At 41.9% G+C, this 71,797-nt stretch overlaps 2 protein-coding genes and 2 long non-coding RNA genes across 8 annotated transcripts in view; 1 reads left to right on the plus strand and 3 right to left on the minus strand.

Moving 5' to 3' along the window:
• Positions 1 to 3,723: 3,723 nt before the first annotated feature.
• NPR3 (natriuretic peptide receptor 3) lies at positions 3,724 to 51,816 on the minus strand. 2 transcript variants are annotated; one of them, XM_048051262.2, is made up of 8 exons: positions 50,738 to 51,816; positions 44,822 to 44,944; positions 39,873 to 40,039; positions 21,827 to 21,962; positions 17,800 to 17,894; positions 14,641 to 14,776; positions 13,967 to 14,051; positions 3,724 to 11,458 (listed from the first exon to the last, which is right to left on the minus strand). In XM_048051262.2, the coding sequence occupies exons 1-8, from the start codon at positions 51,474 to 51,476 to the stop codon at positions 11,347 to 11,349; spliced, it is 1,593 nt and encodes a 530-aa protein (XP_047907219.2). In that variant the 5' UTR covers positions 51,477 to 51,816; the 3' UTR covers positions 3,724 to 11,346. The 2 variants fall into 2 exon arrangements, with proteins under 2 accessions (XP_047907219.2, XP_047907218.2); XM_048051261.2 differs by having other exon boundaries at positions 13,967 to 14,054; positions 50,738 to 51,815.
• Positions 51,817 to 52,357: 541 nt separating this feature from the next.
• LOC106036279 (uncharacterized) lies at positions 52,358 to 56,728 on the minus strand. Of its 3 annotated transcripts, none has more exons than XR_010827453.1 (4): positions 54,763 to 55,134; positions 54,411 to 54,493; positions 52,739 to 52,819; positions 52,358 to 52,449 (listed from the first exon to the last, which is right to left on the minus strand). It is a non-coding gene; the product is annotated as an uncharacterized lncRNA (long non-coding RNA). The 3 variants fall into 3 exon arrangements; XR_001207218.3 differs by adding an exon at positions 56,038 to 56,728 and having other exon boundaries at positions 52,438 to 52,819; positions 54,763 to 54,976; XR_010827452.1 differs by having other exon boundaries at positions 52,438 to 52,819.
• Positions 56,729 to 65,933: 9,205 nt separating this feature from the next.
• Positions 65,934 to 69,320, minus strand: LOC125180546 (uncharacterized). Of its 2 annotated transcripts, none has more exons than XR_007159164.2 (3): positions 68,370 to 69,320; positions 68,194 to 68,271; positions 65,934 to 66,413 (listed from the first exon to the last, which is right to left on the minus strand). It is a non-coding gene; the product is annotated as an uncharacterized lncRNA (long non-coding RNA). The 2 variants fall into 2 exon arrangements; XR_007159165.2 differs by lacking the exon at positions 65,934 to 66,413 and adding an exon at positions 67,191 to 67,326.
• A 906-nt stretch (positions 69,321 to 70,226) lies between these two features.
• The window catches only part of TARS1 (threonyl-tRNA synthetase 1), a 16,814-nt gene continuing 15,243 nt past the window's right edge, over positions 70,227 to 71,797 (plus strand). Inside the window, exons 1-3 of the mRNA XM_048051259.2 lie at positions 70,227 to 70,371; positions 70,732 to 70,812; positions 71,734 to 71,797. The exon at positions 71,734 to 71,797 is cut by the window's right edge and continues 127 nt beyond it. Of these exons, the coding sequence (XP_047907216.1) occupies positions 70,351 to 70,371; positions 70,732 to 70,812; positions 71,734 to 71,797 (166 nt within the window). The 5' untranslated portion in view covers positions 70,227 to 70,350. The remainder of the gene's footprint in view (positions 70,372 to 70,731; positions 70,813 to 71,733) is intronic.

Genomic DNA, 71,797 nt, shown 5'->3' on the forward strand with positions numbered 1-71,797 from the left:
AACAGATACCAAAGCCCTGAACTCCTCTATCTATTATATGCCTTTTTCTCGTCATTACCCAGTAATGTAATTCCTCCAACTTAATTTCCTCCACTCATCAAGCTCTTGCCATGCTTTTTGTTCTCCTGAACTAGTTGAGGGTGTTTATCAATACCTATTCATTGAACTTGTTTCTTTGATGCATTACACAGGTATGTCTTAAAATGTTATTCCAGTCGATATCCCATACAACACCACAGTAATCAAACGGGGATCCCTTCCCTTGTTATGAAGAGATCTTGCATGAAAGGATTCAGTCAGGGGCTGTGAATTATTCCTTTAGACCCTCCATCCTGCACGTGGAGGTAGGTACTGCGGGGGAGTATCAGCATACTTCACACTTTAACATAATCATTTCTGGTAATGCTCAGCAGGCGCATATTATACATGTGTGCAAGATCGGTGACAGTGCTGCCGGGACTTTCTCACTATCTGAAAAGTTTCATTATGAGAGCAGCTTTCTCCTTCTTCAGATTTCAGAGCCTTTAGTCCAGTCTTTGATTCGGGCACCTAATTTGGCCAGATCTCATAAATCACACTATTCCCTCTACTGCCCTTTTAATCAGTAACAGTTACAAGGGCAGTAACAAGTCCCAGATCAAATCTTTCTTCTGTTTGGTTTGAAGAGGGGTTTAAATCCAGAAATTCACATTCCTGGAAGAATGGCCCCTAAGCCATGGTATATAGTGTGTCTTCTCAATATTTCCCTTTGAAGTCTAAATAACAATAAAATGATTGTTCTGCTGCAGCAAGAGAAATGAATGATAAATCCCTGATGTAGTCTGTTTGTCTAGGCATACATTTAAATTATGGGAAAATTATTTTTAAATGCCTTTACTGAGGCATTTTGATTTTTTTATACAACAGCAAAAGAGTTCAGCAAGTCACTGGTTCGCTAACAGCATTAAAGTTTAGCTTATTCCCTTGGAAAAACTGCAATCTATACCTGATCCAAATCTGGGACACTGACTTTTCCCAGATGTGTCACTACTATACTAATAGCAGGCAAGAGGCAGGGGCACAAGGGCAACTTCTGCCGTATGTTTTGTGTGGTTTGATCATGCTTTAGCCTGCTAGACCCCAAAAGGGAGACAGAAATAACCAGTTGTGAAGCTGCTGGTTTGTAGGCAGCACAGTAGTATTTGGACTTCAGTGCTTGTTCACACAGGGAGTGCAAGGAATAGAGCAGGATGGGGAAATCGTCGGCTTCAGTACTGCAGAAGTACAGGTGGAAGAAGAACAGGGCTTCCAAGGATATGGGCTTCCTACATCCCCTTGTGTCCTGGACAAACATAAATCCATGGCGACAGTTTTCAACTTCAGCTAGTACCTAAGCTATATGTATGTATCTAAAATTTGAAAGCAGGGGTTTATTGTGTAAATTGAATGGCAGTGTCAAGAAGCAATGGGCAATGATAACAAAGCAGTGTACTGCTAGAACAAATAGCTGTAGTGGACAGAGTAATTACTTATAGAAAGGGTTGTTTTTTTGTTTTGTTTTGTTTTTTTCTGAGGCAGATGATTGAAGACCATCAAACCAGTCCTAAGATGACTCAGGAAAATATACCAAGAGTAGTATATGTACACAGGGAGACCCTTTTGGCATCACAGACTGAGAATTACGGTTATTCCTAGGAGGCAACAAAAGAGGTTCTGTCAGTTGTACAATTACTTTTCATTGGCAGTACTCTTTCAAGTCAAGAAAACATTGGCTGAGTTTCAAGACCAAGATTTGGCTCACCTGTCACCATACTTTTTCAGAAATGTGATGAATATTCCTCAAGAAATAGTTTCCTAAGAAAGCCACAAAAAAATGTGTCTAGCCAGGTTACAGGATATCTAGAATGATATCCCAAAATTGCTACCACTGAAGATCAATTGCCGTAAGTAATTTCATCAGATGAAATTTTTATGTCACACTGGCTGATGACTCTGACAAAAAGAAAACTAACGCATTTGGATGAACTGTTTCATAAATACTGATGTATGTATACATGCGCACAACTCATCACACCTGTCAAACATTCATTTCGAAGAAGACACTAAAAAAGGAAAAAAAAAGTCAGTGACAGTGGAAAGAAGTCCTACCAGTGTGGAGGTAACAACATGCTGGGTGTGCAGTAAAAGCATGAGGGCCATATACTGAACACAAATTCAGTCAATAATGTCTCATGACATGTTCCCAAACATGAGTCAAAACTTTATGCTATTGAAGCTGATTAGATTTGTTTCCATGGCTACGGAAAGATGCCAGAGTTTCTCCTGCTGTGTTCCCTGATGATGCATCACTAGAATTTAACAGCAGGGAAGCATGTATCATTATTGATCTCACTTCTAGCAAACTTAGAATGTTAGAAAACATTAGAGAAATAATCTTCAGTTTGTCCTGACTAGAATCGTAAATTGCTTGAAGACACTGGAGATGAGTCACGTAAAATGTGGGTTTTTAAAAAGATCACAGAACCTCTTTAATGAACACTGCTGTTACTAGGAACATGAAACAGTACTTAGACAATTCCTTCTACAATTCTTTATAAAATAATATTGGAAAATCTCGTGTTAATTTCAGACAATTCTTGACTGTAATTAGAATTAGATGAAAATATAAGAGCTTAAAAACAAAACCAAAAAAAAAAAATCAAGCGAAATACAGAAAAATAGTAATTTGTGTCTGTACAACATTCATAAAATTAGATGTATATCTCTGAGGCAGATTTAAAATAATTTGAATTTTAACATATGCCAGGCTTATTTTATACAAATTCAGGAAAGTTAACCTCTTTGCACCTTTAATCAGCTGTACAAACTGGTAGCATTCATTTACCTGATGGCAGTATTGAGCTTATTAAATTTAGTGACATATTGGGACAGTTACCAGTGGAAGGCATTGCAGCTAAGAAAGTAGTTCAACCCTCTCCTAATTGAATGGGCCTCTCCGAGCCTGTATTTTTACTCTTTATCCTTTCCTGGGCTGCAAAAAGATTTTAGGTCCATAGTTAACTCAGAGGATGTTTCCATCTCTGTATCAACTCCCCAGAGAATTCTTGGTACTTGTAGTTGTGATACAAGTGCGATCAGATATTTCTTCCTCATGCTCATTTCCCAGTTATTTTAGATTATAAAGGCTTGGCATACTCTCAAGCATGAATCTTAAATTTGGCAACATTGCTACAACAGACACATGCTTACAGAAAGCAGGCGGCTAGACAAAACAGGGCAATTTGAAGACTGTATCTAAAAGCACAGGAAAGAAACCCTATGAAATGCCCCCAGTTTGATAAGATTGCTGCAAAGAAAAGAGCTTGGTAAAATGTGTGAGTTTTGCCTCTCCACAGGCTATAAAAATTAGTGCTTGCTAGATAAAGTTCCAACATATTTAAATAATATTTGATTCCTATTTACTTACATTCCTGGAGGATTGAGAATAAGTAGAAAAATATTCACCACTTGTTTATACCCATTAAAACCGCTCCCAGACCTTAATATGCTAGGGGAAATATTTTCAAAGACAGGTTAGACTGACTTCTGTTTTAATCAGTTGCTAGTCATCATAAAAGTCAGGGTTTTAAATGGCCCTCAATAATCCTCCTGTTATTAACTCCTTACCATCTGATATTACCCTCTAGATGAAACAGACCAAAAGAGTAGTGAACATGTGACAAAAGACACCAGGGAAACAGGTGATACCATATTCCTATTTCTTTAATGGAAACATTTTGTTACAATTTAGGTATGTGATATTTTTGCATTTTTAAAATGTGTAAAAGAAAATGCACATAATAAAAAGTCAAAGGACACCAATGAATGTAGGTATTTTAAATGACCAAGTTGTAAAAGAAATAAAATACATTACACAAATAAACAAAGGTTATATCCACAGTCATGAATACTCACTCTCCTCTACACAAAAACAACAATAAATAAAATCACATTATATGCAGATAGTTCTACTTACATCAGTACAATATACTGTGCAGCTTTCCATTCGATTTCTACTAGACTGATAATAGGTTTCTCTGTTGTCCAGTATTTTTACAATAATGAACAGCATCACCCAAAAAAGGGGACAAAGTTAACGTCCACAGTGTCTATCCTGAGTCCTCTTAGTTTTGTGGTAATTACACATTATGCACAAGAAACACAGCAAATTCTACCCATTGCCTTCATCCTGCCACTCTACCTAAGTTTTCTCAGCACTTTTAGACCTGCACAGGGAAGAAGACTTCGTTACTAGCACATACCCAGGCCTACAGGCATGGTACAACCTCTCCTATGCACCCCTTAAATCCCATTTAAATGTTGGGTAAGGGGGCTATGTGGGATTTAAAAGGTGAATAAGCTTTCTGCTGAGTCTCTAAGAAATTAGATATTGAATAAAGACAGTGTACTGTGCAGAAAGAGCTTGATCCCACTCCCTGTACGGTCAACAGCATCATCATGGGAGTATAATCAATCCCTGAGTATTTTCCCTCTTCTCTCTCTCTAACTCAACTGCACAGATATTTTCCCGATATTCTCAACAGATCTCTTCATCATTTGCATCCTACACTGCAGAATTCATTATGTCATCTGCTGCAAAACTACATCAGGGAGATGCCAAATACACCTTTATCATCTCACACGGCACCAGGATAACTGGCCACGGATTACTAACTGTGACACCGACTTTTCAGTGGTAACTTGTTCCTATGTCACACTGCATTTTAGCTTCACAGAGAAAGAGAAGTCCAGACCATCAGCAAGCATGAATCAGCACAGCTGTACTGATTACAACTGCTGAAGGTTCAGTATAACATTAGCAAACCCTCTGATCTTAGTCTGGATGGAGAGAATTGCGCGTTCCTTGTGCATACCAGTTGAGATTACAAAAGAAACCATTAAAACAAGATTATTTTTAAATACCCTTTTTGGTACATTTCTTTGCTTGCTCAAGTGTCCTCTAGAAACATTCACATAACAGAAACACCAAGCAATACTTCACACAGAGTGGATTTTAACCTTTCAGAGATTTAACACCTAATGAGTCCACGTAAGATTTCTGAAGTACTATAGCTTAACATACAAACTTTAACAGTGTCATATTATTGAGAATATTTTGCCTTTGATGCAGAATATTAAGTTAGTGGTTAGTGAGAGATTTTGAATGAACTCTAAGCCTCTCTTTTGAAAGCTAGTTTTGTATACTATAAATTCAGTCTATGTCAGGTAAGAGGCCTCCTGCAAGGTAAATTCTGGAAGAAGTAATAGCATAATAAAACAGTCTATGTAATGATACACTGGACATAACTAAACACTACCCCAACAAAGCCTCAAAGCCATGGCAGCATTATCTTCTTGATCAAAACCAGCCGTAACCTCTTAAAAACACCAACGTCAACCTTTATCCTTTTGTCTTCTATTGGTGAGATAAAGGGGGAGTTGCATTTATGCCAGACTTAAGGCTTCACTGGGGCAAGCCAAAGTGCTTAGGCTTCCTGTCATTCTCTGGAAGAGAAACAACACTATCAAAGTCTGCTGCACAGCTTGCTGACCCCTGTAGACAGCCAGGTCTGAGGTCTCTCACAAATAGCTAGTTGTTCTAATTTCATCAATCATTTTTCATCAGTCTCAGAATGTTAAATGGTATCTGAGAATGGAAAAAATACAGGCCTGAAGCCAACTGAATTCATTTCTGCCTCTAAGCAGGGATGGGCACAGTGCAAACACTTCCATTCTTCCACTTGAAAGGTTTCACACACACGCAAATCTTTTTGTGCTTTCAACAGCAAGAAAGAAAGGGGGTTGGGGAGGTGGGGGGAGGAGAGGAGACACACACATGACATCTGAAGGCAAAACTTTTTCCAGCGTGTCTTCAAAAATATATTCCAGAAAGTAACTTTTGTTTTACTTTGTTTCTAAAAACGGCTAAAATTGCCTCCATGGAACATGTTCCTTCGCCATTCACTGCTGTGAGACAAGTTGCTATAGCATGTTCCTGATCCCCAGAACAAGTAAGGTTCCATTAGAAACTCATCCGTGTCCATCTGCTCTGCTTTGGGTGGGGTCACTACATTTGATGTCATTTTATAGCAACAATTAGGGTAAAAACAAAAGACAGTGGCTGACATCATCTGACCATGCCTGGACTACTGCACGTCCAAGTGTACAGTGATGCCCAGTAATCATTAACTTCAATGGGACTGCTCCTGTAATTACAATTTGCGGTGCCAGCCTTGGATGTTCTTACAAGGAAAGGATGCCAGCTGCAAAATTCCAATTAAACTTCAGAGGCTTTTTGGTCAACCTAATTTTTCACCTTTGCATAGTTCAAGAGTCAGGCAACACCAGACGATTCTGGGCCTAGATCTCAGAGAGAGGCTGGTGTAGCAGTGGCCCAACGCAAGGTGTGCCTGTGGCTGAACAGCATGCCAACAAGGAGCAAAGGCTGAAATTACAAAAAACAGCCACCTCCCAGTAAGGAGGGAGCACGTCCGCCAACATGACGCAAAATGGCCGTCTCCTTTCAGAGTACTTCTGAAGCTAGAGAAAAGAGCATGAAAAATAGGGAATTCAACAGCGTTCATTCTACTCTGGGAGAAAATGAGAAAAAAAAAAACCCTCAACTGCTTTAGCTGAAGAAACAGAACAGCTACATGGCTACGCTGAAGCACAGAGGAGGGTAGTGAAGGATGTGGAACTGTCTTGAGCTCCGGAAAAGGTGGACTGAATTGCCAAAGAAATTTATGACCAGGACTATTAGCTTCCTGTCTTTGATGTCTATTCTTGGCTTTCCAGGAGCATTATGGCATTCATGAGGTGAAAATTGCTCTGGAGCCAAGGTCAGCTAAGGCTGATGCAGCCTGTTCTACTGCAAAGCTGAGAAATTCACTCTGAACTGCTTCAAGATGCTGAGTGTAAAGCCTGAAGACACTTCACTGAGGGCCTCAGTTTGCTTCCACTGAATCAAGGAGAGTTTTTTTTTCATTTACTTAATGAGAGCGTAATTAGATCTCCAAGCCCCAAAAATGAATCAGATCTACCTCCTGGTAAAACATGCTCTCTGGGTACAGGCTTACTTTGCCCAGCTCAACTCCCATCCTCCCCAGTGTTTTCAAAGCATTAGTTAAATCTCAATAACTATCCATTAAAAAACTATTAAATACTTTCAATAATGCAATAAAGCATTTCTTAAGGACATGCTGAAAGCAGATCAACAAAATATATTTTGAGAAGTCAACAAATGTAACTCTTTAATAAGCTGAATTCTGGCCACAGTCCGGCAAAGTGCACAACACTTTTGATTCCAATTTTTAGCAATTGCTGAATGTTCTCAGAACTGAGCCAGATTTGATCTTCACTGAGGCACATCACAAAAGAAACTGATAATTAATGGGTACGATGGACCCACAGACTCTGGACACACAGACTGTCCATAAGCAAAACTTCCAGAACTACCTCTGGCCCACATCAAAGTATCTAGGCATCTGACTGAAGCTGTGGATCCCAGCATACTAAATCACAGGTACTATTGAAACTTTTGCTTAATCTTTCTATTTTGGAGAGTATACTGCAACAGCCAACTTGCAGCAGAAGTCTACATGTTGCAGATAAGAGGGTGGAAGTGAGGTAATTTGTCCATATAATCCTCATGAAGAGGATTTTGAGGTGAATCAGCTATTAAGCTGACCGATATTTGGTAGTTTAATGAAATGCTAAATTAGCAGAATTTGCCACTTCAACAAAAGACACGAAGCCATCAGGTCAGTTTCAATTTAGCAGGCACAACTGTAAGACTGTGCAATAAACATATGGAGTACGGGGCCAACGTCACTCCAATTCGAGCACACAGCAAGGCTCCCTTTGGTTCAGGCATGGCCAGGATTATACCCTTTAGTCCCAAGTGAGCAAAGCACTTAGAAGCTGAAGTCAAGCATATTTTAAATGTGTTCTGAAGTGCTGGGTTGAGTCAAGGCTCTCCTTGTGCTGCTCTGCAATGTATGTTTGTAATATGGGTAATTTGTTGAAGCCAAAAATGTAGGCTTTGAAAACTCTTTTGAGAATCAATTATTATTATTTTGATTAGACATTCCCTTACTGAGTTTAAAGCCTAAACATTGTGGCATTGAGCTAATGCACATGAACCAGAAAGGAAAAGTGCATTAGATGGTAAAGAATCTCTGCTGAATAATCTAAACTCAAGACAGTTTTTGATCTATGGTTCCTGGAAGACCTGGGAACTATTAACACACAGCCTGTGAGAGGCAGCTAAGAAGAACTACTTATGTGAAACATCTTAAATGATCTCCACACCTCCTTTGGAAAAGTGCGCTGGTGTACACCAATTTAGAAAGATTAAAGCCCATTGATCTGAAATGTTCCAACAAGCAAGAAAGGTTCACCTTTAAAAGAAGGTGGGAAGTGCTGTGTTGTAAAGTTGTGGCCAGGCCTGCATCAGTATTCCATCAACAGATATCTCATGACAACGCTTTTGGAAGTCACTATTAAAAACCCTACATAAAATTGAAGATGGGAATTATTTTTACTTGAAGAGTGACCTTTCGTGCAATTTTTTTTGATGTTTAGTTATAGTAAGATCACATAATAAAGAAGTCCTAACAATTTGTTGTCCCTGTCTGATACTGTTGCTCTGATCTTCTAGTCTGACATGACTGTGTGTGGCACAGGGTAAAGGCAGATGTATGCTACTGCCTCACTTCTTAACTGGTTGGGTACCAGTTCAGACTGAAGGCAACTCATAGCAAACATCATTTCTAAAAAAGGTCTATCCTTTAAATCATACCCTATTTCCTCTACATGTTTAAAATATTTCATTCCCTTTTTCTGTGGAAAAGTAGTCAAATATATTTAAAAAAAAATACTGAAAAGCATATTTGCAAAACAAAAAGTAGATCAAAATTCCCTTTGATTTTTTTTCAAACAAAAACAAATAAAAATCCTTAACCAGTCACTAGATAAACTCAAATACTTAAAAGAAAAATCCAAAAAAATAATCAGGAATGTTTTTTCTCCCCAATTCTACGACAGTATGAATGCCGCTCGAGCCTACATCCTTCTCTGGTGCCCATGAGATATGGAGGCTACTTCAGAAACCTGTCCATTGAGATCAGTGTTACTTTGGATAACAAACCTTTGCAGAAGTCATACAGGCCCTGACTGGAAAATGGGAAGATATAAATCTTGCAGGTGAACAACGCCTGTTACAGCGAGTCCTAAAGATGCTGGATCTACCCAGTCTACAGCCATCATCTATCCTGCAGCTGCCCTGACAGTCAGGAAGCCTGGCCCTCTGGCTGCCTGGGACATTGAGCACAGAGGCAGGTGATGAGCCACTATATATGCTAAGAGATAGTGCAATATAAGAAATAGCAAAAACAGGCCAAGGAATTATTCCATGGAGTATTTCCCCATGAACAAAAAACAGCAAAAAGAAGACAGAGCCAGCTTTCGCTCTTCATTCACTTCCAGCTACCCCAAAATGGTTTCTTCGAATTTGCACTCTGGCTTCTCAGAGCGTAAAAGTTTTGTAGAACACAGGCTTCAGTGCCAGTTATGACAATAACTATTGTGTAAAGTCTGACTGTGACTCCTGAGACCACAAAGTTCTGTTTATGAAATCAGAATAGGATGAGCCAAAAGATTTCATGCATTACAGTCATAGTCATAGCTGGGTTTTCTCACAGACAGTATTTTCTCAGGTCTTCTTCACCACATCTATAATAATAGCTGTTCATTTGTTGACTAGAAAGAGCTCTCCTCTGTCTAATATAAAATAAGTTGCCAGTAGCTAATTCATCACAGATTCAGTTTTGCTCCTGGTAAAGTCAGTGGCAAAATTCCCAGGGATACCAATGGCAGCAGGATTAAAGTCAGCCCTAGAGCAGCATTTTACCACCCTGATTCCTGAAGGTAGCTGTTTGTGTGTTTAATCGCACACACGTGAATAGTTAGTTGGTCTCACTGATTAACTTGGGACTGTTTAACATGCAAACAGTTCATTATGTTCAGGATCAGAGCCATCATTGTATAGACAATTTGACAACTGCATTTATATTGTTTAAAATAAATGTTTGCATGTTGCATGTGCCTGGAGAAGAAAGGGGGACAAAAAGTTTGTTACTATCTATAAAGTCACTTCTCCTCCCCTAAAGGTTGCTTCTAAAATGTACTTACAGCTGTTGACTTTCCCTGCATGTTACTCCTGTCAAAAAAATACATCTTCAAAACATTCTCTCCCTTAACTTTTAATCCTACCAAAGCAAAAATAGATATTTTAATAGAAAAATACAAGATAAAAAAATATCCTAAAAATAAAATGGTAGCATGGAATGTCATTTTTACAGAAAAAGACCACTTTTTGAATTGCCTCAGTTACACACTTTCATATTTACATATCTTAGATGTGATCCTGCACTCACTGAAGTTAATGGGATTTTTCCATTGACTTCACTGGGAACAGGAGCAAGCTCCACATAGATGATATTTGCCTCTCTGAAAGGTGATGGCAGTGGAGAGAGAAGAGTGTGATAAAACATGCAAGACTGAAGAATTGGCAAGCCTTCTCCAGAGGCCTGTCGTCTCTCTCTCACTATTTCACACCAGTGAAACTCCACATCCTTCACTGGAGTTTTTCCTAACTCTCAGTGCATAAGAGGGAGAATCAGTGCTTTTGATTGTGATATTACACAAACACGGGAAGAATGATTTGTGTGTGTTTCCACCTGCCTACGAGTGGAATTCGTTACACTCGGTGGAGTTAATTACACCCAAAGTGCCAGCTCCCTCCAAGGACTAAGCTCTGTATGTCTAATTCTGCATTATTCCCTGTAATCAGTGATAATGATTTAGTGATGCAGGCTCATACCCCAAATGACCCTCCCCCCCCTTTTTTTAAATTTGACAGCAAACCAGCATCTTTGTCTGTGAAACCGTATTGATACCCATGAGTGAGATGCAATTAAGGAAGGAGACAGTAGGAGCTAAAAAACAGGGAACAGAATGAGGCATCCCCAACAACTAAACCCAGATCTGCTGCCCTTAATATATGCCTTAATATGTAAAGACAGTATTTCTTAAGTACATCCTATAACATCAAACTGAATCTTTTTTTTTTTTCATGAGATGAAAGGCCATGCGGCATAATGTGATTAGTAAATCATTCCTGAGCTTCTGAAAAAAATTAAGACAAAATTACTGCTTAAAAGATTGAGTTCTTCAAGAGCCTCTTCTTTTTACACTGATGTCTTTGGTTGTGTCCATTTCCCCATTTCTTTTTTTTTTCCCCAGGAAGAATGGGATTATTTTTCTTCTTTATGCAGCAGAAAAATGAGATCTAATGGAGTCTTCGCGTAACTGCCGATGTTTCCCCATGTTACAGTCCTCCTGTCGAGTTCTTCTCTCAATAGTTATTCTGTATTTCTTTCTGCATGAAAGGAGAGGAACAGAGTGAGAAATCCTTCTCCAGCTATAGGATAACAGGACTTCCCTTATAAAGAATGCCCGTAGGGGACAGCTGGGTGCCAGTTGAAAAATGAAATGTGACAGCATGTGAAACCCTGGTCAAAGATTAAAGTAGTTTGCCTTGAAACATTTTACCCAGGCTCAAGAATGCTGGTTACTCTCTACACAGCAGTCTCAAAGCACCAAGACACAGACATTTGCTTCTTTGAAAATTACTGATCTAAGTGATTAGGAAGTTTTTGCGAAGTGTCATGTGAACTGTGTCACATCACTGCTTTATACTGATCAAAGCCAAATTTCTTTCCTGTATATGGGGGGCACTTTCTGCAGAGTTCAAACAACGGATCTCACTCTTTACTCAACTGCATTTCTCACTGAAGCTGTATGTTAGCTAACTAATCCTCCTGTCTCCCTTTCAGAAAGCTATTCTGTTTATAATGTCAGAGGAGGTAGTAAGATGAATTAAGAAGAGGGATGTAGATGGTAGATAAGACGTAAATACAGTTGCTCATGCATTAGACACAGTTTTTTCCTGTGTGTCTTCCTCTAGAGCCTTTGAAGAATCCTGTTAAGCTAATTTTTATGTCAAACAAACCCTCTGACTGCCTTTCAGTTTCCACTTTAGTACCCAAATTATGCCCCAAAATCATAAGACTACCATGTTTACATTTCACGCATTTATGCTTCTACTGAGTTTCGGCACCAAATTTTCAAAAGGGCATTAGTCCAGCCCCATCTGCACACAGTACTCCTTGTGCAAGTGCATGACAAAATGCTTGCATGCCATGGAAAGCTCTGTTCCACTTGCATGTGTAGCAGAAGACAGTGCTAGATACGTGGCGGTGGATGAAGGATTTTCAAAACACCACGGTTTTAATTTGGATAATACGGCTCAATAGAAAGGGGGTACCTACATTATTCTGAAAAGGTTCCCTAGACATCTGTGTCTGTATCTGTAGGCTCCAAAACAACTAGAAAAAACTATGTTCTTTACTTCACTTATGTATATTTAAGTCAGAGCACACTCAGTAGTAGCTCATTCCCACAGATAAATCCTTCTTTCAGAAATGCAGCTCTTTGAGTTTAAATCCTTTCAAAGCTACATATCAGAACCACAAACCAGACCTTTTGATGGAGTTTGCACACACACTCAAAGCTGTATTTGCATGCTCATCCATGGTGATTAGAGATCAAAATGAAAGATGTAGAAAGATGTAATCAGAAGGTGCATATACACTATGAAAGCTACAGAATCTTCAGGTAAAAATCACTTCCAGGCGCACAATTCCTAGAACTGTGTTTTCTGAAAATCTGACCCATTCTTCCTGATATGCTATGTTTCCTAAGTATATTCTACTGCTGGAGTTAGAGGGCATTTCTTGTCCTCACCGACCAATTCCTCCCAATATCAGCAATGCTTAAAAAACATACCTAAAAATTATCAGATCAGATTGGGTATGTATAAAACACGCAAAAACCTCTCATGAAATACAATATAAATAAACAACTGTATTTTCTTTTTTTTTTTGTCTTTTAAAGACAAACAGTCTATAATTAGTCCCAGATAAATTGTCTTGTCTCAGACCTATACAATATAAGCACCAAAAACATTCAAGAATAAAACCATCCTGAGGAATTTCAGTTGTAAGTATTTGATGAAAAATCCTGTTTCTCAGATCTTTTGAAACCCTGGAAATGCACTAGTAAACTGATGCAATTTTTGCTTCTTCATTTTGTTGACATGTTTTTTATTAAATTAAATGATTGGATTCTTACATGCAGAGGTTAATTCTATTGTCCTGTCTGTCTTTTCTCTTCTGTACCATAATAGGATAAATAATACATGCAAAATGCTGAACAGGTGTAACAATAATTTGGTCTGTCGATGTAGGATCAAGTCTCAAGACTTTGCATTTGCTGACTAGCAGTGTAAGAATTATTTTACTTAAACAGGAATAAAACACTGATCACCCTCCACTGACCTCAGCTTATTAAGTCAAATGCACAGCTTTGAGATCCAAATGCTCTCTTAAACCAAAACAGAAATCCCTTTCTAGCTTCCCATACAATTCCACCCAATACTCAAAAACTAAGTATCAGGGAAGTGATATAAATCTCTTATGTGATCACAGACTGCACAATTGTTCTGGCAAAGAATACCAAACAAAGCAGGCTTTCAAGGCCAGGCCACTTTATTAAGGTAGCTGTGAATGAATAGAACTCAGTGGAATTACTTCCATGAGTAAAATTACTCAAAGATGTAAACAGTTACACAACAAGGCCCTGAGTCGACAAAATGATTCCAATATACACAAAAGGACAATCAAAGTGTATTCACTGTCTGTGGTAGAAATATTTCCATAGACGATTATTATGCCTCTTTGTCTCCCATCAGGGATGTGATGCAAGCAGCTGAGAGGTTTGGATGGTGAGTAAAGAGTTTAGCAAACTTTCAATGAATTGGACTAACCTGAAGAAGTAAAAAGCCATTAGCAGGCCTGCTCCCAGCAAGGCACCCACGACTATTCCTGTAACTGCTGATTCTCCTAGACCACCTGCTTGAAAAAGGGGAAAATGAACAATCAATATTCACAATGAGAATTAGTTGCATTCACATACTGGAAAATACACATGGCTAGGAAATGAATGACCAACACCAGATAAAGCCATTCAGAGTTCAGGACTCTGTGGGAACCTCTTCTACTCTATTTCCTGCATGTTCTGATAGCATTGAAAATCACTCTGAACTTGAAGGGCAAGAACTGCTCCCTTCAGCACTGAGTCCCCCAGCTGCTAATTATCAGTATGATTATTCTCTGTTTAGGCTTTCAGTTATGTCCTTCTTTCTGGCTAAAACAGATTCTACCTTTTAGCCCCTGGAAGGCTGCAAAGCCTCCAGAGCCCTGGGCTGTGCCTCACACAGGCATCATGATTATTATCACGTTTAAGGAGAGGAAAGTGATTCAGACCACGTACCATCCAGGGCTGCCAAACCCTAGCTTCACAGACAGTCAGTAGGGAGACATAGTCATGATGTCCTAGTTGGACAACTGTGCTGAGCAATTCAATATGGCCCATTATACTGCTTCGCCACATGGGTTCCTCTCTCTCATCACCGAGTGGCATTAAGTCACTAAAACTTACATGATTTACATGGTGTATTGTTTGTGTGCTCCGAAACTCGGCTTTCATCTAGTCTCAGTCTGCCGTGATTCCAAGGATATTTCACATTTGACCGAATTTCAAAACGTCCCTGCTTTCCATAGTAGTCCCCAATCACCTATGCAAAAAAGAAAGGAAGGAAAAGATTTTTCTAACATGTTAGAGAATTAAAACAAACAGGAGAGCTGCAGCATTCACTTGGACTCCTGTGGCTGGATGCTGAATCACACAGAACAAGGCTGAAGGGGTCTTTGGGAGGTTATGTAGTACATGTCCGGCCCCAAGGCACGATCAGCTGAACAAGAGCATTCTTGACAGATATTTATGTAACCTGTTCTTAAAAGCCTCCAGAGGGAGACTTGACAATTCCTGTAGACCGTTATTCTGGAACTTAGCTATCTTTACTATCAGTGATTTTCCCCAGCATGTAACTCAAATCTCCCTTGCTGCAATTATCCATTACTACTTATCCAATTGCCAGTGGACATAGAGACTCTTCCTTTCTGAAACATCCCTTTACATATTCACATTCTTATCTGGTCTACCCTCAGGCTTTTCTTCTGTATAAACCCAGTTCACAATTATTATTATTATTTTTAACCCTCTGAATATTCCTCCTGCTCTCCCTGGGCTTTCTTTAATTCCTCCACAGGGGGTTGAATGCCAAGGACTGTCACTTAGCCAAGTGAAAGTATCATTTCAAGTACCTAGTATGGTGGACTTTTCTATTTTGCAAGGACCTGGAGATACTTGATCATATTCAGTTAAATCTTCAGCTCTTCTGCAGAACTATTACAGAGCCGGTCATTCTCCACCTTCTCTTTCTGCAGTTGTTTATATTTGCACAGGAAAGGCAATTTTGTGCTTATCATTCTGGTAGCACGGGCTATTAATTCAGACCAATTCAACAAGATACTTTAGAATTTCAGTCCCATCCTCAAGCATAAATTCAGGCTTTATTCAAGGTATCGTGCGCTGGATCTACTGCAAAGTTCCAGGATTAAATTGTGCTAACAGCAGTGTGTAAGTCATCTGAAAATAGTTCAAAAAATCTATGCACACTAGTAAAGGTAGAAGTCCAAATATGATAACAATGAAGTAGTCAGTAGCAGTGACAGGAACACATCAAAAATGTATTTGTCTAACTTGTGGATAAGAAACATTTATAAACACATTGGGTTCAGAATTCAAGACACTGATTGCCTGTTCAAATATTTTACCTAAACTCTGTTTTGAAGAGAAATAGTTAAAAGACAGATAACATTTACCCTGGCTCAATACACAGAGGTAGATTTCACATGAAATAATGGAGCTAATTTCTCTCCCAACAAGGAGTTAAAACCTTAGAGGAAAGACTTTTTATAGTATTTGTTCAAAAATAAGTGCTAATTCAGTAAAATGGAAAAAGGAGAGGAAAAGAAAACCTCAGAGAGCATTTGCAGGCAGCAGACTTAATTGAGGGATTGTTTAATTTATCAGACTGGAGTGGGAGAGGCATCTTTATTACAGCGTAAGCCTCCTCTACCATCAGGATTTACTAAATATGAAAGCATGCAGAAAGGCTTAAGAACAACAAGTAGCTATGAGCAGCAACCAGATTCAGATCAGAAATAGGATATAGATTTGTAAAAAGCAAGAGTGTTTAAACATTGAAACACATATCAAGGAAGCCAGTGAGACAGTCACTGTTCTTCAGTGCCTCCAAATGAAAAATGAATGCCTGTTACGGTGTGAGCTTTAGTCACATGTAAACTACAGGGGTCCACACAAGGGTAAGAAACCCGCCTGCCTGTCACGAAGTAGAAGCTGGACTAGGTGGACTGATGTTTTCATCTAGCTTTAAACTCTGTGTATGGTTCTTTGAAAACAGGTCTGCCCAAACATGGATTCATCTAACTCAGCTCAACTGAGAAACAAATATTCTCATACCGACACCGAAGAAATTGGCAAAAGGAATAAAACAAAGCATCAAAGAAACGTTTTTAGAGTGAGGCATGCGGATAGAAATGAATGTAGCAGATGCTAGTAATACGTAATCACATGTAAAGTATATTAATTATCTGTATATATGGATCAAAAAGCAGAAAAAAATTTAAATGAGCAATATGTTAAAAAGTTAAAGGTAACATGAAAGAAATTAAAAAATTAAATTGCAATTGAAAGAACAACAGAAGGAAGGCTAAGCGAGGGATATTAAACTGATAAACAGGATAAAGAGCTAATGGGCTGAACAAACAGAAAATATAGAAGTTGTTCATACCAAGCTTATCCCAACTAATTTGTCCTCCTAACTTCAATTAATCATGATTACTCCTACCCCTGGGAGTGTCTGCAGTTTACTGCTGGATTTTTTCAGTCATTTTTACACACCAAAACACACTAGCCACCCTTATTCATTTAAACAGGCTTCTTCACTTTGTCATTGCTGCAGCACTGACAAGAAGAATAACTTCACCAGACTTCACACAGAGAAGTGTCCAGCTCAGGTTTACTGTTGCTTTGCTTTACTTCTGGGCTTGCTGGGCTCTTGATGAAGGTGGGGAGGCCATCAAAGTTTATGCTGATGCTTACTTCACAACAAACAGCACAACTAACAGAAGCTGTATGCCTCAGCTGGACTTAGAGCAATCTATGTATTAATAAACTCAATCCAACCATGCTGTTAACTGTGTGCAGCTGCTGCTATTTTGCATAGCCTGGTCTTCACGGTCTGTCTGCTTCTGCTCCTGCCACGTCCACTGGAATAACTCAAGTGGTGTACATCAAGCCTAATGGTCCTTAACAATATATAAAAGGACTTATTTTAAGCAATAGTTTCTCATATTCACAATTTACTAGAGTTTAAGTAGCATGTGATATTTCATCCTTTAAATTTTAAAGACTAGCATAATGTGAAGACAGACATGCAGAATTGTTGAAGACAAGACATTAAAGTTTAAACATTTTTTTAGGATCACACTTCAAGATAATTTTTTTTTTTAAATAAAGGATTTGGGCTGCAGGTTGACACAGTTAAGCAATATCTTTTTAATGTGTATATTTAATAAACAGATGCCTACCGAGTAAACAGATGATAGGATGTTGTTACACTGCACTGGCTAACTCATCAGTGGCCAAGTGCAATGGTGTTTGTTTTCTTACCTCCTGCGTGCCTGCCTCGGGGTCCGTCATTGCAATCACAGAGAAATCCCCATATCTGTCTCCATTGGCATCAATGGACACCTGCCCTGCAATGCCTGAAGAATGGCATGTGAGGAATTAGAAAATTAATTAGTTAAAATACTGAGCCTTTCCAAGGAAAACAAGAAAACAGTGGACAGGTTTTTACAGACTGATATGACAGGAAATCTCATCAGTCTCCCAGCATTTTTGTTGGCATTCCAAAAGAAATTGTAATTTCATCTCGGTGTCTGCATTCCTGAATTCTTAACATTTCTCCTTTTTAAATATCAAATGTGTGAGACTGTTTGGGGAGCATGTGAGAAAAACCTAATCCAGAAAGCCACCACGCATGAAATACATTTAATGTGGGCTATTTACAGACAGCCTAGCCCTGAACTATCTGACGATGCACTGGTAAGGATAACCCAGCTCGTGTGCTGCAAGGAATGCAGGGGCATAGCCCTGTGCTCCGCAGACTTGACAGGGTCGGTGCATCCATAGAGCCAGTCCAGAGTTGTTTCCATCTGATGGGATGCCGGAGGGAGTGAAGACAGGAGACACCACGTGCATTACATCTGCATTAAATCCTGCATTCATTTACATAGGATTAAAGGCCCGATATGTTTGTGTTTTATAGTTTTAGACCCCCAGCTCACTTCCTTCCTTTACAAGTTTGAGGGAAAGATTTGATATTCCCTTAGGCCAGCTGCCAATCTTGCTCAGACTTTGACAACATTCAGACTCCTAAAACTACCCTAACTGACAGATCGTGGCATCATCCCAAGCAGCCCTTCAAAGGATGAAATCACTTTCAAAATTCTATACGTGAAATCATGTCTGATTCCTGGTGATTTCAGTATTTGTTTTTGATAACGAGGAACAAATTAAACATCTGTTACTATTTTGCATGTCTTAAAACAGCATCTCTGCCTTCAACTGTTTGTATTCTAGGAAACTTTTAGGGAAACTTGGAATCACAGACTCATAGGATAACTCTGGTCTGAATGGACTTCAGGAGATCTCTAGTCCAGCCTCCAGCTCAGAGCAGGGTCAGCTAGGAGGTCAGAATGGGCTCAGGGCTCTGCTTGGTTTTGGGAACCTCCAAAGACGGAGACTGCACAGCCTCTCTGAGACAGCCTGTTCCAGTGTTTAACTGTCACAATGAAAAATTTTCACAGTGAAAAAACATCGTGCAAGAACACAAATACATTTAATGTGGGCTATTTAAAGAGATTCCTTTCATGGAAGAAAAATACTTCCTTATATTCAGTCTGACCCTCTTGTTTCAGTGTATGCCCTTGCCTATGAAGAGCACAGCTCCAACTCATTGCTGTGTGGGGTGACGAAGTTGTTGGGTGACAGAGCACTGGCACGGGTTGCACAGAGAGGTCGTGCAGTCTCCCTCCTTGGAGATCTTCAAAAGCCACCTGGACATGGTCCTAAATAACCTGCTCTAGGTGGATCTGCTTGAGCAGGGAGTTGGACTAGATGACCCTTCCAACCTCAGATGTTCTGTGATTCTATGTAAATCAAACAGGCACTTGAAAACCATCAAAAAATACCAATTTACTCTGATGAAGCTCTAACCTAACTATAATGGAAACACCACAAGACTTTGTGGATATGTTTTATCACCTCAGATATTCTAAAATGCAATCCTGTGATCCCTGCCTGACACCAAATACAGCCATTTACACCAGTGCAAATCAAACAGGCATCATTTTACATCCATGCTACACCAACTACATTAATAAACCAGGCACACAGCAGTAGAAAATCAGGTTCTCAGTGACTGTTAATCAAAAGAGAGAGGTCAGGTATTCAGCCAGAGTATAAATTCCCCTCAACACACCTAACAATAATAAAAATGAAACAGATTAACGCACCTCCATTTATCTTTTCTCTGTTCCCATTTAGGGATGCAAGGAATGTTTCAACCTGTTGTGCTTTTCTAAACATGCTCTGTTCAACAAAAGATTTACTGTCAACTGTCTATGTCTTCAGTATAACAATACAGTAACCAAACAATTGCAAATTTGATTACTGCAGGATAACAGAATGGGTATGACTTGGCTACTGGATCACCAAAAGAGGCCACTATAGAGAGCTGCAATATCCTTTTCTACATGACTTGGCTTCTGGATCTGACAGGAGACATTAATTGGAACAGACACCTTCCTGGCCAAAGAAGCCAAAATTGGATTAGTAGAAGTAGGTCCTAGAACTTGCTGAAATTCAGAATTCCTATGGGATTTTTAATGGGAAACACTCATATTTTACTTTTCCATCTGCTTCAGAGTTTGAATTTTTGATATTTCCTGCAGCGGTCTTCCTCAATAAATGTTTTTAGGAAATTCTGAAACAACCTTAGTAAAGAACTGTGTTTGGATGAGTGCGGAAAGATTTTATTCGGGCTCTCTTGTTGTTAGATACTTACATACAGACAACATGATGCAGATGCTGCATTCACTTCAGAGAGCAGCCTACTGGCAGAATAAAGGGATGTAATTTCCCCAAAAAACTTACAAACCACCAAGTTGAAGATGTCTTTTGAAATCAGGTTTATCCTTGTAAATTACGTCCAGCAAAGTACTGCTGCAGGTAGGAGATGGTGTACAACTTACATGGCATTTTGACCTTTTCGACTGCACCCTCACAGCTCAGCTGGAAAGAGTATCTTCAGAACAGCTGTGACAGGTTCAGCAATAACAAACTGGTTTTCACAAGTGGGGAAAGAGAACATTTTTCCTTCCTGTCTGGTTTTACAAGGCAGGTGTGAGAATCAAACACAGAACCTGCATGAAGCACATAGTACTATAAAAGAATTGCATGAGCACATCAGCTGGTGGCTTCCTGCAGCAGAGAAGTAGGCAAGAAAACACAGACAGGCTGTGCTCGAGCATCTGTTCATACACAGGATAGCCAAACTGTGAGCCAAATCCTTAGATGCCAGATTCCCTCTATTAAAATAGTGTGTTTTGAGAAGCTGTGGGTGTGAAGGGAGGTAGTGGCACATTCAGCACTATTTCCAACTGATGCAGGGCTCCTTATGGGATGACTGTGATCAGCATAATTTAAAGCAATTCCTGTGTTGCCTTAAACCACTGGAGGCTATTCCCCGTTCTGTTCAGGCCACAGTTTGAGAACAGAAAAGAGTTTCGGGGCTGATGTCCTTCTTGCCTTCCTCCACTATATCCAGTGGGGAATGTTTTCTTCTCTTAGACATTTCCATAGGAAATCTTGTCAATCATACACCAAAAGACTGGAATATTGTAAGAGATGGATGGGAATATAATATGAAATGACAGATAATTCAATGATGTCACACTCAACACTCAGTTTCTTTACTGCAATCCCTTCCTGGCAAAAGCCCTTGCATCACTTTGCATCAATGGGGTGACATTCACTTGCCAGCTGTGCCATGGAATCACAACCTACAGGGTTAAGCACAGGAAGGCACCATGTTACAGCCTCAGAGATAACATGCACAGCTCCTGAAAGGAGGCTGGGGGAAAATCCTTCCAACGCCCAAAAGAGCCCCGTCAAGAAAGAAAAAGAAACAACAACAAAAAATCCCAGCACCATGGCACCAGCTTGCTTTGATCCATTCCCAGTCTTTGGTGGAGGGAAAAAAAAAAAGAAAGAGTCAAATGGAAAAAATGAGGCAATCTCAGAGCTAGTAGATGCACATCGGTAAAGTGAGCAGCTGTAATTTTTTTCAAAAAGAAAGAAAGAGCCTGAGAAAATTATTTGTATCCCTTTACGACACCAGTGAGGGTCATTAAATTGTTAGGAGTTTTTTAAACTGAGTAAGACCTCAAGGGTCGATGCAGAAAAAATTCAGACTGGCAAAGTATGTGAGCCAGTCCTAAAGGTATTTATAGTTTCATATGGATATTTTCCTCTTATATTAGAGTGGAATAGGCACTGGTCCTTATTCTGCACCCAACAAATAACTGACTTTTTTTTTTGTCTCTGAAAGCTGGAATTCTACATGAACTCTTACCTTCGTAAGTTCTGTTGCGTGTTTGCTGAACAATTTTTTCCCCATCTTTCTTACTGAAACCAAACTTCAAGACTTCCTGTAAAGCTAGAGCATAAAGAAGAATAGCATCATGGAATCCTTCCACAAACATGTTCACCTAAAAAAAAAAAAAAAAAGAAGAAAAAAAGCAATGGTAATTGACATGTGAAAAAACATCTTCACAATTGAATTAACTGGAGGGAATCTCCAAATTAACTAAAACTAGCAGTTTAGAGAATTATGATGTCAACTGCAGGTATATGAAGGAATGTCTCTTGAAGAAAAAGCAGGGGAACAATGGTAGCTTTTGATGCATTTTTGAAACCAGCTAACCACTATCTGCTATTCTGAACATTCAAATCACACTTCAATGTTGTGTCTGAATAGTTTTGCAGATAGGGAGAGAAATGTGCTGATCCCAGTTCCCATGGCCAGCTTCACAAATTCTGCAGCTGACCACTTGAGATTCTGTAAGGTGCTGAGCATCCTCATCCCACATCCCCGAGAATGTCCCCCTCCCTCTGTACAGAGGTCTTAGCACCTCGCAGGATTGGGAAGCACGTTCTGCCATGATTGTTTTGGAGAGCACAACTAGTGGATTTGCTTGTTTAATGATTACCACTTCCATTTCTGGCCCCTGTTCAGCTGAGCATCTCTCTGCTAGCAAATGAGCAAAGCAAGAAACTGCTTACCCTCTACAGTAATGTGTTCTCTGGAACTGCCAGCAGAAGTTTCCTATCCTTTGTTTTTTTTTCAGTAAGCGACATGAACTGAATGAAATGTTGCTTTCTAACCCTAATATAAAGTGATAGCGCTGCAAACCAGCTCTGTCTCCCACAAGTCAACAGAAGCAATATGCAGCTCCTGGTCTGCATCACTGTGAGTAACAACAGTTAAAAGCAGAGTGCTGCAGGAATATTTGAGGTTTGTACACAGGAGCCTGCCGTGCTTCGGTTATGAAGAAATGAATTATTATTAGCCGACACACATGGCTTGAGCAGCACAGGTATGCTTGTTTTGTAAGCAGCAACTCACATCTCAGTCAATGCATCCTGGCTCGGTGAACAGTAATTCAGAATGAATTATCTTTTCAGCTGGAAGAATTATGTTCCCATTCACTCACAGCTTCACTACAACGGAAAAGTTCCTGATTTACTAGAACTAGCAAAGGCATAACACAGATTACACAACATTATGGGGTCTCTTATTGCCATTTCCAATGAACAGCACATTTTTGTAAATATTCTCCTGGACAGAAACGTTATTTAGCTTCTCCTCCATTACAGTGTACCTAAAGAATTAAAAATGTTGGTAAATAAAGTGCTGTTCAAACTCTCACAGCTTTAGTTGGACGTTACAAAAAGTTGAAAGATAAAAACATGTAGACAGTTAAGTAAATAACCACTCCACCGATAAAAAGTATTACATAGCTGATTGGCTGAGCTGAACTAACCAACTCCTGGTAATGCAATTACATGCAAGACATTCCTTCACTCTTAAACCAGTTGCCAACAGTAAGGAGAATTTCAGAATTATTTACTGATAATACAAAAGTTTACATTTCTCTGACATTTAAAATTGGACTTTTAGATAAGTCCAAACTATGTTTCACTAAGAAAATGCACCGCAAGTACAGGGGAAAAAACGACAGAAGGCACAGAGCAGCTCAGCTCAGCCTTACAGCCAAGGACCAAAAGGCAGCTGCAGTTATTTTGACCTAAAGAGAATGGACGAAAGAAAAGGTGTAAGTCTGGCTTTTGGTGGAATATCAAGAGCTGATGGACAGAGTGCACACAAGGACAAGCTTTGCCAGCATGGGGCTTAATTTTTCAGGATTAAAAAACAAAAACCACAAAGCTCGACAACTGCTTTATGTGGCAGCGTTAGAGTCCAAGTAGACAGTGGATGATCAAACATGTCTTTTCTGGATGTGACACTCATTCTCTTCAGAGAGAAATGAGTCTCTCTAGCTGCCTTACCTCCCTGCTGGCTGATTTACAGACTGTGGCTGGCATCAGTTGCAAGGAAAGCTATTTGTCACTTCCTTCGTCCATGGCGAAGACCTCTCAGTGTAACAGAGAAACCTTCAAATCCATTTTGTCAGCTAACTTGCTCGATCCGAAATTCACCCATACAACCGGCCTGGAAACAAACCTTCTTGCAGAGGCTGTGGACTTGCCAGATGAGCCCTGGCAAAACTCACTTGGCGGTCTGGGAGGTTATCACTGCAGCCACCTATCTTACCTCTTGGCCACAAGCCCTGACATTACAGAGGAAAAGCTACACTGGAAAATCATCACAAGATGATTGTGCCACCTCTCAATTCCTCCTGCACAAAACCCCATCATTTTATCTTACGTTGTCAAGGAATGTGAAACTGGTAATCTATGCCATTTATTTTCCTAAAAGAATGCAAGTTACTAATTAGAGCTGGAAAGCACTCCCCAGCCAAGCTTCATGTTGGACACTGGCTACTTTTCACATTATTCCAGTAACATTTTCAAGCGCAAGTTCTTGAAACGAGATACAGAATACCACGAAGGGCATAAAATTTTGTTCCCTATCATCTTTTTTGATCATTTAGAAGTTGTCATGGTTCTACAAAGAGAACGGGCTCTAACCTAGAAGGGATACAACATTTGAGATGGGAGAAATCTTACAAAGCTAAATAACAGCTCCAGATACTTTTTAAGGGCTTGCTGTTTCTTTGTTCTATTTGTTCAGATCTCACTCAGGTTCATTTTGCAGCCCTGTTGCCTTTGACTAAAATTGCCTCCAACAGATACTCTGAATAAAGACTGCAAAGTCTGTGCCAGATTGTCATCTGATACCACTCCTGACTTACTGGAACAGTGTCCCAAGTACTGCATAGTCCCAGGATTGTCCATTCTGGACAATAACTGAAAATTTCTGACCATGTGTACCTTGTTGTTAAGAAGGCTTTTCTTTATTATTCTCTTTTCTCTCTCTCTCTCTCTCTTTTTCTTTTTTTTTTTTTTTTAAACATAGCTTCTGTTCTACATTTATTCTAAATCTTGGCTACCAGAAATGATGAAACGGACTGACACTGAATTTTCCTCAACATGATTTTTATACTTTTTGGCCTGTATTTATTTGGTTTGTAGAATATCTGACAGTAACAGAACCATAGAGTGGCTGGGGTTGGAAGAGACCTTAAAGACCACCTAATTCCAACCCCCTGCCATGGGCAGGGACACCTCCCACCAGCCCAGGTTGCCCAAAGCCCCATCCAGCCTGGCCTTGAGCACTGCCAGGGATGGGGCATCCACAGCTTCTCTGGGCAGCCTGTGCCAGGGCCTCACCACCCTTGGAGTGAAGAATTTCTTCCTTGTTTCTAATCTAAATCTACCCTTTTTTAGTTTAAAACTAAACTGACTCCTTGTCCTATCACTCCACTTCCTGACAAAGAGACAAGAACAAATACATACAAAAAACAACCAAACAAAAAACCACTACCCAAACTATCCTTCTCCTTCCCTGCAAGAAATATACAACCACGAGCAAAAGGGTTATAAAGGGCTAGAAGTAATGTACATTCCATGAATGTGTCAAATAAGGACCAGAATAATTGGGATGACGCCTTTACAGGTTGCTTGAAGGCCTCCATGGTAACTAATAATGCGTGTTTCAACATTAGACAGGTCTCAGGACAAAACTACTCCGATTATAAAAGATAGTGAAGACCTACTTAATCTTGTAGGTAACTAACAGTTCTCTTAGTCGAGCTCTAATAAAAAGTAGATTTTTTTTTACAGTGGTATTTTTCATTTTGGCTTATGCTGTTTTTCTAATTAGAGCTGAGATCCAAATGCCACAATTATAATTTGCACATCAGATCTGTTACCATGTTGCTGGCTGTGACCTCTCCTGCACAGCAGAGCCACCCCACCACTGTGGGTCCTTAAGCAATGAAAGTGGCAGTAAAGAAGTTGCCAGGTTTGCTGAGCTTCTTTGGAGGCTGCAGTACAAATATGTGCAAGGCCCCATCAAGATATATTCCCAATTACTTACAAGCCCCATTCAAGGTACAATATGAGAACTACATAACTGGATAAGTATACAACTGCCTCTTATTTTTCTACCTTTCTACTCTAATTAACCATCTTCCATCAGAAAAAGGAACTCTCCGTGGAAATCACATGAATAAATTTTACACATTTCAAAGTTATGGTTCCCCAAGCAGCTATAGTGTGACCACACTTTTCATATATACCAAGGTGTTAACAGCATACACAGCAACGCAAAATACTACCGACGTGGAAGACAGCCAAGCTACAGCTATGCAGGACCCATAATTTTCCATATCCTGCCCACTGACTGTTAAGTAAGGTTATTCTCTTCCATCTGGAGCTGCCCAGCTCTGAATCACAGCAATTACAGCAATTCATACCACTTCAGTGCAAGGTGAGGAGGATCGTCATTACTTTCTCTCTACTGCAAAAGCAAACAGCTAATGTTCCCCCAAATGGGTGCCTGAATCTACTTCCCAGTACACCCGCAGGGCCTTTCAAGTTGTCAAACCACAGTCCCAGGCAGAAGCAGTGAAGACTCTGGTGGAATTGTATGAGGTGTATCCAGACTTTTTGCAAAAACTTCACCAATTTACATATTTGATGTGGATTTAAGAGTTTGTGCTAAAGCTCTGGTGTGCTAATGCATGCAGAGTCCACTGATAGAATAGAACACAGAATCATAGAGTCATTTAGGTTGGAAAAGACATCTAAGATCATCAAGTCCAACTGTTAACTCATATTTCACTCTCTTTCAGGTTTGTCCACGGAGACGCAACTTTAACCAATCAGGTTTGGAAGTCTGGTGCTATAATCACCTGAAGCTCATCTAACCTCAGGACTATGAATACTACAAGTGAACACTCATGAGGTTTAGCAATGCTGTGTTATGCTACAAAACTACAGTATGACAGTAAAAATATGGCAACAAAGTTCAAATAAAGAAACTATATTTCCAGTATATATACACCATGATGCATTTCAAACAAATCTCATGCCAAGTTGATTCATATGCTTCACATGACTACGAACTTCTGTGGCACAGCAACACATTATATGTTCAGTAGATTTTCTCCTACCATCTCATTTTGTTTTCACATGTCCCAGTAGTCTTCTTCTAAGCAGTTGTAACTTAACTCTCAGTTCTCTCTTTTTAATCCTTCTTTAACAAGGCAATTATAATTACTGTTCTTTCTTTATTAGCTTTTCCAAGAATCCCTCATGCTGTCAACTTTTTAACATCCATTTCTGGATGCGTACCTTTGGTTTCCTCTGTTGAATGACTCACTATCCAGCAACACACTTTTCAAGTAATTTTGGAACAAGGACTTCTATCTTTTATACCATTTGCTGATGTCATATGCTTTCTTTCAAACATTGTTGCTGCTGTTGTCACTGTTACAAGTACTCCTTTATGTCTGTGGGATGCCCAGTGGGCCCTCAGCAGTTCCTTGATGAGTTGCTATACTCTTGCTCTGAGCTGCACAAGCCCAGAATAAGGCGTTCATGATCTCCATACAGTAGGTAATAGGAAGATAAAATTGATGTGGTCTTAAGAACTATTTTTTTTAAATAAAAAGGTTAAAATATGATTGTTGCAGTCATTTCTGATAAACTTTTGGTTTGATTAAACTCACCAAGAAACTCTGGATGAAACTGAGATGTAGACTGAGAATTTGAAGACGACAGAAAAGTATCTGTAAGTATCTGAGCATTATCAGCAAATATGGCAAATGCATTTGAAACCAGCAACACTCTGCCCAGTGTCAGCTTTGCAGTAGTCCTGCCACCAGATAGCATACTGCGTGTTACCACCATACCATAATTGCATGGCAGATGTGATTTCTGCATCTGTGAAGCAGAAACTAAAAGAGTTCTAAATCCTGTCTATGGATAACCACTACTCCCATGCATCTGGATTGGGATTTCAAGGACTCCTAAGTACATAACAAATGCAAAGCCACAGGATTCACTCACAGCCAGCTGTTGTAAACGGCATGTCTTGGTACCTACAGATGCATGACCTGACCTGTTCCCACTGAGACCGTATCACTGTGAAACCAGTCCAGCAACTGGAAGGGAGGAGAAAGCTGTAAAACAGTTAATTAAAGCTGTATGTTTAAATAGCTACATCCTAAAAATACAGCCTGTTCTCATGGGCAGCCAGACCAGTTCCCTACTGGAACTGGACCTTAGTGGTTCAAAGAAACAGGAAGAGAAAGAGAAAAATAACAGAAATAACATGCCTCCTCCAGAGAAGGCCATTTCCTCAATACTTAATTCACAACTGAAAAGAATATATGGCGTTACGCCAAACTCTGGGCAATGCAGATGCAACCAAGGACAGCCTCTCAATGTATTCACTGATCCCAACTCTGTGAAAATACATAAATACATAAGCTGGCACCTGCTCAAGAACACGTTAGACCAGAGCTCAGGACTTGGTTTTCCAAATGACAAATAGCCATCCCAAGCCTCATTTGTTATCTGTGGCTGGATCCCACATCACTTCTTAGAAAAAGGGGTTGAGCATTCCTAAATATACGGAGACATCACATAATAATAAATCATTGTGCATATTCTATAGAGATTTATTCAAATGCTGTTGCACTTCTCAATGAAGCATCAATTTAATCTTTCACAAGGAGACAGTGTACATGTGGAAACCCATACAAGGCTTGTGATATAGGGGAGCATGTGATTTTATTATAGAATTCTGCAAAGTGAGGCTTATGCTCTGTTTTAAAATTGAAGGTTAAAAATACAGCTGTGACAAATTATTAGCACTGCAGCTGAATGAGACATCTCTTCCTTTTAACCTTAAGAAGGCTTTTTCCAACAAGGCTGCCTGCTCTTCTCCATCTCCTCGCTGGTAGTTACTGGTACAACAGTGATACTGAGTGCGGTGGCAATGGAGACGTGAGCCTCCAACTGAGGCCCTGCACATGACATGGCATGGGCCCTGCAAACTACAGGAGTTTGAGGTCAAAGTGTAAGTCAAGAGAGAAGGTGTATAGGTGGAAAAACAGGGAGGTGATTACGCCTGAGAGATAGCAGCAGTCACGGCACATCTGCTGCCCACCTCCACCATGAAAGAGACTGCAAGCACCTGAAGGACAAGATATTCAGAAAGATCCCTGCTTCTGCTCATGCCTGTATCACCTGCATCTTTGCTCAGCCTCTGGAGAAAGGGGAAGAAACCTCTTCTAGGGCCCAGTTCCTCCCCACCCAAATCACTAGCTGGGGCTGGCTTGCTGTGCCACAGATTTTCATCCCTGGCAGCTGTCTGCAACAGTCGTGTAAAGGAGAGAAGCAAGCAGGACATGCTGCAGGCTGTCAAGTGTAGGAGATCCTCTGCAATGGGGCTTACCAGCGATGCTTTGCTCTACAGGAGCACATGCAGCTCCCCAGAAGATGGCAGCAAGGGGAGGTGCACAGTCAGGAGACCAAACAGGGCTCCTCTCCTGGAAGTGCCTTCTGCATGATTTGGACACAAAGACATCCTGCCGAGGCTAAGCCATTCTCTTTCAGGATAAGGTCATGCATTTATTTGTCTGCTTACACTGTTCAGCCATGCAGCTGACCCAACTGATACCCAAGCTGATGTGCACCCCCGGCATTATCACCCTTGTTCCACCCAGACAAGAGGACGCCTACTCCAACAGGACTGAAATAATGCCTGCAACAAATACAGTGACAAACTCCCACCCACTTCAAAGCCAGATGCAGAGCAGAAGCTAGCCCTTTGTTCAATAAAAAGATCTGCTGAAATAAAAAAAATAATGAAAACAAAAAGAAATTAACAACCAGTGTCTGGGATTTACTTAAAAAAGCTGCTAATTTCACGGAGTTCAGGGATTTTGTCAGTGAAGGTTATTTTCTTGCTAGGGAAAGAAAACAAACCACAAAACCATCTCTGCTGGTCTTGTACCTCCTCCCCATTCTTCATGCTCTCTTCCTTGTTTTTTTTTAATACCCCATTCTTGAAAAACTGGTAGATTTACTCACTGTCATCCAGCCAGGGCAGCCACAAGCTGCTCTTTTGTTTCAGCCATGAACTGAAGGAGAGACCTATTCAGTGCTAGACTGCAGGGGAGCCGCGCTGTAAAACAGTGGCTTGGACACGACGCAGCACAGCTGATGAGCAAGTGCATGGAGGAGCCCCACCACCACGCTGCTTGTGAGAGCTGCCTGTTGTTTGCTTATTTATTGCTTGCAACCCTCTTGTATGATTATCTAGGAAACGGCTCTAAACCCCTAGTGCCTGCTGCCAACAGGCAGCTTTCCAAAGATAACCAAAACCCGCTCCTTCCATTAAACAGATACGGGAGTCTCCACCTTAGCAGATTAGAGACTCACCCACAATCAGCTCATGTAAAGGGGCTCTCACAGTTGCTGATTTGCACCAACTTTGGACCAGACCCCACCGTCTGACATCTGACTCCCCACAGACCTCCAACAGCATGGCCAAAGCACAGGGAAGTGAGGGGGAACTGCCCTGGTCCAGGCAAGGGGAACATCTCTGGAGCAAGATTTCCCCCCTGCAAGCCTGTACGGGCTGTATTCCTGGCTCTATCAAACACGCTCACTGGTTTCTTCAGCAAGTTGGAACCAAGCACTTTAATCCTCTGTGTTTTGGCTTCTGTATTGTGTTTTAATGCTGGTCTCAAAGGAGTGCAATTGCCACAGCTAAGCAGCAGCGCTGCTTTGTACCAGAATTGAACTACCTAGAGAATAAATATGTGGGGGAATTTTTCCTTTGCATGTACTTTACAAACAAAATATTCACATATTTAATTTAGCTTGAAGGACTCCAAGCCACCGATCAAGGCAACAGGCAGAATGAGAGCATGTATTAATGTGTTCCTTGAACCTCACCATATTCATAACTCTCTACGTAAATAACTAGTACGAAGGATCTCTAGCACAAAGAATTGTATTACCTCTGCTTAACTACTGAAGGGACCTTTACTATAAAAGGTATCGCTGTCAATTAAAAATAAACATCAGACATTTTTAGGATTTCCTGCCTTCTAACAAACTACTTAGTCATTCATGTGATGAGTTACAAAACTATTTTCAGAAGTTGTACTTCTAGTCACAGAGGCAAAACAAGAGAGATATTAAGTTATTCTTTTCATCTGAACACACAGAAATTAAAACGTGCTTGTTTTAAACAGACTTTAAGGCCCCCATTGGCAGTCTGATGATAACCTGTTCTATAGTTGGAATGAATGCTTACGTTTTAAGTTAGCATTTTATGCAACAGTTGGGACATTTTAATTGCAGATGAACATCTAGTAACCAAAAAACCACACTGGTACTTTCATTAGATATAAAGTTTTAAATGTCAGCAAGTAAGCTTGTTTTTCAAGTAGGAACATATTTCAGTTTTCAGGATGACAGAGTCACTTATCCAAAAAAATCAGTTCCACTTGCTAAAATAAGCTAACTGGTTTAAATTTATGCAGGGCTAGGACAAACAGGAAGGGCATTTTCTGTTAAATGTTTATCTTTGTGCAATTGTTTTGGGTTCTGGATTTCTAACTTTATCACCAAACCACAAAAAAATCATGGAAATATTTTATTTTGTATGCAACAAACTCCCAAGATCACATCAGTTCTCATGCAAAACTAAGGCAAAAATCACTAAATCACTGTTGTGAAAACTCGCATGTTCAAACTGAATTTACCTGTGCTATGTTTTAGCTTGTGAATAGGTACTATAAAGGTGGGCTGGTGAAACCTTTGACAGAATAAAAAGCATCACAGGGTTATCATAAGCATTTGCTCACAGAGCTATGGAAGGACAATGGCATTTCTGCTTTGCAGCAGGTTAGTAAACGCTATCCAGCACAGCATTTGCTTTAAAAACAGTCTTAAGGGCTGGATAAACACGGACCATTTAGGCACAGCCAAAAGTAGTGCTTAGTTCAAAAGTACCCTTGGAGCTGGGATTAGGCATCTAAGCTCCTTATTCAGTACTGGGCAAAAACTAGGTACACAGGAACAGGATTCATAAGCACCAGCACAGCGTCTTACCCCTGACAGCAGATAATGTGGAGGAGAATGGATGGACATGACCCTGTTACTCTCGCCCAGGCAAGTAACGAGCTCCCTGCTATATGCAGATACGGTCAAGTTTTTACCCAAAAAACAAACAAACAAACAAAAAAAAACAACCCACAGGCAGCCAGACCTTTCAAATCCCCTGCCCCTTTCATCTAAAAGCTCTGGGGCTACAACTGCAGTGCTAGCATGAGAGTAATTCATGATCGAAGCCTTCCTTTGCGGTAGCCTGATCTCCTCCCTTCCCCAGCCTGGCCTGCAGAGCATCCCGGGGCGTGAGTTCCCAGGAGCTGAAAGCCAGGAGCCGGCTGACCTGTGAGTACCTGGGGTACCCCTGTGTGAGAAGTAAATCATTTGCCAGAAGAGCTCACCTGAGGCTGAGGTTGCCATGACAAATGATCCTTTTGTTTAATACTAGGGTAACTGGGCATACTGACTTGTAAACCTTAATGGCACGGAACTAATGCAAGCCCTCAGGCAGCTATTAATCACGTTTCCATTCCAAATATTTTAAAAATAGATGACTTATTTTTGTTATTTTCTTTCAGATACCGGATATCTGATGAAAAGTGTTCAGCTGGCTGATTAACCATCCCTTCACCGGCCTATCTGCGAGCAATCCACTATCACAGGAAAGGAGAGGTACAGCATCTGTCCCCAAAGACACGTACGTGTACCTGTCAGCAGGCAGTAATGTTCCTGCTATGCACCTGGAACATGTCCTACCACCCACCACCAGCAGCACGGTAGTTAAAGTTTGAATATTTGAAGATTTATAGCCCTTCCAAAAGACTTAGAACTCTCTTTTAGCTTCTTGTTTCCCTATTAATTGCCCAATCCCTGCGATACTGCTAGATTTGGCTGTCTAAAGGTATCCTGTGGTCTGCAGTCTGGTGGGCTAACTGGAAGCATTGTGAAAACATGTCCCACCAAATGTAAATGTCCTCCTGCCTACTGAATGTCGCCTTGTTCCCAAAGCCTGAGTGAAGGCTACCCGGAGCTCCTCACCTACCCTCCTCCCATTGTCCTGCGCCCCTTTCTCATGCCCCTCTTATTCATCTGCTCTGGGACATAGACAGTCCTTGTCTTTTCATTCTGCCTTGATATATTAGTTCTTCTTGGAATGGACTAAACCTTTTGATTTTGTCTTGGGCTTCTCTTACTGACAAAAAAAAAAAAATCTGCTATAGAGGAGGAAAGCTGGGAGTATCCTTCAGTGGATTCCTATGGCTCCTTCTACGCACAGGAACACCGCTGCCTTTATTCACACAGCCCATCCTCACAGGCTGACTATATTAACCCCTCCACATTAGAGTAATTGCTAAATATCCACTGGAAAAAAAAAAAAATCTGAGCTGGCAGAGCTGTATGCTGAACTTCTTTTATACACAGGCAGAGCATATCTGAGCTCCACTGCCTGCCTGTCTGCAAGTGGGTGACTCCACTCACACACGGGGGCTGGCACGTCCTCCTCTCTGGTGAAAAGATGTGCAGCTCTGCAGAGTGGGTCTTAGTGCTGCCTTCCAGCTCTATAAGCTCCCCGTAATCAGCCACAAGTCTGCCAGTGTAGCAAACCTGTGGTATTACAGACTCCCACCTATGTGAATCTTTTGGGAACGTTGTTACCTGAATGTCACAAAGTCAGACCTCCCCTGCTGTCATTCGGGGTAGCTTTCACAACATCAATAGCTTAAATGAGTACAAGAAATCTTTCCTGAACGACCTTAGTGTGGGATCTGCCTCTGGGGAGGCAGCATCTCTTTTATCCCATAGCCCTTAAACCAGGAACACACAACTCTGGCATTGAAGAATTGCCTTTTTCTTAAGGTCCCTAAAGAATACGAAGCACTGAAATCTTAACCCCGCATATTTTACTGTAGCTTGAGGCTAGCAATGCAGGTAGCTCCTATAAGAAAACAGCAACCAGCTGTGCATCCAGGACCCTGCTTTTGTCCTGTTGCTTGCTACCAACAGCATCCTGACACAGGACAGGCACGCTCAAACCTCCACTTTATGCTCGACTTATGTCAGATTTTTCTTCTACATTTAAAAAGGAAGCTTTCAACTGAATATTATTTTCACAAGCTACTCAGGGAACGGGACTGGTAGAAGAAGATACCAACTAAAAAAAACCAAAAAACAAAGAGTTAGCAGAGGTCTTTCACTTTTTAAGTGTTATTTTGCACAAAATGCAAAATGCACAGTCTTCTGCTTTCATTCAAACAGAGCCAAACCTGAGGACCATTTAATATCAGTAACAAAATTCCTATGAACTTAAATAAAAACAAGACCTCAATGGGACATACTAGCTTTTGGATCTTTGGCAATGCAAATAGCATGCAGAGGCCTCAAACAAAAACAGTTTATAAAAACTTTGCTGGAAGACACTGATTCTGTGATTTTTCACACTTTAATGTTGGAAAATAAGGTGTATTTCTAGCAAGTACTTCAAAGGAAGAGTGCCTTGCCCATAAATGTCTGCGTCTGTTCAGTAAAGTGGAATGTGAATGTCTGTGAAACCAAAGTGAAAACATGGGGCTATGGAAAATATACAACATCGTATATGAAGATCAATTCTAAACTTTTACATTCCCAAAGAGTTCAGTTGTTACTATTTTCAGATACACCTACGGTTTTGTATTATCTTGTTCATGGTTAAAACAGTTCCAAAAATCTGCTTAGGCAGGCTAGAAAAACTAAACAGAAAGCCTGTGGAAGAGAAGAATAATTTCTTTCTTTTCCTGTCTTTTATGACATCTGTTAACTGCAAATAACATACTATTATGCTGCAGTTTTGCCTAAGACCCCAACGTGGTAGACACTTGCCTTTCATATCACTCAGAAAGCATTAACTTCATCCAAAAATGCATCTGCTATGTTCACAAAAATTAGCAGCCCAGAGATCAACATTGCTTTTATGGAAATTGGAAAACATTTCATTATTTCCATGGGGTTATGAGCTGGTCTCAAAAATCCTAAATATGTTTTACTAATAGAATTCATCTTGTTAATAAGCTGGCATGTGAACCCTTTTTTTTTTCCGGCTGCTGAAAGCAGCTTGTGGTTTGCTTTTATTCTTTTGAACACAATTAGCAAAGCACTCCAGCAGCTGAATAGACCTATTCATTTGAACAAATTATTCCCTGGCAGAGTTTAAAAAAATCTCCCCCAAACTCTCTCCCCATTCTGGTGTAGTCAGAAGAGACACAAAAGCCTGCTGTCATTAATCTTGCCTGGCTTTGCCTGAAAAACACAAGTGGGACATACACTGTTGAATATGTTACATTTTTACCATCTCTCTCAGTGCCATGACTGAATTGCTTGCTTCTCCCAACCCTTATCTTAGCTGGTGTACAATCCTAATTAAAAGGCTGACGTAAGGAATACACACGGGGAAGAGTCTGGCACGGATGTAATGGATGAGATGATAAACTTTATGAGCACAGCTACCTCCCACATAGCTTTTGTAGTGAGCTGTTGGAGCTTGAACAGTTGCTCTGATGCTGACCATTTCTCATTTCAGAGGGCTGAAAACATTAAAAATAACAGACTTGCCCTTTCTAATAAGTAGTAGCATCTCACTCATCTAATTAATCTGTGTAGTTCTGGCTCTGTGCTCATTCTTTCACTGAGATAACTTTACAGGCAAACTGGGCTCCAGTTCCCTTCTCCTGCAGCCTATTTTCAGTGATGCAAAAAGGACTGTGGCTAGGATAAAATCCACCATTTACCTAGTGAACAATGCTGTCATGTAGGTAACACAGCAGAAATATTTAATTAGTTGCACTTTCAGTTTTTAAATGAGAAGAAAAAACAAGCCATGGGTGGTCTGTAACCTCAGAAGAGCAAATATCCCCGGCTGTAAAATCATCCCAGCTCAGAATACTGGGTTAGACATAAAAAAAAGCATTTATTGAATCCTAGGCCTGAGCCAAGAACAGAAGGTGCATTAAGAACTTCCAAACTGCAGCCTACCATCAATTCATTAAGTGTTCGGCATTATTTAATAAAAATGGCTTATGCATATACTTTAACTGAAACGCTATTTATTCATAAACATTTTTAACTAGAGCATCTGTTGGGAGTTACACACACACCAATTCAGAGACAGTTTCAAATTCTTCTGTCGAGTAAAAGCACGCAATTACCATTGCTGCCTGACCTAGGTTATAGGTCTGCATGTGGAATTTGTCCCATATTTTGCTACTAAACCAAGGGTCTCAACTGCATCATAAAGACCAAGATATGCTGCTGTTAATACCTTGGCAACATGTTAACATTAGAGAAGTGAACAAATGTTATAGTTCGTGTAACAACATTAAAGCCTTTTGTCCCTATATCAGAACCCCAAATCTGAATGGATTTGGGGGAAGAAATCTACCTTTGGCTACTTTATCAGAGAAGACAGATTCCGAGAAGTAAATAAAATGGTCAGGCTTTCTACAGAACATGATGCTTGTTGAAAAAATAATGCAATGGGATGTTGCAGACAGTGAACGTCAATGTTTTTAGTTCCATCCTCTGCAATTACTGCCTACCTAAATACAAGATGCCTTCTCAGACACTCTCTACATCTCTTAAATTTCACAGCTGTTTAGCTAAAAGGTTTAATGAAGCTTTTTTCTTCACAACAGAGATTTCTTGGCAAGTCAGAGAAATTGCCTTTTCCACACTTTTCTGCTCACTCACAAGGTACACGTTATTCTACCTTCGCCGTCGTCACAGTGTAACATCCCTGCAAAAAAATACAGCAATTTCTGACATGGGAAAGATGTATCCAGAACACATTTCCTGACTTTTTTTTTTCCACTTCTTCCTGTGTGATTTCACAGCTGGAGATGAGGATGACCAGCAGTCTTTGACCTGATAGTCCTCCAAGGGCCACATATGTTCTCCAGTCCAGCAATTTGACAGCTGCTGTTTTAGGACTTTGCCCTTTCTGTCTCCCTTATCTTTCTTTCTGTCATCTGGTTATTTTCCATTTTTATGATATTCTTTTTTGGTAGATAATAATGCCTTTAGGATTAATGTTGGCAAGAGGCCAGGACAAAATGGCAGCGCTAACTACTCTTGTTCGAGCTAGGGTCACTGTGAGATAATTTAGGCCATAGATCCAGGGCCCCATTTTCCCATAACACTGCAAAAATCTACACAGAGAAGCAGAAATGCTAAATGCTTCAAATCCAGATTTGTCTGAATTTGTCCTCTTGGGATACAGCTTGCAGAAAAGGATGAGGATTATATTTCAACACCCGCTGATAGGACTTGAGATAGACTGTACCACAGACTGTCTTTCCCCATAGGTTTTGTTTTTAGGAGCAGAATCCAGCAGAGAAAATCTGTCTCTGTCACTTCCCAGCCCACTCAGCTGAATGACCTCTCCCCAGCGAGTTTTCCTTGGAGAAAACAGCCCTGGTCAGCATGCTTTGAGGCTAATATTGCCACTTTCCTCCCATGCTGCCAGAAGAAGTACTGTTAACGAGGTGTCCACTATGCACATATCTTTCAGAGAGGAAGGAACTAGTCCTCAGTTTGGCTTTTTATTTCTCCACATCAGTTTTTTCCTTAAGCCTGAAGACTTCACTGAAATGTTTGTCCTCTCAACATGGCAGTAAGACAATCAGTTAAGGGAATAAGAACCATCTCCTCACTGACCATACTGGGGAAATGCAAAATTCATCATAAATGTTTTTGCATCTGAAGTCAGATAAAATTCACATACTGTTAATGAAATATCACACCTAATGTTTTCGTTATACCCAGCCCATGGCTAGCCCTCTTAAACAAGTTTTATTTTCCCATTATGTTACGAAGCTTTAAAAAAATGAAGTATGGTAGGATCTGCTGAGATCCATATACATTAAATACCCACGTAATACCAGGACATTCAGTGCTTGAAACCAAACCTCTTTTCCTCATAGCCAAGATCTGAAGCTCCTACATGGGAGCCCCAGATCCCTAGAGCCTCCACCATCAGCTTCTAGAAAGTCAAGAACTGCTATTTCAGACAAGAAGAAATTGCAGTGGGTATAGATAGATCATGAGTCCTCCCTCCGCTCCAGTGAGAATGGGCTGGGAAGTATTCAGAAAGCCAGGTGGGATGGGAAGAGCAGGAAGAGAAGTAGAAGACTCAGTAGCAGTAGCCCCATGCCACTGCCTCGCCCTGGCAAAGGCTGACATTTCTGAGTGCTGGAGTGCTTGGAACAACGTAAAAGGCTCTGAATCCCAGGTGGGAAGAGGATATATGGGCAGGCAGCCCACAAAGCCAGACAGAAAAAGGCTGAGGATGAGGCAGTGGGGAGCCAGGCTCCCCTGCGACAGCCAGGAGCATCACCAGCAGACGTCTGATTGCAAAAGCAACCATGCACTGAGGAAAAAGGATATCTGGCAGCAAGTACAAGGGTGTTCAAGGAGTATCCTCAAAAAAACAGCCTGCAAAATTTACTTTCTCATGGATGTAGTTCTGCTTGACCATAACAGGGCTCATATTTGTCCAGTGGCCTCTTCTCAGCATCTATGCTAAACAGGCATATGGTTTGCAGTGGATCCCCACCCTACAGAACAGCAAAGCTTCCACACTTCCTGCTCCAAACTGTTCTCCCAAACATGGCCCAGCACCCATGAGCTGGGCAGAAAGCATCCTGAGCTCTCTGCAGTTTTTCTTATCTGGGAAAATGTCACATAGCCTGGACTAGAAATCCCACAAAACTCTCTGGGGGTGACTGGATCTTTACTATTAGATTTGTACTTCTCCCTAACCAGAACCAAGAAGAGGCAGCAGTTTTTCAAGGTACATGTCTGGTTAAGTGACATCTGCAAAAGGGCACATAGAGGGAAAGGGAAGGACAGCACAAATTAGTCCCATACCTTGTTCAAAATTCATTTAGCAGGTTCTTCAGAGAGCAGCACCTTGAACGTGCCAGTTGGAGTTTCTCTTTCAACTCAAGGCAAAGAATGTCAACAAGACTATTTTCCTACACTCTGAAAGCTCCACAGTAAAAACACAAGCCACCAACATGACTCAGCATTACATTCTAATTAGAATATTTAAATAAAATATAGCCACGCTTTTGCTTTGAACTAGAAGATGATACCTCCATGTGGTAGAGACAAAGCTTAAAGTAAAGAGCTGAGGTAGATGCCTAAGTGGGAGCAATCAAATGAGGGGTTTGGGTTGCTTTCTTGAGTTTAGGGCATAAATTCCCCCAAATCTTTCTTTAGGAAATTAAAGGAGGTGCTCCAGATGTCCCACTTTTTTTTTTCCTTTCAGCTAAGGTGATGTCTTTCAAGCCAATTTAGCCTTGCTGGAGCATCTTATTTCATGGTCTACTTCACAGCAACACTTGAATTTACTTGAAAAACAACATAATATACTGCCTTGGTCTATGAAGCCAAAATTTCTTATGTCTTCATTGGTTCATTATTCCTCTCTTTGTAGGCATGTATGAAAAAGGAAAGTTTTGTCTCATGCTCTTGACTGCAAGAGATTACAGTTTTTCCCCCAACGGTTATTATTCCTATGGAACTACTTGTATTACAGCCCTCATTTCCTATGGCTAAAATGAACCAATCTCTCTTCAAGCACCTTCCCTTTCTTAGTGTATTTGGAAGGCTTACTCCCTGTCATAGGGAAGGGTTGACTGTCAGGGAAGTACTTGGGATAAACACAGGACAAGTGGCCATGGATGATGGTGCACAGACCTAAACACATCTATTGTAAACCTAAACACATCTATTGTAGCTGCTATTTGCTTTAACCACAAAAAAAATAAATAAAAAAAAAAATAGATTGCATAGGCAAGAGTGGGTTTTTACAAGTGAACACAGGTGTTTCTGTCCTGAGGAGGGCTCACTGCTACTTTTGCTTTGATTAGGAGAGTGTTTTTTAAAAAGATGCTGATACCTGAAGCCTGTTGTTAAGTACTTACATAATCATCCTCATGCAGACCTTGCTTCTGAACAGAACTTTTCACCTCCAGGGAAAATTTCTCAAACTCAGGCTTCACGGTCCTCAGCAGAGTGATGGTTTGGAGGTACGAGTATGCCTTCTTTGCTTCAAGGTCATGCTTGTCTCCTCTCCTCCAAGATCCATTTCCTAAGCAAAAAAAAAAAAAAAAAAAAGGTTATTTCCAACTCCAAATTAGGTACCACTACAGGACCACCTTCCTTTTTCCACCCAAAAGTCCCCTCTCCTGCACTGTGAGGAGATGGCACAGTACGAAGGAGGTGTCCTGCTCCAAAAAGAGCTGGAAACCAGGCAGTGAGGAACAGCTGGTGGGAAGTAAACGTGCAAACAGAAAGACAACTTTACTCCCATGCTGTGCTTGCTTATTTTTAAGGGGTAGGCTGAAGTCTAAGCATGAGAAGACATCTCAGAGCAAAAAAACAAGCCAGATCCTGAACACACAGATATTTAAGTTAGAACAAGTGAGGGAGGATCTGACCACGAAGTTTTTATATCATATCATCCCATTGGCAACACTCTTCAGTCCTGGGCAGTCAGAAAGGCACCAGTAAAGTCAATAGTATGATCATCACCCTGAATGGGAGGCAGATGGTGTAGTTACTTCTCCCACAGCTCTCCCACTGCGGTCGAGGAGAAAACCATGTGTGCAGCGGCTGCCAGACCAGCCCTGCTCTTAATGGAAAAGAAACACTTACAAATAAATGGGATTCTGCACCTATGCTGTATTTACATGGTTTGTGTCACAGAAGGTGCATGATTTAACTCAGACCACCAGTAAAGTAATCAGAATTTAAAAAGCAGGACAGCTGACAGGCTGTTAGTTAACAGCCTTCTGCCTAACAGGCACTGACGCTAGCAGGTCCTGAGATCCTGATCCATAGCTTCAGGACATCAATGGAAAGGTTACCCTGGATCAGATTTTGTGCTATTTTCCATAAACAATAAATAAGAGAGACCTACAGAGAACAACGATAGCCCTAAGCAATGTGCTTTTAAAAACTAACAAATAATTAAAAGCTAGATAGTCATTTTATTTTTGGAACAACAGCAAGGAACTCCCTGCCATGGCTAAATGAGCCATGACGAAGGCTAATACCAAGGTCCCAAGGGTGACCTGAAGGCACACAGGACCCTGAAACGAGAGTGTACATGGCTGCCCTGCTTGGTTAGAGGACCACAGTGCTGTTTGGACCAAGAAAAGTGAGTGCTTTGGAAGCAAAGATACTAATGGCAACAGAGACTAGGTGCCAAACTCTCAGTGCTGTTTGCACAGCACTACAGGCTGCACTGGGTGCCTGTGGAAGAGCAAATGCATGAACAAGACCCTCCAGGTTCTCCTTTTTTTCCTCTTTTTTTTTTTTTTTTTTAAAGTCGGTTGAAAAATTGCTCTCCTTCCTCAGAGAGTACAGCGTAAACATTGAAGGACTTGTACTTCTCAGGAGAGCAAGTCTTTCCTCATGCTGATCTTGGCTCAATGGCAGCTCCCAGTACCCCAGCACAGGGCAGGACGCACAAGTAGGTCTAGATTGGTCTGTCTTGGTTTTAGATTTCTTTCCAAACCCAAAGTTTAGCTGGTTAAAATTAATTACAGCAGGAATCCATTCATCAGGCTTGGTGGAAACACCAGACAGCAAGTAGCATCGTGCAGCATGATTTTGCCCTCAGAGGTAGCACTCTTCCCTTCCATGTCTGCACCCTGTCCTTTTTACTGCTTTTGAGAAAAAAAAAAAAAAAAGAAAAGAAAAAAAAAAGAAATGGGAAGATACAGAAAAGCAATTCTGGAGCCTTGAAGCCGAAAAAACTCAGCCCAGCTGCATACCTGCATTTCAGAGGTACAGCATTTAAAATGTTCTGCAGAGATTGTTACATGGAGGGGTGTGCTATGTTTTGCATTTACAGAAGCAGATGGCTAAGAGTGGGATTACATACAAAAAAAATGATAGTGCTGGTGGAATGTAAGTTTCTGTCCTAGACGTTATACATATTTATTTTTAAAAATACTGACACTGGGAACAGGGAAGCTACACTTGCATAACAGAGTTCCTAGAATAATTTCCATATTTAAATTCCTTCATGGATTATTTTGCGGGATGTAGTCTTGCCACAGCACTTTTCTGCAATTATTGCTGCCTTGGCATTTAATATGTCTACTCTTCTGAAAAATTAAAAATATTCAGAACAGAGGGCAACAACAAACTGCAATACAGTCATCTGAACTTGAAGGTAAAGTGCCAATTTGTCTATCATAGCCACTTTTAGATTTTGTGCCTCTTATAATTCTTATATCTCCCAGCACTGGGAACAAGGAATTTAGGTGGAATTTCTCTGCATTTCTCTTTTATGTTTGCTTTCCACATGTGATAGCCACCTGCACAGAAGTCATTTTCTAACAGTCATTTTGATCCTCGTGGGAAACATCCACAAAAAAAACCACAGAACAGAAAAATTGGTTTAAAAGAATTACTACTTATAAACACCAGGAAATTGCACTTTCTAACACCACAGACAGGAGGCAGACAGTTGTCATTTATCTCTTGGAAAAGCTACAAGTAAGCTGTGCTACCTGCGATGCAAAGCAGGATCATGCTGAGACCCCCATGCGACTGCACTGGCCACAGTGCCAGGGTCCCCCGGGGGCAGGATGCTGATCTGGGGGCTTGCAATGCTGCCTCCTAGCAAGCACTGTTCTGAAATGCAAAAGTCTTTACAAAATGCAGCAGCCTACCTCCTGGTCTTACAGGAGCATCACCTGCTCAAAGAGGACTTTGGGAATCACCTGTCCCAGCCAGCTCCTGTGTTTCCCCTTCTCTGCAGCCAAGTCACTTACCCTGCTCATTTCAGCCAAGGCAAGAAAACCATCAGATTTAGGGAATAATTCACCTGGGACATTTCAGACACCTAAGGATGAGATGAATCACTGTCCAGGGGTGCCTAATTCTCTCTTGTGACTCCAAAGGGTGCCCAGCTCATAAGCAGACTTGTACTTGGGGCCAGATGAATCACTTTTGATGCATTTTTACTCTGTGAGATGAAACGCCGCAGCAGTGCAGTGGTAACAAGGCACCAACGGCAGCCAGAGGGGTTATTTGATCAGTGGTTTCTAGGCACATGTAAAATCAAATCTGCAAAGCTCCCATGGTCTACGGATGGGCTGAAACTTCAGGGTTATGTGACTGCCGATATGGATTCAGCTTTTTGCATGGTCCCGATTAGGGCTGCAATGCCAAATGGCTTCACTTATGCTACCGGGGATGAAGTCACACTGAATTTCAGTCAGCAAACTGAAAACCTTGATTTGAACCATTGGCTTTGATCGTGCTCTGCAGTTTTATCTTTCAGCTATTTAAGTAATTTCCTTATTAGCTGGAAGAACTTGGCACTTCTTTAGCTAACTTAGACACATGTATGGGTATCTTTACTTCTGTACCTATCTGTATCTCTGAATTTAAACAGTTACATGTGTTCATTATAGAGCTTTTCAACAAACAGCACTGTTTATTGTAAAATAATCTCAGAGGTGGTAGATGGATAACAGTTTATGTAAAAGAATTTAACTTGCAATTAACTGATTCATTAAACAAAATACATCATCCCTTTGTGAATTCAGTTATTTCTGTTCATCAGCTTTTTTAGGCTTGAAAGAACAATTTTCCTTCTTTCTCAACTCCCACCTGGTTTTCAATTTGAAAATAATTTGCACTGGATTAGTTAAGGCAGCCTGCTGTGAGGGGAACTATTTTTTATGCACCTGCAAAAGAGGCTGCTCCATTCAAAACCTACTTTGACAACTTCAGCTAAACCTAGTTCCCAGGCAGGATTTCCCCAGCTTCAGTCATCTGACATTGTTTAAAACTCTGTCAGTAAACACACTGCTCCAGTATTACCTTCAATTTAACTGAGCTATAGCAGCTGAGAGTAGGTTTAGCCCCTACCATGCACTTCCATAGTATCAGATGTAACTAAACATAGGTGTATTTCAAAAAGCAAATGTATTCAACTTATATTTTTAAGTCAGGTTTTAACTTGACAAATCTTATCATATTTACTTGGGGTGAAATCAGCCACTCATTTGAACCCTAGTCTAGTACATTCGGACTGTCTGTGCTTTCCCTTAAATAGAACACTGCTGGATAGTTTTGCAGATACAGTTTGCAATCAAAAGCTGAAGTTAACAAGCTTGACTGGTTCACTTGGTGACTTCTGGAGACCCAGGCCCTGCAGCTGCCCACAGCCCCTGCCATCACTCATGCCTCCTCTCAGCTGGCTGCATGGACCACAGCCCACCAGGGAGCCAGGAGTGCCCCTGCTCTGAGATCTGATAGTCATCAGGCTGGAGGTGAGCGCACACACGCTGCAGCGTGGGATGCCAACGCCTGGATGCTAACATGCCTGTCTAGTGCTGCTTCCCCTAAAAGTAAGTAACACCTACAGTGGATTTCATAGGTTTGGGATGAAAGGGACCTTAAAGACCACCTAGTTCCAACCCCCCTGCTATGGGCAGGGACACCTCCCATCAGACTGAAAGCACCATCCATTTTTTTGCCCAAAGCCCCATCCAGCCTGGCCTTGAGCACTGCCAGGGATGGGGCATCCACAGCTTCTCTGGGCAGCCTGTGCCAGAGCCTCACCACCCTTGGAGTGAAGAATTTCCTCCTGATGTCTACGCTAAATCTACCCTTTTTAGTTTAAAACCATTATTTGTTATTCCATGATCCACTCAGTGGCAACAACAGCTGCCGGGTCCCTTTTATTTCCTGCGATGTCATAGCCTAAGTGGAAGGTAATCGCAACGATGGGGAGACAGTGGTGTATTCTGGAATTCAGTACAGCGTATTTTGAGACTAAGGAATCTAAAAATATTACTGGGTTTACAGAAGACTTTGCAACATACTTGGGCAGGAAAAACATTACCATATGACGAGCTGTTGAAGAGTTCAATATTGAAGAAAGCGTAGTCCCCATTGGTCATTCCTTGCCGATGAGCAGCCAACATGATGTTCCTGATTGTGTCACCGCTGGCACACATGATTACAACTGGTGGAAGAAAATGGAAAACACAGATAAGGAACAGTTCAAGAACTTTATGGAACAGATTGTTAAGCACGAACGCTGCCAAAGACGATGACCCGAGCTGTCCTCCCCATGTTGCAACAAACGTGACAACACAAACAACAACGAAAGCTGATTTCCCAAACCGCCCACAGAAGACAGGTACCAAACACGGACTGACTTTTTACTGCTGTCTCCTCTGAAAATTATTACATGGAGCCTATATGTGATCTTTTTTTCCTTACTCCTGCAACATGTGTTAAGTTCTAGCTTCAAATTTCTTCAACTGCATATATTTGTAGAACTGACTGCAATCACAAGCCAGTTATACTTCAAATGGAGCATAGGATGATCTTAAGATGGAGAATTGAGATGATACAGTGATATTACCATTTTGATTTCCATTCTATTGAACCGTCTGGGGTAGATTCATCTTACCTACACTTCAGCTACACAAAATTTGGGTATCTAGTGCAGAATTCGTTGCCTCTCTACAGTTACCATATAGCAGCATCTCTGCAGCTGATTCACTCCATCCCAAGACAGCTTCTAGGGACAGTGGTACAAATCTGTCCAGGACACAACTACCTCCAACAACTATATAATGAGCCTTGGCAACCACCTTTGACAGGACACAATGTTCAGCCAGCTACAAATGGAAAAATGACTGTTGCTTTTTGGGTGCGAAGATTAAACATGGTTACAAGATTAAATATCACAGAGCCTCGCTTAGGACAGATCAGAAGCTGAACCAGGACTTTGGTGCCTACAAGCCCCACAGGTGTGCTCCGTGCAGGCGCTGTGATCCCCACTTCCACAAGCCCATGGGAGGAAAGCTGTGACAAACCTCTTGGATGTCACCACCAGTCCCCAGCTCCCTTTCTGCCTGGAAGGCAAAACAGAGATGGGCATGGAGACAGTACAGCTGCAACCTTACATAGTGTTATTGGGTGCCCAAATGGCTGCCAGTGATCTTCAGGGGTAAGAAAGCCTTCAGGCAACCCTGCCCAGCGCCTGAGCGTTCAAGCTAAATTCACTGTGTCCCATCCTGAAAGATTTTGCAGCAGAAGCTTGGGAAATTAGAGCAGAGGTCTGCTCTCCACCCAGCCCAGCACTGCCCAACCACCTCCACTCCAGCAGGCTGGTCTGTCCTCGATCTCTTCATACTTCTATCATACTTCTCTGCACTGCTTCTTGTATAAGAAGCAGTGTGGCCAGCAGGGCTAGGGAAGTGATTGTCCCCCTGTACTCGGCTCTGGTGAGGCCGCACCTCGAGTACTGTGTTCAGTTTTGGGCCCCTCTCTACAAGAAGGACATGGAGGTGCTCAAGAGAGTCCAGAGAAGGGCAATGAAGCTGGTGAGGGGTCTGGAGAACAAGTCTTATGAGGAGCGGCTGAGGGAGCTGGGCTTGTTCAGCCTGGAGAAGAGGAGGCTCGGGGGCGACCTTATCGCACTCTACAGGTACCTTAAAGGAGGCTGTAGAGAGGTGGGGGTTGGTCTATTCTCCCACGTGCCTGGTGACAGGATGAGGGGAATGGGCTAAAGTTGCGCCAGGGGAGGTTTAGGTTGGATATTAGGAAAAACTTCTTTACTGAAAGGGTTGTTAGGCATTGGAATGGGCTGCCCAGGGAAGTAGTTGAGTCACCGTCCCTGGAGGTCTTTAAAAGGCGTTTAGATGTAGAGCTTAGTGATATGGTTTAGTGGAGGCCTTGTTAGTGTTAGGTCAGAGGTTGGACTCGGTGATCTTGGAGGTCTCTTCCAACCTAGACGATTCTGTGATACATCAACATACCCCTAAGGTGTTTTTCTTTATTAGACTAATGATGCTGATTGAGAAATCGCTTCCCCAACCTGCTGGGCAGGGTAAACTATGCCCCTCTCACACAGTCTCTCTGCAAAAAGAAAGCAGAAATTCAGGCGAGGTCTTCAGCAACGGGGAGACACCTCTCACCCTGAGCATGTTGTACCATAAACTTTTATATGCATCCACAAGACTATCAGCATGAAGCTACTGACAACAGAATACCACAAAGTATTGTGTTAGTGCGTGCTTTGTGGCTATATCCTACAGCAAGGTCATAAGAGAACTTGTTGGGACGATGATCTGAAACCAACTGCACGCACGTTTCCAAGGATGCCGTCACACATGGCAGGGCTCAAAAACTACAATAACGAATGCAAATGTTTTCACCCCAACAATAAAACTGAATCAAAACCACATTCAGCTTTTCTGGTTAGAAGTGTTTGCTATTATAAGAAATGAAAATTTGGCCCGTTTGGCCTTTCTTCTCAGACAATGAATCTTCTCCATCGCTTTTCTGGTTGGGTGCCATGACAGGCGTAAAATTCCAGATGCACCACAGGGGTGAATCACGTTTGGTACATCCCCATGCTCCAGGAGAGCTATACCATGCACAGCTCTGTCCTACTGATTACAGCAGAGCAACGTAACAATTTCCAGAGCAGCAGAGCAAGGCATATTTCATGATTATTGTGAGGTATATTAGCATGGACGAAAAGAAGAAAGAATTTCTTACAATAAAATTTGGATCAAATCTTTTCCAGACACACATCAGGAATGAATTTGTCTTGCTGTTCCTAATTTCAGTATAGGTGAGAGATTTCCTTCTGAAATGTTTCCTTGCTGCCCTCCCAACTCCCCCTTGACTTTGCCTTTATAATTCACATCTATCATAAAACTGTAATCTGTAGATGGAATCAAAGAGATTCCCACAACACCAGTAAAAGATCTTGAGCAAATGGAATAAGAAAAAGAGTGGGGAAAAAAAAACACTGTTTTAAAATATGTTAAGTCATATTTTGTAAGCCTCTAAAGGAATGTAAGGGAAGTAATATTAACTATTTGGATGTGGTTTTTAACCCAGCAGGAGAGCAAAGATTACATATTTCAGGATTTTGAGGCAAATAAGCTAAGGGCAAGTCTCTCACAATCTTCCAGATATCTAAATTATGTTTATTTAATCTGCATCCGTACCTTACTATTGTATACACACAGATATAAAGTGGTCTCCCTCTGGCACAATACATGCAGAACACGGTCATTCTAATACTAATATTCTGCATTTCTTGACTCATCCTGCAAATACTTAGTTTAATTCCAGTTAGAGGAGTAAGCTCTTAGCAAAGGGGACACCTCGGACTACGTGCGTGGGCAGAACATGTTTAAGCACAGTGCTGGGTTCATGAACATTGTGGCTGACCTGAGCCTACAGCATCAAGTCTACAGCGTGGGGAACCGAGCCCACAAGTGAGTTTGAGCTGTTAATGACATTCAGTAAAGACGAGCAGTTAACTTTTATCATTGTATTTTTCCTCATGATTTTGTTATGACTCTGAGACATCTGAACTGGTTCCAGGGCCTGGACAGGCACCTGCTGGCAAACACAATGGGTGGCTGAGCGTGCCCCCGCCTGCTGGGGGCCCGAAAACCCAATGCAACCCCCCAGCCTGACACAACCTAACCCACAGGGCCAGCCTCTGCCCTAGGAATAAGGCACAGAGCATGGGTCCCCATGGCCAACTGATCCCCCCATCCAACTGATGGCCTGGGCCAACTGATGGTGCAACTTCTTTCTCAGCCCTGGAAGGGTTTTGAGCAAATATCCCATATCCATTTTAAAGCTTCTTCTTACTCAGGGTGGCTCAAGAAAGCCCTACCGTGCAGGTGGAACCACCACTTGCAGCAATCTCCAAAAAGGGAGAGCATGGGATGGTATCACAGTGGGTGTTACACAGGCACCCTTAAAAACTGCTGAGAAAACCAAGCAAACAAAAATGAAGTGCTTTGGACAGTGACACCTTATCCACCAGCCCTGCTACCCCCTGAGGCACCCTCCTAAGAGTCCCAAGAAGAAACGAAGCCCTAATCTGGTAAGCTAAGGCACATGGTGGGTCCTTCACATGATAGACGACTTTTAAAATATTTTGACAGCCTGCAAGATGTTGTAAACAGCAGGACCACCCCTCAGACCCTGAGGGATGTGCAAGGCAAGCTGTGCAGTCAGTCTTTAAAGCCAGAAGCACACCATTGGAGGCAGAAGGGCCTCACTTGCTGCATTTTGCAGTAGCAGCATGAACCAGAGGACAAATTAGGAGGTGAGATGAAGGGAAGGGACCCCACCGGGCACAGAAGGCTGCTTTTATTCACTCGTCTGCAAGTCACAGAACAAGGCAAGACCAAAGGTCCCAGCTCCACAAAGCATTTAAGCCTGGGCTGAAATCAAGCGTCTTTTCCTTGGCTGTCAGCATGGTCTAAACAGTGGGGTTTGCCCTTAGCCATCAGTCACATTCCCACAGCACATTCACAGCTCCCTTTGGCTAAGGGAAAACACTCATCTGTTCTTGCCACAATCACACCGTTACGTTCTTTGCATTGGGAAAGGCAAGCACATGCACACAAGTTAGGCTGATTAAAAAAACAGAAAAGCATCTTTCCATACATAGCTGTTTCCCCTAGCACTTCTACATTTCTTTCTCTTCATTCATTGTATTTCCATTAATGGCACTAACTAGGACAGCTCTGTTTTAAGCACCTGCTTCGGTGTTTCCACAAAGAGAGAATTAAGGATGCATACATCATTAGACCCCAGTTACCTCGCAGGTTAAGGATTTCACAGCAGCGTAACTGCATCACCAGCACAAGGCTGCTCAGTCAAAGCACCGCAACCTACGGCATGGCAACGTGAACTGTGCCAGTCACACGTAGCACGAGCTTTTATCTGTTTCATTTTGGTACCACCTTAGTATTCTGCAACTGGGGATGTAAAAGCTGCACAAAGTGTTTTTCACATCTATGCCTCTATTGAAAAACACCGGAGGACTTTCTCTGAGTTGATCCTGCAGTCCACTTCTGGAATACATCTCTTCCCTTCTTACAACCACTTACTATAGAAATCCATGGTTGGTAAAAGCCTCTAGCAGAAAATACCTTTTTGATGAGCCCATGTATCCACACATCATTTGACAAGATCTCACTTTCAAGTACATCTAACTACAAATTTGTATGCCCCAAAGTACTTGGAGCGTTTTACTGCTTCCTGATGCAAAGCCGGTTCATCCGGTGCAGGGGTGACTTTCCAGCATGTTTTACAAGGCATTTATCTGCACGGTGTTTTGCTAGCAGTTGGTGGCAATATTACTGCACACGCTCACGGGTTTAGCACTCACACATCCCCTGAAATGAGAGCTAGCCCCAAATGGGTTTGTTATTTATGAACTACTCGATGGGGCTTCTAACAGCAGGAGCGGGGAAAAGGATCCCAACAGCAAGACACAGCAGGGTGAGAAAAAAAAACACATCTTTGCTCAGCCTTTGAACCTACCCAGAGACACTTTAAAAAAGTATCTCAGAATGAGCAACAGACTTGCTGGTCTGCGTAAATGTGCAGAGATGTGGGCAGTTTTGGCCGTGCTTGTAAACCGGACCATCAGCAGAAGGCTCATTTCTTACCGTGCCACAAAACAATCCCATCCCAGTCCTGGAGGGCGATCCTCCATCCCTGCTGGGGGATGTGAAGTGCTAACAGACCTACATGGGGCAAAGCCTTCGTGACGGCCCCATTCTGGTGCGCACCCAGCCCCAGGATGCTCACGGCCAAGCTTCTCCACCATAGATCCCAGCCCACAACGCATCCCTCATGCAATCCCTTCCCAGATGACTCTTGGCGACCCGTCCCCAACCCCAGTCCCCAAAAAACATCCCGGCATGGCATCGCGCAGCCCCAAACCCGCCCCCAGCCCCACACAACCACCACTCACCCCTCTCGCCGGCCTGCAGCGCGCGGACCACGTCGTCGACGTCGAGGTGCCGGCTGGTCTCGTCGAAGCTGTGCACGGCCATGTGGAAGGCCTCCTCCTGGAAGACCACATGGACGCCCTCCATGGCGAAGTAGCAGCTGCGCTCGGGGTTGCTGTCGCTGTAGAGCAGCGTGGCGCGGCTCCACTGGTGGTGGCGGAAGAGGGCCAGCAGCATCTCGCCCATCTTGGCGTAGGCCGGGGCGACGCGGGTGAGGTGCGAGTACTCGCCGCCCTTGGCGCCGAAGCCGGCCGCCAGGGCCCCGGCCGACAGCATGGGCACGTCCCAGTGGGCCGCCAGCCGCGCCACCGGCGCCGCCGCGTACTCGCACACGGGCCCCAGCAGCAGGTCGGGGCGGCGGCGCTGCAGGGCCACCATGTCCACCAGGCTGAAGAGGGCGCGGTTGCCGCACGCCGAGTCCTCGTAGGTGAGCTGGAAGGCGTAGCCGGGCGGCAGGCCGAGCCCCCCGCCGCCGCCGCCGCCGCCGCCGCCGCCGCCGCTCCTCTCCCGCAGGCTCCGCACCGCGTACTCGATGGCCGGCCGCACCCGCCCCAGCGAGAAGAGGTAGGCGTCGTCCTGCGGCAGCAGCACCAGCACCCGGATCAGCTTCTCCTCCTCCTCCTCGTCCGCTGCCGCCTCCGCGGGGCCGCCGCCCAGCGCCGCCAGCACGCAGCAGAGGCTGCCGAGCAGCCAGGGCGGCATCGCGCCCGCCCCCCGCGGCGACCCCAACTCCGGCAAAGTTTTCGCCACCACCCTCCCCTTATCGCCCCCTCGCAACCCCCTGCCCCTTGTTCGGCCGTGCTTTATTTCTCAGGTGTGTGGCGAGACTAACAACCTGCCCCAGCCTGCGGGTCACGGACGGAGCATCTCATTTCCTAAGTTATTCGTGCTTCACCTCGCCTACTCTCCCTTTATTTTATTATTATTATTATTTTTTTTTAATTTTTTTTTTCTCCCATCCACCTCCCTCCCCCTCGCCGGGGCTGCCTGCCCCGCTGCTCCCTTCCCCGCTTAAGTAACGCGGCTTCTCCGCACGCCCGGCTCGGCGCCGCCGGGTTTGTGCGCAGGGAGGAGCCGGCCCCGCCGCCCCCCCCGGCCCCGCCCGCCGCCACCCCCCCGGGCCCCGCACCTCGCCCCCGGGCCGGGCTGTGGGGAGCACACGGGGCGGGGGTGTGGGGCAGACCCTTCACGGGACCCCCGTGGTGGTTGGGCGGTGCGGGGTGCAGGGGGGGCTCGCCGCTGGGCGGCTGTTTTCACCGAGGGGTGGGTCCCCGCTGGCAGGGAGGGTGCGGGGAATGGAGGGGTTTGCAACAGGAGAGAAGCTTTTGGGGTGTCCCCACCACCACCACCACCCTGCTGTGCTCTGCATCCCTCCGGGGTCTTTCTGAGCCCCCCAGATAGCTCAGGCACAGTTTTGGGTCCCTTCCCACCCATGGTGGCTCATGCCACAAGCAGCGCGGATTTCCCCCGTGACAAGTGTTGCTCAGAGATTATTTTCTCAGAGTGGAAAAAAAGAAAAAAAAGAAAACTAACTTTTCTGATTATCTTGACAGCACTGCCAGCACTGCCCGATCAGAGCATGTCAAACGCATCCCCGTTCAGCTCTCCTTACTGATGGTAAAGCTGCTAAGCGTCAGATTTTGTCACAGTCTGTATAAAAACGGACACTCCTGTTCTGGAATAAAGAACAATGTCAGTGTGAGGCGTGCAAAGTCTTTTGTGAAAGAGGCTTTTGGACACCTGATGCTTTTCAACAGCAAAATCCTAAGGGATGTCTCTCTGTACATTTTTCTATGTACGCATCCTCAAACCCGGAGCCAGGGCTGCGCGGTTTGATGCTTTCTGATCACTCAGCGAGTGCCAGGTTTGCATTGGGAAGGTGAGTGAACGGCTCCTCACTTTACAGAAGGGGTTTGTTTAGTTCAGCACAGAGGTCGTTGTCAGGGCAGTATGTGTAAACTTACAGTTGTTGCTGCCTTCACTGTGCAGCCCATGAATGGGAAACCAGGGCTCCTGGGGTGACCATCTGCTCACCTTTAAGGTTCCTTGATTAAAAAGAAAAGAAAGCTGTAAGTGCTTGTGCAACTGCAACCAGGAAGTGGAATGAAAACAACAGATAATACAATGTACAGAAATAATCATTAAAAAAAAATCTTTTTTTTTTTTTTTTTAGGACCATGGATCTGAGAGCTCAGTAAAATAAAATTTTAAAAAAAGGTCACAAATGTAAAGATGGGTAGCTTTCCTGAGAAATGTGCCTCTAATGTAGTTTTATTTGATTACTGAATCGAACTTCAGAGTGTTCTTGAAAATTACATAAACACCCACCCTGGTGAAGCTCGTTTTGTATGTTCCTGTACTGTAAGTTATGTCAGGCATTTTTTGCTGTAAATGACTCCGTATAACATACTGGAGATTAAGCAGAATGTTACAATATACAACATGCCAGCCATCTTCACCACAAAGCTTGCAAAAACATTTTCTTAAGACACATTTTGAAATGCTGACCTTTGTAGTCACTGCTTTATGGTGACCCTACAGATGTGTTTACAGCACCGAAATCTGGAAGGATCTCTTTTGATTCCCTCCTTTCCCCCGACAGAATATATTTTAAATTTTACGTGTGAGCTCCATACTCTTCTGGCTGTCTTATTTGAGTGTAAGCTGTGTAAACATGATGGAAGAGATAGTAAGCCCATAAATCACAAGGCTACCACCCTTCACATTGGCTGCTCCTTGTGAGGTAAAAGTACTGCTGGGAATGAATAAGAGTGGGAGAAGCACGGCCAGAGTAAGGGGGAAAAAAACATTGAGCCAGTACTGTTTAGCAGTAGTCGTGTCGATTGATTTCAATGCTTTTGGAAAAAGATTTGGCCCACGGTATGTGGTCCTTTCTTGCATGAGCAATTGCATTCAACCTGAGTCACAATGTTTCTGCAGGCCCCAAGTGTCATGAACATTTCAGTCATTCCCCATCACCTTACGCAATTTACAAAGAAGAATCCCAGCCTGTGATTTATTTTTCCGAGCCAAAAAGTTATGCATGAGAATTTCCTCGTTAATCCCAATTCAAAATGTCACTTAATCCACCTCATCATTAGTTCACTTACAGTACTTTCCATAGCTATAAATCCAACATTTCTCCACCGACGTTAATTTTTTTTTCAGCTACATAAATGCTTTTTAATAGGAACAAATCCTGCAATCGTGAATCAGTAGCAGGCAGAATGCCCGTGGACTGCAGCAAGAGACTTCAGACTAGCCCTTTAGGACTAAAGGCATTACGGACATAGACTATTTTCCCCACAGAAATAACTCATACACAAATCAAGAATTACTTGACTCGCTCCAACTAGCGTTAGCAACAGTCTGAACTGCCTGCTGCAGATTAAGAAAATCCTTCACAGACAGGTTCGCTGAAAACATAGTCCCCCCTAGAGGCTGAAAAGATGAAATATTTTAGTGCCATCTGCACTGCAAATATATCGTGCCATTCAGACTTTCAAATTCTTTCCTTGTTTTTCTAGAAATCTATTCTCATTATTTCAAGAAATCTATATTTTGGAACACACACAATGGATTTCTTATTGCTACATGTAGGATCTGTATGTCTCTTTTTGCATTTTGTGGTCTTACCTTTGTATAGTTATGTGAAAATGCACCACAGCCTTTAGGTAAAAATCTTGCAGCGTGAAAAATCAAGATGAACAAATCTGATGCTAAAAAATAAAAAAGGGTCATATTTACTTGTTCTGTCTTTTGATTGACACCAAATTCTGTGTAGATCTGTATATAAGAGCTACAAAATGACAAAATTACACACAGTAAACATAAGCATATATATAGTAATAACACTTTGCAGAACTAGTTACTGGTGCTGTCAGCAGCTTCCACTTCACAGCACAAAGTAAGGTAAGGTGAGCAGATGAATCTTCTTTTATTTTACGACTCAGGAGAACAAAATTTGGGAAGGCAAACTGGGACGTACCAGAGGTATAGGGTGATCCCAAGGTCATCCCTCCACTACACCACTGATCATCATTAGTGCTGCTAAAGTCACATCTTGATGGTCCCCTACTGCTGGTGACACAGTGCTGCACCTATCCTTCCTTTCCACTGGTCCTGAAAAGTGCACTGGAATTCAGCCGGATGGGAGATGTGCTGCTCGAGTATGCAAAAGCAAATCCTAGGATGAAAAAAGACTGACACCCTACCATTAGTCATAAATTTTGCTCATGTTCCCAGGGAGTATTGTGAAAGCAGATACTCTTAAAATATATAAATTGTGGGGCTAAAACCCAGCCCTATCCAAATATATATAGAGATATATCCCAATATAACCCAATCAGTACTTGCTGTGTTTCCTCACATCTACAAGGCAATACTGAATGTGAGATAATATGGTGGAAAACAACAAATCAGGAAACCTTTGCAGAGATAGAACACTTGAGGCAAAATGAGAGCTGCCATGGCTTCCAGAAAAATCCTCCTCAGAAGTGGCTTAGTAGGCTCCAGTCCAGTATAAGAATGACAGAGATGTGACTGTATGTTTCTTATACATACGCTAGGGACATACCCTGATTTATCAAGATTAGATTACTGACAACAGGTATGAGTTACAGTAACTTCTGGATGGCCCAAATTAATACCTTGGGACTGATATTGTATAAATCACGGTCAGCAAGTGTGTCTTATAACTGTCTTATTTCTGTGTCCCATGTAATTATAGCAAAAGGACTGGATCCATATCTTCATTTGCATCCAGAGACTTCAGAGACTCCCTGAAGCACTGCCCCTCCTTGCAGGAACAACTGTAATGACCTTAAACTAGAGATGTCTCATTAGCCCTTCCATAATGCACTTGCAGACACCTCATTTCTTCTCTCCTTCCTTTTCAGGTCAATCCACCAATCTATGGCAGGGATAGATCAGCCCTGACATATTTTATGTAAAAGAAAGCTGAAGATAGATTGCTTGAGAAGTTGTGAGAATAACTCTATTTTACAGTATCAGCCCATCGAGACAATGTGTCTGAAATTATACTCCACTTTCCCTTTCCAATGAATGCCCTAGTCGGTATGAACAATAAACTCCCCACCTTAGTAATGAATATGCTGAAATGTACAACACATTGCCAATGAAATACAGGCCTAGTTCGAAAAGACTGATGCTAATTTTAAAAGAGAACTCTTGTTTCTTTTCTATGACACCATTAAAATTTTCACAACTTGTGTATAGCATTTTTCAGTTTCTAATAACTCACCAAGTGTCTCAAGAAGGTTATTGTCTTAACTGCAGAAAGAAGCACTGTGGGTTCTATGAGGAACAGAGAAAAACATCTTCTGAAAAGTTTCAGAATAAAAGAGAACTTTGTGCACAAAACTGTATTTCTATTGGAAGTTAATTTATTTTTGGTAGTCCCACCACTGCCACATGGAAGCAGTTACTTTAGGGCTTATTGCAAAGCACTTTTTTCTTTTCTGTCCTATGACTAATATTCATGAAAAAATAATTACCTGTACTTCTGCAGTTAAGGTGTGTTCGCAGCTGCTGCAGTAATTTTGCCACACCTATGACTTTCATTTCCAAAATGAAGGAAAGCCAAAAAAAGACATGACTACAAAAAAGGTCCATAGTTTTCAAGAAATGTCGCAATAAAAAATCTTAGCCTTTATAGTGCTGTTAGCCCCACTTATCAGTAAGCCCAACGGATATTGCCTTTTACATGATGTCATTACGTATGGCATTTATATATATATACTGACACAGTTTTCAGTTGCTTATAATTTTAGCTGAACATTAGGAGTTTGGGCTCAAGTTTTCAGGATGGACATCTACCATCCTCTTATTTTCTTGTTTTTGTTCTTTTTCTCAATTCAGCTGGAAAAGCTTGGCCATTCCTCAAGAACGGTTAAGGAAATTCATTGCCTTATCTCCCCCCTCCCAAAATTCTGGCAACTTCTTTTTTATTTTAGCCCTTCAAATTGGGGTTGTGAGAGTGGGAGCAGGAAGAGTCTGTGTGTGAGGAAAGGGCACATGAAAATGTGCTTGCCTTTAACCAGATGCAAAGTACAAGTTGTGGAAGAGTGATGCTCCTACAACTGTCCTACCAGCAGTGAAATGTTAATAGCTAAAAATGAAGATTTAATCTGCCTGGTGTGTTCACCATCCCAATGCAACTTGCTTATTAGCAAGATACATCTGCACTGTCTATCTCCTTCAGCTCAGCTTTTCTCCCACCCTGACCCTGTACCCTATTGCACATACACAGCTTCACCAGCATGAAGGCATTTGCTTTGGGCCAGGATTTTGGGGGACCCCAGCTGCTCCAGACTGTGCTGGATGGAGGCAGCAAAATTAACATTGTGAAGCCCAGAGGAAAACAGGACAGATTCTTCTGCCTCCTCCTGAGACATCGCGGCACTGGCAGTTCTCCAGGACCTGCTCCAGAGCTGGCTACGCACAGTGATTCCTATCTGTCTCCTACCATACTTTTCTCGAAGCACTTCATTTGCTTCACAGAAAAAAAACACCCTGGGTAACAGGAAACAGCCCTTTCATATTTGCTTTGGGCAACGTTTAATTTGGAGTGATTTTTAAATGGTTCTGATTAATAATTATGAAAGTATGCTGTATTTACATGGTATTTTAATTCTAAAACTGGGTTGAGGAGGATTCAGTCTTCTTATTAAGCACAGATGATTATCTGTAACTAAATCTCAACCCAACATCTGCAAGCTGTAGCCTCTGATACTATACTGACAGCAAGCAGCAGAACAAGTAAAGGTGTAAGAGTTCAGAGGCCAAGCAGAAAACATAAGTTCATTTGTTAACACGGTTTTATTAAAAAGAACCACCTGAGTTTCAATTGTTAGCATCGACTTTGAAGGTAATTAGCTGCCAATAAAAGCCAAGAACACCCATTTGGACATGACTCACTGAATTCTCACCACAAAATTGGCATGTGGCTCATCTCTGTGTTGCGCTACAGAAGAGATTGCGCGGCATTGAAGCAGCGCCAAACATGCAGCCAGGCAATGTGGACAAACACTCAGAGGCAGTGCAATGTTTGCAAGCTTCACTGAAAGACAAGGAGGAAATGTGAAATGACTGACTGGCTGATTATAACCCAGGTCACAAGTAGAAATAAGAGGGTTAGGCCTCGAGGGCAATTAGAGTATGGCATTACTCATAAATCCACAAATGAAAAAGTGCACTGATTGTATAGCACGGTTATTGACGTGGTGCAGATGTCTTTCTGTACCACATGCAAACAAGAGCCAGTGCTCTTCTGGGTTTACTGAAAATCTGTGAGTAATACAATGCTCTGCTGTGAAGTTGTACCGTGGTGCTGTTGAAAACAGTTAACGGGCTGTAAAACAGGGATCTTAATCAGTGCTGGTCATTTAAGTTTAAACTTTTTCTTTATTTATTTATATGGGGATTCTCTGTAAAACTCTTAAATGTAATCCAAGTATAAACTCAACCACCATCAAAGTTCAGGATTTCATTATATTTTATCTCTTGAAAATATTCAGTGCGGTTCTGCTGTTGGAAAGTGCTGCCTATTCAAGTAATTTGTCATCTACTGAACTACAAGAAAAAGCAGAATTACCAAAAAGGACAAAATAATGGATTTCCATCCTTTTGCAGTAAGATTTAAATGAAAAAAAAAAAAAAAAAAAGGAATTTTCCATTTGAAAGTGTTTGCAAAAGAAGTTCCTCGTTTATGGGCTCACAGACTAAAACTATGCTTGAGACTCTGAGAGCAATGATGAATTAATAGGAATTACCACATTATCCTTGGGATGAAATCTTGTCTAGGTCCTATTGCTAGGTAAAAAATAAAAATAAAATTAATAGCCCATTTTGTCCTTTGCTCTAAAAATCCCTGAGCAACAGCAAAATACACTGCACAGCAGGACACATTGCCATTCTGTTAAAAAAAAAAAAAAAGGACCACTGAGGACCACTGTCTTGATTTGGACTCTGCAAGTTTACTGCTCAGAAGTGTTGGATTTTCATGGAGTGAAAGCTATCTTTCCTTTCTCTTGCCTAAAAAGTAAAGACTGAATTTGTCATGGTTGTTCAAGGAGGAATATTATTATTGTCCTCCTTTTTCTGCCCAGGCTACACTGGAAAAATTCACTTTCTTTAGGTAACCAATTTCTCTACTTGTAGATCACAGCTGGGTATAAAACAGACCATGAAACTAACTGAACTGAATTAGAAGGGGAATTGAGTTAGTTTGGATTAAAGTGATGCTATCATAACCACTTAAACTTGTGGAGATTTTTTTTCTTTCTTTTTCCCTTCTATGTGTTAGAACAACACCTGCAAAATTTGCTCCTGGGATTTTAGTAATGAAAATACTTTGGGTGGTTTCCTGGACTCTATTCAGCCTTGGATGGTCACCTCTGACATGGCACAGGACGATGGCCACCTTGTTTCTTATGTGCACTTGTCTCCATCAAAGAATCAGTTACAGTTTGAGATAAGTAGCAAGAGCTGAAATACAAACATCTGCTGTACCTTTCCAACAATTCTGTCCAGAGCACTTAAAAGGCTTTGAAGAGCAAATATTGTTTCTAAACTAGATTTAGTAACTCTAAAATATATACCCATGCTGTTTGTAGAACAAATGTTTTAAATACTGTCATGGTGTTTCTCAAAACCAGAGTTGAGATCAGACATCTCACTGTCAACCAACAGTGTTGGATTGCTGTTATGTGTTACATCTCACATCAGGAGCTATTCTGATGTGCTACTTTCACATCAATTCCCACATAAATGCAATAGAAGTCTCACACTCTAATGAAACTAGGCTTTCTACACTTTGGCTGGATGTTCATCAGTATTGGTTTACATTGTACCATCAGTCCAGGAACTCATACATCTTTAGGAATATTCTGATGGAAAATGTGGTTTATTTTTTAAGCCAGATCAGTTCGTTGATATGGTTTGCAGTTGTGTTGGCATGGCAGAGCTGGATATCTGCAAGGAGAGCAGCAAGCTGCCAGAGAGGGAGGGCAGAAACTGCTTAGAGCTGGCACTGAAGTCTTCCTATGTCTTTTCTCCCGCACATTAATTAATGAGTAAATTATGTGAAAAGGTGGAAGAAAATACTTTTAATCCTGTTGACAGATCTTGTTCCAATGATGTGATTTTTGTTTTTCTTGATTTGGGGATATTATGTAACAAGTTCTTGAACTATTGTTATTGGTTTTTCAGAGAATGCAAGAAACACTTTGAAGTCGTTTTAGGAAACACAGAGCTGAAAAATTCTCCGTGCAAAAAACACATGTAATAAATACCTTTTACAGATGGATCCATCTCTATATTTAAACTAAATACAAATTTGACCAGCTGTCCCCTTTTTCAGAAGGGCTTTCTATAGCACAGTGCTTGAACATTAGGGACTGTCAATATATGCAGTTCATATGACTGTGAAAAAAGAACTAGGTCATTTATCCCTCTTCATCTGAAAAGCACCTACTTACTTAACTGTTGGCTAAATGTACAACATAGCATTTTATCAGATGCCATTCCAGAAACATTAAGAAGTAATGTTACTTCATATATTTCCTTCTGTAAACTTTCAAGAGATTGTAGTGGAAAACCAAGCAGGTCAATATATAAAGAGTTTCATGGTGTCTACTACTGTTATTAGCAGCACAACTTGGTGGAACACTTGGATTCTAATTCCTAGCTGAAGCCATGCAGATAAACCTGTTCTTGTGCTATTTTCAGCCATGATGTGGAAATCAGATGAATGACTGATTTACAAAGTATCAAGATTTGGACCCAAGCAATGGTCATGTAGCTGTGCACTGTATGATCAAAGCCCAGTTTGAAATACATTTGCATAATCTCCACAGAAGCCTTCAAAACCTAATTCAGAAATTTGCCCAAGATATAGATAGTATTGCAACCTATGCACAAATGGAATAAATACCTATGCATTTATGGAATAAAATAGCCTCTATTGTAAGAAGCAGAGTTTTTTTCTAAAACAACAGATAGTGATTTAAAATGTTTAATTAATGCTATTAATTAAAGATATAACGCTTTTTCTTTTTCCTTCTTTTAGTCATATTTGGAGAGAAAGTCAGTGTGGTTTAATTCACCTGTTAAGATTTGCAAAATACTCCAAAAATGTGTGCTTTACTGAGTAACCACAACAAATGTTATGTTCAAAGAATTCTTTGAGACTTCATATAGACCAAAAATCCATCATATGTGACAGAAGACAGAGAAAAAGGGTTTCAATCCTTGGTATCCATCTAAGACACTGCAGTTCTCATGACTGTAGAAAAGGTGTCTAAGCAAAGAATAAGCACAGTCAGAAACCCAAATAATCTCTGCTTTTTTTTTTTCTTTTTTTTTTGAGGTAGACGAGGTAGACTGCATAGTTTTGTATAGGTCAGCTGTGATCAGCTACAGAAGTTGAAGCGAGTAAGAAAGATAGGAGGAATTATCATCTTTATTAAGCTCAAGGCTGAAGATAAAGATTAGTATATGTAGAACCAAAGCTGAAGGTGGAGTCCATTTGGTGTTGTCTCAAGAAACAACCAGAAGCCTGTGTTGGCCATTCTTTACAGCAAGGAGTGCTGTGCAACACCCAGCATTGTCAGGAACAGGGGGCAGGTTCCAGAAGGTGGAAGAGACTGAGTGGATGATAAAGAAGACTCAACTCATGGAGAGCCAAATCTCTAACAAGGCAAGTTTCAAATTTGCTTCAACATGTTACAGATTGTCCCTGCAAACAACATGGAATAAACATAATTTGTAGATGAAGTACTATTTTTCTAGGTTTTGTTTACAACCATGCTTCTTAAATCAACTGAACTATTGTGAATCAAAGGAAAAAAAAAAAAAAAGCAAAAAATAGCTCAAAGTCACATCCATTCTGGAAGCAGTTCGTCTGAAATGACGGACTTTGGGTACTGGCCTCTAGCATCTTGCTGTCTGTCTGGTTCCTGCTGCCAGATACCAGATATGCCGGAACAACTGCATCTATAATTGCTACCTATCCCCATTGTGTCAGTTTGATATGATTTGAAATGGTGTTTCTGATAAAGTAGGTCATTTGACAGAACCAGGCTAGGGAGTGGCTTCATATGAAGAAATGCCAGGAGACTGGAGGGGTTGATAATTTCCAGTGTAGTGGAGAAAACAGCTCCAGGTAAGTGTTAGTAACAAATTCCTTATTCTAAGGCAGCTGCACCCAAGAAGGCATATGGGGCTTGGGTGACCTAGAAAGTAACATAAACTTTTATGTAGACAATATCTCTTTTTACCATCTTTCATTCGCCAGTGGTTTACCCTAGGTGCCAACATGAAACAGTACCGTTGTTTAAAGGGGTAATTGACCTTAGTACTTCTATGAAATGAAAGTTTTAAGTACAGAGCCTAGCAGCACAGACTGCATAAGTATGTGCCACATGCAATGAACAAGGTAGTGCTTCCCTGGTGCAGCTTTGAGTATGGGAGAATCACTTGGAGACAGGGCAAGAATTGTGACAAGCAAATGGGGAGACACCAGAGAGACATGAGTGCTATCACAAGTGTACTTACGGTTACAGTTTGTCAACAAAACGTCTGCAATAATATAGTCTGGATTAGCTTACCAAATGCTTGTGTAATTAGATGAAACGGGTGTCAAAGTTTGAAAACAATGCACTTAGAGAGCAGCTCCCAGTCAGTCTGTGTTAAACTGGGAGAACCTTTCAAGTAGGCTCCATCCTGTGTTTGGTTCTAATCCAAAAAGTCACTGGGTTGTATGAGGAAGGAAAGGGTACATGTCAAAAATCTATGAACATGCCAAGATGAAGAGGGATGATAAGTACTTTCAAAATTTGAAAATGATCACAGAATCAAAGAATCATAGAATAGTTTCGACTGGAAGGGACCTCAAAGATCACCCAGTTCCAACCCCCCTGCCATGGGCAGGGACTCCTCCCACCAGCCCAGGCTGCCCAAAGCCCCATCCAGCCTGGCCTTGAGCACTGCCCGGGATGGGGCAGCCACAGCTTCTCTGGGCAGCCTGTGCCAGGGCCTCACCACCCTCATAGTAAAGAATTTCTTCCTTACATCTAATCTAAACCTACCCTCTTTTATTTTAAAGCCATTCCCCCTTTTCCTATCACTCCTGCCCCTGACAAAGACTCCCTCCCCAGCTTTCCTGCAGCCCCCCTTTAGGCACTGGAAGGCCAATACAAGGTGTCCCCAGAGCCTTTTCTTCTCCAGGCTGAACAGCCCTAACTCCTTCAGCCTGTCTCCATAGGAGAGGTGCTCTAGCCCTTTGGTCACCTTTGTGGCCTTCCTCTGGACTCGTCCCAAGAAGTCAATGTCCTTCTTTATTGGGAGCCCCAGAGCTGGGTGCAGGACTCCAGGACCCCTGAGTGGTCCATCTGTCAAGTCCATGTCTCTCCGATTTAGAGACAAGGAGATCATGGGGACAGTTTCAACGTCATAATGAACACAAGAGGTAGTTGGAAGTCAATCAGTTTAATAATGTGTAGTGCTTTGGCATACAGGAAGCTATAAAAAGCAGAGAAAAGCAGAATACTGTACAGAATAGCTCTGCAGAAAATATTTTGGTCATCCTAACAAGCCACAAACTAAAGGCGAGTGAGCAACATGATGCTGTTACATTAGCAGAAGTGCTTTATGTCAGGCATGAGTAATAGCCCTCTCTGCTCCGTTGGAGCACTATGTTTGATTTGAGCATTATGTTTTGAGAGAAAAGCAGATAAACTGGAGAGTTCAGAAGGGAAGAACAAGAGTCTGGAAGCATGTCCCCAAGACAGGTTCAAAAGTTAAGTTTGCTTAGTCTAGGAAAGAGAAGATCAAAAAGAGATGTTATGGTCCTTCCATATGGAACAGATGTTTTAAAGATAGTGATCAGGTGTTTTTTTTCTGTTCTGTACTATTGCCAAGACATCCCTCCTCATTCTTCCAGGTAAACTGCGAATAAATCAAACTTTTTATCTCCCCTCAGAATATCTTTTTCCCTATATAAATATCTAACAGCAGAGTCCTTCAAGAATCCAAGTTCTGGCAGCTACCACAAAGAAGAGTGCTCTACCCTCTATCCCTGTAGTTATAAAAGCTTGAAATATTTTTTCAGTTCAGTATTATTTTAAGTAAGATTCTAAATACTTCCAACTGAAAAAGACACAAAAAATAAGCCTTTATATAACTCATCACAAGCGGTTTGACAAAAATCACAATGAATATGGTATTGTTTGCTTCAGCTTTCTTGTGTTTTGAACCAATGTTATTGGAATGTGTCCACGAAACATCATTAAAAAGTGATGATCATGAGAAGATCACCAGAATATTTGAGTCATGTCTAAAAAGAGAGAGCAAGGACATACTTTGCCAATAAAATAAATTATACTGAAAATGTGTGAAATTAAGTCATAACTGCAATGAAAAATATGGTGAAAGGAAACAAAAACTTAGAATTCAGCATCTCTTTTCCCTGCATTGTCTGCCATTTCACCCCAAACCCTCTGAGAGAGCATGTGCTGGAGAAGCTAAAGCAAGAATTCTTTGCTCTTTGGTAGCTGGAGATCATTTCCAGTGCTATGGAGTATGATGGAGGTTGCTTGTGGTAAGAAACTGAGTTTGGAAAATGGATGTTTATGGATTGCACCAAATGAATGACTCTAGAAACACATTTCTTTCATCTAATTGTGTTATATATGAAACTCCTCCATGTGCTGCATCATCATGCCTCTGCCATGCTGTCGGAGGCTCTGCTCATGACTGCTCATGCTCAGTTTCTGTGACTAGCAGTGTTCCCCAGGGGTCGGTGCTTGGTCCGGTCTTGTTCAACATCTTCATCGACGACCTTGATGAAGGAATAGTGTCTACCCTCAGCAAGTACGCCGATGACACAAAGCTGGGAGGAGTGGCTGACACGCCAGAAGGCTGTGCTGCCATTCAGCGAGACCTGGACTGGCTTGAGAGATGGGCAGGAAGAAACCAAATGAGGTTTAATAAGAGCAAGTGTAGAGTCCTGCACCTGGGAAGGAACAACCGCACGTATCAGTACAGGCTGGGGGACGACCTGCTGGAGAGGAGCTCTGCGGAGAAGGACCTGGGGGTCCTGGTGGACAACAGGTTGGCCATGAGCCAGCAGTGTGCCCTGGTGGCCAAGAAGGCCAATGGGATCGTGGCGTGCATTAAAAGGAGCGTGGCCAGCAGGTCAAGGGAGGTGATCCTCCCCCTCTACTCTGCCCTGGTCAGGCCTCACCTGGAGTACTGTGCCCAGTTCTGGGCTCCCCGGTACAAAAAAGACAGGGTTCTCCTGGAAAGAGTCCAGTGGAGGGCCACAAAGATGATACGGGGCCTGGAGCATCTTCCCTATGAGGAAAGGCTGAGGGACCTGGGTCTGTTCAGCATGGAGAAGACTGAGAGGGGATCTTATTAATGTCTACAAATATCTTAACTGTGGGAGCCAGAGGGGTTTGGCCAACCTTTCTTTCAGTGGTTTGTGGGGACAGGACAAGGGGCAATGGCCACAAGATAGAGCACAGGAAGTTCCGCACCAACATGCAAAAGAACTTCTTCACAGTGAGGGTGATGGAGCACTGGAACAGGCTGCCTGGGGAGGTTGTGGAGTCTCCTTCTCTGGAGGTATTCAAGGCCAGTCTGGACGCCTACCTGGGCAGCCTGCTCTAGGGAACCTGGTTTGGCAGGGGGGTTGGACCCGATGATCTCTTGAGGTCCCTTCCAACCCCTACAATTCTGTGCGATTCATACAGTAGGTAAAGGAACAGTTTGGTGTCCATGGTATGCAAATCACAACTTATTCTGTTAAGAGTGTCAGGAAGGATGTCTGATCATGCTTATTGTTTTTTATGGTAGACATAATCTACTAAATTTAACTTTTCATTGTACAGGTATTATGGAAGTATATCCATGGTCTGCTGTTACAGGCATAGAAAATATTATTTTCTAGAAAAAAAAATATCAGCATCATCTATGGGAAACAGAAACCCTTCAGAATTTGGAATTCCATTCCTACAATTATATATATATATGTTAAAATAACTAATTATTAATTGATTAAACCACTCTTTCAGAATTCAAATTCTGAAATGAACACTAAAATGAAACATAATGTTCCAAAATCTTTTGCTACGGACAAAAAAGATCACCATATAAGTTTCTGCAAAATTCCATATATGACCAAAGAGGTTTTTGGTAGTAGAATAACTTGGTGATTCTCAGTTATGGTAAAAGTTACTTAAAATTAGCTACAAAAACCAAGGATGTGTCCAAGAGCCAGAAATATGGGGAAAAAAATACCAATTGGATTTTCTACATCAGTTCATTGTAGTAGTTTAAGTAGTGATTAAAGATAGTTAAAGACGTGATTTTAATTTTTACAGTTTATCATCCCTCTTCCTCAGTGTATAACAATGCTAGCATCTTATTTGCCTTTTTAACTGATTTAGTCTAGTTAAATTGTTAGTTTAAATGACAAAGCCTTACCTTCACCAAAAAATAGGAAATGGAAGGCAGGAGCTCTGAATCTTCATCTCACAGCCCACTCACAAGATTCAGAGTGGAGAACAGAGCGTGAGTCACAAATCCATACAAATGTAGACTGTGTATCTCTTTCTGAGACCAGTAGTGAAAAAAAATTTTCAATGAAAAACAAAAAATGGTTTTACTGCTTTTTTTTTTTTCCCTTAATATTTTAAAGTGCAAATCTTTTTACTGATACTGTGAAGGTGACATTTTATTGTAAATGTTAACGTTTGGAAAAGTATCCTAATCCTGGATATGTCATTTGGGTTAACAGTATGAAATGCACAATTTCTGTGAAAAGAAAATAGGAAAGATCTGAGTTTGACTGAATGCACACCTACTACTTTTCATGCTGGGAGATAAAATATTGTTGACAACTGTATATATGCTAAAACTTCAGCCAAGTGAAGTGAAATTTGAAGTACGGTTAAATCTCAGTTAAATCTGAGATACAAGGGAAACATGAGACATGAGTTATGACTGGTATGCTTGTTACAAAGAAGCAAAAGGTCAAATCTAGTTTTTATTAGAGAAAAAGAAAAAAAAATCACCCGGCATCTCACATGTTTAAAAGGCCCAAGTAATCTTAGGAGTGAACCCTGGTTTTAAGTTTCACCTAAAGTTTTTAACATATGATCCTAGTATCTGTAACTATGAAACTGGATGCTGTCTCTGTTTGGCCAAATACAACTTTACTGTGTTTTATTAAAAAACAAAACAAACAAACAAACAAACAAACAAAAAACAAAAAAAACTGGTGGTAGAGAACAAACTGAATCTGTATCTCCCTTCAGTACTGAGTAATTTAAAAGCATTATCCCCCCAGCTGCAGGTATGAAGAAAGAGTGGCAAGCAGGAAAATTGAAGAGGACCTGCATTCCGGGACACAGGTGGGACAAGCTGTCACTGTATAGACTATGCTTCCAGTCTACAAATGGTCAGCGTGGGGGTTTCTCTTATCAGAAAGGATTTTCTCCCTGGGAAGCACAAAGAAGCATCTCTTCTGGAAGAAGTAGAAGAATGCTTAGTAGACTTAGGCAAACCCTGTGGCACCATAAAGACTACTAGACTATGTACTGCAGTGGTTGTATATTAAGCTGTCCTAGATATAGAGACAAAGTTAAAACTGTGTCCCTCCATTGCATGAAAGACCAGTCTTTTTCTTATCCTCCTAAAAATATACCTATTTTCTTTTTAAAACAAAGCCATGAAAATTGAATAAATATCAAAAGGCAAAGGCTTTGATTCAGTTTTCCTAGAATGTGCCAATTTGAATCAGAACTGCAATTATTTTCACAGGTATTCTACATTTAATGACAGTTTTCTGAAATTTTCCTTTAACTTCAAGTATTAACTTTCTGAATCCACATTTCTATGCTCACTCTACTAGACTTCCGAGAAGTCTACTGCTTTGTTAAATCAGCCCAGGTGAAATTAATACAGCAGAAAACTGCACAAAAAGATTTTGATTCTCAACACTGAGATTCCCATGTTTGCATTATTTTTTAATGAGGGCTGATAGCTCTTGCCTCGATGTAGGCTTCTGGCAGTCTGCTAGACTTTGATTCTAATAATGTATTTTAAACCCTGGATGTAAATGGGTGGCTTTCATAATGTTTGATTTTTAGATTAGTTAGGAGTATACAAAGTTAGGAAAAACTCTACAGTGAATAGAACTGCTTTAATGTATACCAAATACAAACAAAACTAGACACTTTTCTTTAGAGAAAAGCCAGTGCTGTATCGTAAATTAGATTGGTATCTTTAAAAAGATAGTGCAAGTAGATGGTGTACATATGTTACAGACTGTAAAATATTATTACAAAAAGCACCCCTTTCACTTTCCTCTGTTCCTTGTATTTTCATTTACCTTTTCACTTGTTTCTCATTCTCTTTCACTCTTCTCATGCTTCGTTTCTATCTTGATTGGCTGCTATTTTTAGTTTTCCTAAACAAAATATAAACCAAATAACATGATTCCAGTCAAACTCTCCAACAATTTCTTCCAACAAATTTCAAACTAAGCAGAGACATCCAGACATTCACCTGTTGATAATCACTGAAACACACTGAAATTAATTTATAGTGACTTGGAATCCACTTGAGTCTAATCAAACATCTTTGATTATTCTGTTTAAGAGCAAAGCCAGGGAAACACTCATTCATGTTTTTGTGTTCTATGCCATAAATCCCATTATCTAAAGCTGAGAGTTGTGAACAGGGCATCCTCTGTAATTTTTTTTTCCAGCGCTTCGTGTTTCGCTGCTGCCATCTTCTGGAAAAAAAAAGGACAGTTTTCCTACAGTTTTTCCAATCTCTTTTGAAATATTTAATCATTTTATTGTCATCTCCTTAACAGTATCAGTACAGGTTTTTGTTCATTTAGGGATAAGATAATTTACCTATAAGTTTTGCAATGTGTTCTCTTTTATTCAGTTCTAATTCTTCACCACAAAAAGTGTTTTAGAAGATAGTGCAAATCTAAAAATTAGTATTAAAAATAAATCTTCTCTGTATTATTAAACGCTGTATTGCTACAGACCATTGTATATATTATTAATTGTAGCTGTTTAAGATTTTTTTTCTCTCAGTATTTATGCTGCACGTTTTACTTTTAAACAGCAAATTATTCAGGTCTATTCTGTAGACCTGTTTCCATCTTTAAACTCATATTTACTAAACCTTCCCTTTTGAATATTTTAAAAAATATTTGCATTACTTGTTAGGCTCCTACATTTGTGATCGAGTAATGTGGTCATGTTCTCACAACCGTCCCTCACTCGTACATAACCACTATGAGAAAACCATGCAAAACTGCTTATCTTCTCTGAACTTTTTTCTCACAGCACCTAAGGCCATACAATCTGAGATGCTCTTACATCCATCAAAGAACACTTTAACTGAATGAAATACTTGAAAACCCCAAAGCATTGTTGCAGATGAAGAGGAAGCTGCTACTACAAGCATCTTTGTACACGAGGAGGCAGTAGAGTCAGGCACCCTGCCGATGGCAAAGGTCCAAGCCCAGCTGTATGCCTGACCTCTGGTCTCGACTCTTCAAAGGCCCCTTCCAAATAAGGAGTCGTCTATACCTGGATGTCTTTAAAATGTGGAGTTTTGTAACAAATGCCTTTCCTAAACCAGGTCACTTAGCTACTGGCTGAGTTTAACCAGACATACGACTGCTCTGGGAGCCCATGGCTGCCATGAGAGCATAAATGGAAATACTATTTATTTTTACATAAAAACAACACCAGGGAAAGAAGGGGAGGAAGGTTACAAGAGCAAAAAGTTGTGCCTGAATATTATGCCCGTTTCTCAGAGAAGTCAGTGCCCTCAGGACAGAGCTAAGTGAAGCAGACTCCTGCGGTCCATGTCTGACCCTCCATTCAGCAATTCAGCACCTTCCTGCCCAGGTTATGACTGAATTTCTTCAGAATCTCTTCCACTTTTTTTTTTTTTTAGTGGGAAATTGGACATTGCTCAATTAGATTTTGTTGGTCTCCGTTGCAAATAGCACTCCGAATAATTTGTTAATCCATCCTTGAGTGACTCTCTCCGGCTTTGGGGATCAGATAGAAGGGTCAGCCCCAAAGCACCCAGCTGGGGGAGCCCCGGAGGTGTATCGGGTGCTTCCCTCCCCGGTCCTGCCGCCCTGCTGGAGGGGGAGGCTGCCGGCGAGAGGGCAGCAGGAACGCGGAGACACCGACCCCGCTTCCCGCCCTGAGGGCTGCTGACAGGAGCTCCGCCATTTTGAGCTGCGGGCACCCCCAGCCAGCCGCCACCCCACGGCCCCCTCCCGCCGCCCGCACGCCCCAGCGTCCCCGTCCTTCTTCGGCCCGGCTCGGCTCTGTTCAGCCGGTCTCAGCCCTGCCCGGTGCTGCCCACCGGCCCCATTGGCTCGGCTCTATGGAGCCGCCTCCGGTTGCATCAGCTTCGGTGCCGGGAGGCGCCTGCGCGGGGTCCTTCCCTTCTCTTCCCGCTCCTCCCTCTCTCTCTCGGTGCCGGCTTGGCTCGGCGGGTGGCAATGGCGGGGGCTGACGGCCAGGTGGGCCCGGCAGCGTGCTGGGGGCGAGGGGGGCACCGGGGTCCGCCTGCCCCGGCTTCCCCCGGCTCCCCCTCACTGCTCCCGGGGACTGCGCTGAGGCGGGCAGTCCCCGCGGCAGGTCTGGGGAGGGGCGGCCGCTCCGGAGGGAGGACGGGTGCTGGCGGGGAAGCCGGGGCTGTCCCCAAGAAATTTTTCCATCAAGTGGACCCGGTGTTGTCCCCCCAGCTCCGGGGAAAGGCGGTGGGGTTGGCACGATGTTCAATAAAAGAGGCCGGCGGAGTGGGTGCCCCTCGGTGCGTGGGGTTGGGGCGGCTCGCAGCGGCTGCTGGCATGTGAGGAAACGGTGTTTGCCTTCCCTAGGTGAATGCTGGGGGTGAAAAAAAGGCAGACTGCGGGAAGAAGAAAACGAAGGAAGGGGCCGGCGATGAAGGGCGCACGGAGGTGAGCAGCCCTGGGGTCGTGGGGTGTTGAGAGACGCAGTCCCGTGGTTTTGTGTGCTGCTGGCCTTGCTGCGGTGCATCCCTGTGACTTATTTTATCCATCCTTTCAGTGAGGCCTTTCCCCACTATTTCGTACTAAAGCAAAGTTTGCCTTGAAGTTGCTTTGTTGCCTTTGACAGCAAGTTATATCAGTGTAATGGGGGAGCAGCTGAGATTTCCACAGTTGCTGCTTCCTGATGCTGTTCGCTGTGCCCCCCCACTTGCACCAGGAGGTGGGCAGCAGATCTCAGCAGCGATTAAAGCCTTCAAAAGATGTGCTCTCTTCCGTGTTTTGGGTTGGTATGAGTAAATGCATCCCTCTGACTGTGAACGATGAGGGCCAGCTGCTAGCCAGCACTAAGCTGAGCTGGCCTTGTAGCTGTACGACCTGGGGTATGTGCAAGCTGACAGCCTGACATCTTTTATGTGACACGTAGACCAGAGTCACTTCCTCTCCAGGTGGCTTGGACTAGAGGTGTTCCATGAGTTTTCTCACATAATAATAATCTACTTTAATGGTGAACTTCTACATTCTTTTCAGATTTTTTTTTGTCCTTGTGTAGTTTATTAAACCAGTGTTTAATAAATCAATTTAAACACTGGTTTAATAAACTATGTAGTAGCTTGTTAACATATCTATAGTTAATTAAACAGTTGTACAGCGGTGCATTTCAAAGTGCTAATTATTAAGCTGAAGTCTTATATAGTTATTAGTTACTGATAATGATTGCTTGTTAGATATAGCACACATATAACTATAGATATAGTCACATAGCTCCTTGTGAAAAGTACATCCATTCTGTTTATATTCTTGACATAATGTGATATTAGAGTACTCTAATAATCTATTGCATTTTTCTTTCTCTTTATTCTTGATATGTAGCTAAATCCCTGGCCTGCATTTATCAATGAGCGTTTAGAGATGTACAATAAACTTAAAGCTGAAC

This window comes from Anser cygnoides, chromosome Z (genome assembly GCF_040182565.1).
Source record: "Anser cygnoides isolate HZ-2024a breed goose chromosome Z, Taihu_goose_T2T_genome, whole genome shotgun sequence".
In the NCBI taxonomy this organism is placed as follows: domain Eukaryota; kingdom Metazoa; phylum Chordata; class Aves; order Anseriformes; family Anatidae; genus Anser; species Anser cygnoides.

What these genes read in the sequence shown, in the direction of transcription:
- NPR3 (XM_048051261.2), bottom strand. Translation starts at nt 51,476, where the DNA reads ATGCCGCCCTGGCTGCTCGGCAGCCTCTGCTGCGTGCTGGCGGCGCTG. An exon ending in GTCTGCATGAGGATGATTAT is followed by an intron (nt 21,963 to 39,872) that starts GTAAGTACTTAA and finishes TTTTTTTTTTAG; the next exon opens with GTGAACATGTTTGTGGAAGG. An exon ending in ATGGCTTTTTACTTCTTCAG is followed by an intron (nt 11,459 to 13,966) that starts GTTAGTCCAATT and finishes CCTTTCATGCAG; the next exon opens with AAAGAAATACAGAATAACTA.